Raw genomic sequence first — 72,089 nt, forward strand, 5'->3', positions numbered from 1 at the left:
TACAGAATACTATCAAATCAATCAAATCGTGAAGTGATAAATAATGGGAAACCAACGCCGGAGCTAAAAGGTATGTTTCAAAAGACGGTTAGGATAACTCCATCGACTACTCACGTTCAAAGCCACATTTCTTTGAAAATGTTTCACCTCAATAATAGATTTCGTGATTTAAGATACTTGGGTTTATATATTTCTAAATCTGACACTGAAACTGTCAGTGCCTCACCAGCCACGAACCTCAGCGCATGTCACTGCTATTCACATCTCCATCCATTTAGCCTAGTCTATTATGTTTTATAAATTATTAAAAAGTGCTATTTATACAAATCACATAACATTTAACAGTGTAGCCTATACGATTAGCTTCCAGGCAAACTCATTAAAATATATAGCCTACTCCTGTGTGACCTTCACTTCTAAAACTAAGATTATGTTCATCGTAAAATTACGTTGCTTACCAGATTGACCGCAAGCTTTATTTCATGGTATCCTGAACTACCAAGGCAAAACACGCATCAACACTACGGGTTATCAGAAGGGACAAAAAACATTAGAATAAACAAATGAAAGCAGCGTGTGATGAATAGGACTAGTCTTATGCTGTGCAAGAGAGGTTTACAGTAGCAAAATTGAGTTCGCATTGACGGCCACAATGCTTGTAAAAGACGCTCCGTGCAAAGGGGTTATAAAGTTACCAGACACACGGGCAGGCAAGTGCATAGAGTTACTAGTCCGATAGGAAAGTTACTAGACCCGGGCGTGCGGGCGTGTCGCCATTTCGAACCCTGAATAAATTAATTTATTAATTAAAAAATCAGTGACCCAGGCATACCGGGGCACCTCAGATCTACAGGGGGGCACGTGCCCCCGTGAAAAGGGTCTCACGACGCCGATGGTTTGTACATGTTTAACTTTTGTCCAGAGCTGTGCACACACACACACACACACACACACACACACACACACACACACACACACACACACACACACACACACACACACACACACACACACACACACACACACACACACACACACACACACACACACACACACACACACACACACACACAGTGTATGTGCAGAGTTTGACTCTTGAAAGCTGTTTCTTCTGCTCTGAAATTGAATATATTTGTTACATATTAATATAATTTTAGATGTTTTGATTTGATTTTGTGAATGGGAGAAGTAGATGGGAAACATACCAAACACTAATTATTCAAAGTAAAGTATTTTATTTTATATACGGTAATACTAAGGAGGCATAGGCCTATATGATGATATAATGTTTGACATTATTGATATTAAAACAGTGATTTGTTTTACTTATCAGAAAGTAAAGTTATTTATTTGTAAGCTCCAAATCCAAATGTTTCCCTCAATGGCCTTTGTGCCCTGGCATGTGTCCTTTGCGCCCTGAAAAAATGTGTGACACCAAAGGCCAAATGGCCTTGCCCCTAAAATGACGAAATTCCAAGCCTGCCTACCGCTCCTGTAATAAATATGTACATAAAGAGGTGCTTCGCGTCGGGCTCCCTGATCAGCCTGTCGGGTTTTATTTTCCCCATAAAGACTGCCTAGCTGCACATTATCTCTTACGTAAACACCAGGCTTACTAATCTACCCGCACAATTTTTGGGAATGTCTCGGAATGTCGGAATGTTGGTGAATTCCTAAAAAACAAAACACCACTTAATTTCAGGTTAAAATGTGTTGTAACGTTCGTTACTGAGAATTGTAACGGTTATTATATTACCGGGTATTATATTACCCAAATGTCATTGGTAAAGCGTTACATTACTGCGTTACAGCAAAGAGTAATACATTACTGTAACTCCGTTACTTTTGTAACGCGTTACACCCAACAGTGCTCGGGACACAGACAGGCTCTACACAACGCCACACTACACCGCAGACTGTAAACGCGCTGTACTGCTGAACGTCCTCTCCTTCTTGGCTCACAAACCTGACAGCTCTCTACGACTCACACTTCCTCTTCAGGTTTGAATTCTACCCGTTTTATGTTGGATAATGGTGATAACTGGTTGGAATGACTGAATGGGATTACTGAGACAGATGGGCGTGTGGATGTGCTTCAGACGGCCGCAGGGCGTTACAACCTATAAATAGAATCATTTTTGATCCTAAATATCTTGGTTTCTTCTTTTCAAAGGTTACATCGTTATGTTGAATAATTTGCTAACCCATCATTAATTTCCACACAGAAAACACAATATTGTAAATTGTAATAATGAATCAACCTGTTCTCGGAATACAAGCTTCTCAACTCAAATAACCAATGCCTGTTCTGTAAATGTAATTATCTTTACCCAAACAGTATTATTTCCTCAGCCTTATAAAGTATCTTTGTGGCATAAGCGTATCCAAATAAACATACATTTAAAGTTCATTTTCAAATGACAGATTACATGTAACCCGTGGAAACTGTAACTGGGGAGGATACGTAGAGCCTCCCATCTGCTGACACTACACTACTTATCTCCCCCCAAGCTAGCACTGAGACTAAACATAACAAGGTAAACCTTCACTTCCAGGGGCAATCAGGCAACACCCAGCTATTAAGGCGAGAATGAGCACAGTGTGGAAACAGTGCAGATTAGATCAAGTATACTTAATTACTATATCCATGTACTGGTGTGCCCAAATGTAAGACATCACATGTCCAATGGCCATACACAATTTCAACACACAAACTGTCAGAGTTGTTCAATTAAATTCCTCTGAACTGGTTAAAAAAACACTATGACACGATAAAGAAACACTGATTTTCAATGTGAGGGTTTTTTGACGAAAATGCTCATGAACATGTAGTTCTTAAATTAAGTTGGACTCAATGTTAATGGTATAACGTAGATTTTTGAGGTGATACCAGCACACAAGGTCACCAAACCTGACAAGTTTGGCAGGCAAAGAAACCTAAACATTTTATAGAACAATGTTCTATGTTGGTTCTGCTTAGTATCTAGCTGTCTCTAGGACTGATCTCTTCTGGACAGAGATCTCAGATGTTGTTCCTGGGATTTGCTGGAGACACTGTCCCAGTTTGGAGGTTCCTGCCCCGAATTCCCACAAATGCTCCAATCACTACTGGAACCGTTGTTGCCTTCACTTTCCACATCTTCTATAGTGCCTCTCTGAGCCCTTGGTAGTTTCAAAGCGCCTTCTGTTCCATTTTTTTGATGTCTCTTGGTCTATCACCACTGCCTTCTTCTGCTGATTGTAGACCACCACAATTCCAGTTGGTTAGCCATCACCTTTTATCAGTCTAAATCTGGAAGTCCCACAGGATCTTAGCTTTGCCATTCTAAGACACCTTTAAAGGTGCTGCCCATTTTCATGTTGAGACTTTCGCCCATACTGGAATATGTTCCTGTAAACCATTCCCAACACCTGGTTAAGATCAAGACTTCACAGCCACGGAAAGGTGTGAAGAAGAAAGATCTAAATAGATATAGTCAGACGCCGCTAAGAGTCTAGCTGGTGAACATAGTGGAGCATTGAGCAGGTAAAGAACAGATATTTCCCTCGGATGGCGAATGTTGGAATCCAAAGCAGAGACTCCAAATAAAAGCTTGTGTCAATTTGCTGTATATAAAAGTAGGCACTGTTTGCTAACAGGTTTCCTGCACTTCTATAAGGTGATTATATCTCAGTTTTATGTTTTTCAGGTTGTTTCATATTTCTGAAAATAACAAAATATAGGCAACTTACAAGAAGCCAAATTGATACAGAAAACCAGAGATCAAGCTAGTATTTACATTTGTTGGGTTGTTGAAAACTAAAAAAAGAATGCTCATATGTACCTGTGTGTTTTTGGATGCATAAGTGGGCAATGTTGCAAAGACACAATAAATGTTATCTTCTTGCCCTTGGTTCACATTTGGTGGAACCAGATATTTGGTTACTCCCATGTTCTATCTGAAAGTAAAAATGGCATCAAAGCTTTTCTTTTGCTTTTTTTCTCTGAGCCACAGTTATCAGAGGTTTAACTCCAGATACAACAACATCTGTGATCTACAGTTCCAGGTCACAATAGAATTAAAATCATGAAATTAACTGTGGTACTTTGCACGCATACATTACTTATTCATTGTTCAAAGATAAACTCTAACAGAGGTTTGAAGTGTTCTTTCTGTCCCTGTGTGTCAGTAACTCGTCGTGCAGATCTGCATCAGTGTCATCAATATTCAACACACACTGTCCCTTATCTGATTGCTCCAGTGAAGCGGTTCATTTCTTAAGCCTGTTACTGAGAGCATGGAGATGCATAGTATGATAAAGGCAATCACAAAACAAGCGCTCCGCATGCAACATCACTTCAAGTGCTGATTACTTTCATTACAGGGGAGTAATTAGCACCTTAAGAGGAGAAGGTAGGTTCAGAGATGTGATCCCCAGGTGATTCAAAAGAGTTAGTTTAATCTCACCAGGGTTTGAATAAATTAAGAGTTCTCACAGGGGAGGAAGTTCTTATCAAAGCTGACACACATGTACAAGCACATTCAGAATGCAGATACATACACAACAAGGAGAAGAAGAATTACAGAAAGGCTTTATGTTTGCATCAGTACGCCTACAGTGATGCAGTGCTTACTAAATACGGGGGCGAGCATCAGTGACTGGAGGACTACTTATTATCGAGAAGTCTTCAAACAGCAAGATGACATTTTAGGCACAAGCCAACATGTCAGTTCAAAACAAAAACAAGATAATGTGATGAGTTATTGCAGGGCTTTTTCATATACTTAATTCTGATTGGTCATGTTGGACATTCCAGAGGACTGCTAATATTCGCCGACAGACCGCTGCTAATGATAACAAACTTTGCTTAGGAGGATCAAGGAAATAAAGTATGCACAGTCATATCAATCCGCAGAAAGAGGTCCTGTCATTTTAACGGCAGCTGTGGACAACAAACATTAGTTTGAATATTCATTTTGAGATTTGTGGAGAACACAAAAGAAGACAAGACAGGAAGTGAACACTACAGGAAACAACAGAAGAATGAAAATGTGAACAGACTTGAACAGTCTCAGAAAACCTTGATCACCGCTGCCGTCACTTTAAAGAGCAACATGCAGGTTAGAGACACTAGTGAATAAATGTGTAGGAAAATGATGAATACACTAGATTTTCCCAAAGATATACAGAAATATACACTACAGTGACATCTGGCGTCGTTTTAGTAAGACATTTTCACTTCCGCATAAAAAAGCCTCCGCACGTGACCTCCGGCGTGTGACGTAACATGGGGGAAACAAGGGGGAGAGCGGCCGGTCTAACGTATGAATAAACATGGATCACAATGCTAGTTTTGACACAGAAGCATAGCCGCGGGAAGTAGGGGTGCTGGGGGTGCTGCAGCACCCCCTGTTGGCGAGTGGTGTACATTTGAAAAACTGAGTGACCACCTAAATAACAATAGAGAGCCGCAGTGACGCGTCGTAAAACCCGGAAGTAAGTTAGCATTTTTAGCACTTCCGGTTCCTTCCTCAAAAAGCAATGCATTGTTTCCATAGGGTTTTGGAAAATAGCTCGAAATAAGGTCTGTGGTTGACACAAATTTAAGAAGTAAATCACGTTTTGTTCTACGACATTAAATACATCAGCAGTGACCCCACTGGGGATTTTTGAAGAGTTTACGTGTCTGAAAAACGATGGTTGTTACCGAATGGCTGAATAGGACTACAGAAATTGTCGAGGCCGTTGTACTCATTACGCCGAACACGTAAACACTCCCGCTAAGTTTGTTTTCCCCTGTGTTCTGCTTAAAAGCAAGTACCTGCCTATCTTTAGTATCTGTATATCTATATCTGACCATTAGAATCTGTATTTTTGAAATAGTCGTTTTTAACCCCGTAGTTTTACAAGTTATAGAATAATTAATTACCAGTGTTTTCCAATTTTACTCGGCAGTTCGTTTCATTGGCTAACGTTAGCTAAAGCTAGCGCTACTAGTTAGCTACGCAATGGTTTGTTGCTTTGCTCCGGGTTGCAGCCACAGGTCTTCGCATGAAACGTGCTTGTTCTATCGTTTCCCGGCCAATGTTTTCCAAAGGAGAGTCTGGATTCGTGCCATGAGGTAAGCTGAAGTTACATTTTTGTCCATGTCACGGTGAAATGTAAATAATGGGTAGTGACTGTATCGCCATTATAGAGATGGCGCTGCTGAAAAGACCGCAACACAAGTAAAGATAATGAATACATCCTATTAAAACCTGTGTGGCTTATATGATAAGTTTTATTAGTACAAGCAGCATAACGTTTCACCATGTAACTAAAGATTGTAGTCAGGGAAATCAGTTTGACATATTGAACTAATAACAAATCACCTCTTGCTGGCAGAGAACTCTCTGCTCCATAGCTTCTCTTGGACGTAAAATCACATGTACATTTTACATTTATATTCAATTTAATATTCCATCCCTCACATACTTTTGTATATATAATAACTTATATTTTGTTTTTCTTGTTATGCTGCTGCAACACAAACATTTCCCAAATTGGGATCAATACAGTAATATCTTATCTTAATTAATTAAGAAATATAACTATTATAATTAGTGTAGCAGCTGACACCTATTTTCAATATGTATTAATCTACCATTTATTTCTTAAGTTCAATTTTCATCTATAAAAATGTCAAAATAGTGAAAAATGTTCACGAGACTTATCAAAGTGCAAGGTTATATCTTTAGATGTTTTGTTTTAGCCTATGTACTGTATGTCTTAATTAGACCCTCCAGAAAAACGCGGGCAAAAATCCTTGATTATGCGGGCTAAATTCCTTGATTATGCGATTAAACATGCAGGGTTTTATGTGATTTTATGCGGTGAAACTGCGGGAAGTTGCGAAATATGCGGAAAGTTGCGAAATATGCTAAATATGCGGTAAAAAATTATCTTTTTTTTTTTTAAATATTGGGCTGTCTTATTTAATCTCTCTCACACACAACCTGCCACTAACGTTAAACCCCTTTACTATTCAATTAAACACATTCAATGTTTATTTATTGTAAAAGCAATTGGGCTATTTTAATCTCACGCACACACACATACACACACACACACACACACACACTTCTCCGCCTCATTCTGTTTTCATTTACTCGTTCGTTATCTGCAGCTTCAATCTTGTAGGCTACTCACCTCGTTTCTTGTAGCCCTCGAAAGGGTTTTGGAGGTTGATGCCTCGTGAACGTGAGTTGTTTGGCTTTCTTGTCCGCAGCAGCAGAAAGCATTTTCGAATGTTTGAATGAATCAAAGCGGGTCGTCACCGTCGATTTTCTCTTATGCTCCAACACACAGTTGCACGGGGTGCAGAATAGTTTCCCCCCACTTTTTGCCCGGTCTTTAGTAGAAATGTTCGTCGGTAAATGAGATGGATTAGATATTTTCATCTTGGTGTTTTCTCTATCGTGTGAGCTCCACACGTTCACTCTATACAGTGTTGTTTACATTCTGTGATGCGCGAGCTGATGACGTCACGTCAAGACGAGTTAACTTTTTTTTTTCTCAATTTTGTGTGGAAAAATGCGGGAATTATGCGGCCTTTTGATAAATATGCGGCCTTTTAGAAATCCGCGCCATTTAGCTGATTATGCGGTAAATTCTGCGATCGCAGAATCGCGTTTTTCTGGAGGGTCTACTTAATGCTCTTACAGTATATGTGACGGTGTGACTTCCATGAAACTATATTTTATATCTTCCCAACAGACGAGCTAACAGAAAACCTAACACTCTAACAACCACAACATTGCAAAGGCGAGTAAATGTAAATTAAAAACAATTCACAATTTTATTATTTCTTCTTCTTTCTTGGAGTGAGGTGAAGCTGACCTTGCACTTGGTGCCAGTAAGGATGTTCCTCACGCAGGCTGAATGTTTCTCCTTCCTTCCTGACAAAGAAGCCCTTGATTTGCAATGCTTCACTAATTGTCATTTCCCTTGCTCCGTAGGGACACTTTACCTCAAGCACAGCGGAAGACCCTACCAGACCATCTGGAGATGCCCCCAACATTCCTGATTGGGAGAGCAACAAATCTGACTCATGGACCTGCATCTGAGTTGCAGTGGTGAATGCCCAACGCCCTCACATTCATTCATAGTCCCCCACTGTACAGACAAAACACCATCAAGGGCCTGTTGTTGCCTTAGCACCCTGGCAATAAAGGAAGCAGTCACACGCTTTGACCTCAGGACAGCTCCAAAGTTGCTGGCAGTCAACCTTCCTTTCCTGAACAAATGTCCGTTTGGGCTGGTTCGCTGACCAGTGGTAGCCACCTGAATTGCCCTCTGTTGCTCTTCAGACAATGCCATGCTTGCCACAATTGCCTCAGGTCCCTGATGCCCAACAGATTTGATAATTTCAGGAACAGTAAGTGTTTCCAAGCTGTAGTGTTCCTCTTCTGGCTCGGGGGAGAGAAGCCAAGAAATTCCTGAGAACCTGCCCCCGAGTCTGTCCCTCAGCCAGTCACGATCTTCGGAGGTAGGCTCTCTTGTCAGCGGGTTAAATTAGTTATTGGTTTCAACATTCACATTAAAACAGTTACTAAATCAGCTTACTATCACCTAAAGAACATATCTAGGATTAAAAGACTAAAGTCACAGCAGGATTTGGAAAAACGTGTCCATGCTTTTATCTTCAGTAGACTGGACTACTGCAATGGTGTCTTCACAGGTCTCACTAAAAAATCTATTAGAAAGCTGCAGCTGATTCAGAACACCGCTGCTCGAGTCCTCACTAACACTAAGAAAGTGGATCACATTACTCCAGTTCTGAAGTCTTTACACTAGCTTCCTGTGTGTCAAAGAATAGATTTCAAAATACTGCTGCTGTTTATAAAGCACTGAATGGTTTAGGACCAAAATGCATTTCTGACCTCCTGCTAAATGATGAACCATCCAGATCTCTCAGGTCTACAGGGACTGGTCAGCTTTCTGTCCCCAGAGTCAGAACTAAACATGGTAAAGCAGCGTACAGTTATTATGCTCCAAATATCTGGAACAAACTCCCAGAAACCTGCAACTTACCACTTTTAAATCCAGGCTGAAGACTTTTCTTTTTGTCGCTGCTCTTAATTGAACTATTAATATCTTAGACTGCACTGTAACTTTTATCCATGTATTTTTTCTTTTAATGTTTATTTTATTAGCTTTTCTTTTTAATGACTGATTTTAAATGCCATTTTCTTAATGTCTTTCATTTTTTGTAAAGCACTTTGAATTGCCTTGTGTTGAAAAGTGCTATATAAATAAACTTGCCTTGCCTAATAAAGATTTCATGTGACACATAAAATTGATTTGTTGATGGGAATTAATGTGAATAAATTAACTCGGTCTTAAAAGGTTAACGGTACTCTTGCTATCACTACTCACCGACACTATAAACCTTGTCCCTCATGCTAGCCCTGACATCACTGGTAAGCACACCTTCATCTAGGCTGCACTGTAACGTGTCCTGACTTGTAGTGGTTCTCTCCTCTATCTACACTCTTCTTGTCATCTTTGTAAAACGATATCAGACTGGTAATTGACACAGCCATGACTTCTAGTTAAATTCAGTGTGGCTAAAATGAAAAGCTTTGTTAAAATATGCAAGCACGCGAAAGTCAAATTCAGCTTTATTGTCAAAAATTCTACATGTGTTATACATCCAGAAATATCGAAATATCGTTTCCCACAGTGTGACATGTATACATAAAACAAAAAGGGCCTAGATAAACGTGGTATACATTAAACAAAACGGGCCTAGATAACCGGGGTATACAGTTTAAAATGTTAATATATTTAAAGTTTTCAAAGTGCAGTTTCAGTGCAAGTCAGTTGAAACGATCTTAAGTTGGCGTGACGTTGAAGTCGTGCGACCCTGCTGCTGTACTGGCTTGTAGTTCGTTTATAGCATAACGTTAGCATTTTACTTCTGCCGACTAGATTTATTATTCAAAAATTATAAAAGTAGGGTTGACATGTGGATATTATCCGGCTGAACAAAACGTGATCCCTCTCTTAAATATGTGTCAACCACAGACCTTATTTCGAGCTATTCTCCAAAATCCTATGGAGAAATTGCATTGCGTTTTAGACGAAGGAACCGGAAGAAGTTTACTTCCGGGTTTAAGGACGCGTCACTGCGGCTCTCTATGATTAAACTACATAAAATAGTTATGATTTTACTTAAAATAAAATTAGCTGTATACAGTAGCATATAATAGTCATAGTACATATTTGTATCAGTCAGGTGGCTTGAATTTATTTTCCAAATAAATAAAATCCGATTCATCTAGGTCGTAGGTCGTGGGAGAGTGACGTAATTGACGCGACACACACACTGCAGAGTGACAACTTTCTAGAATAGCGCAAAAAAGGATTTTGGAATTTTTTTTCTCAAACAAACAACCCAATAAAAAGACTGGACCACCAGCTACTCCTCAGCCCACCACCTCTACAACTAGAGTAATATGACACAGAAGAGACTGACACATCTGACTTTGAGGTATGTCCATAATAACATTTTGGACAATGTGGATGTATCTGCTCTAATGAGGGTCTTCATTAGTAGCATCCCAGGCTACATTTGGAGTTTTGTGAAGCCCCAACACAAAGTAAGACGATATTTTCCCTTTAATGCTGCTGCCGCTGTGCAGTGTTTTGCCTTGTCAATCAGTTAAAATTGAATTCATAGTTTTATTAATATTGTAAATAATATTTTCTGACTATTTGTAATGTTATTTAGGTTTGTAAGACCCATAGTTAGCATGTGGGCATGTGCAGCTGTTGCTAAGTGATGTAGGTATAATGGTTTATTAAGCCTAACAGTTAAGGCGAGACACCCCAGATGAATAGGGTAAACATTTTTAACTTAAATATATCAGCTAGACATTTTTCCAGTTAATTACCTACAATAAGGCAATTGTTTATTGTATTACAAGTTTTCTGAATATGCAAATGAGCTATTATCTCATAAAATGTGTGCATATTTTTAACACATTTCAGGAACCGAAATCTGAACTTTGGATAAAGCCAGGTTAAAAATTCTCGTTTCATTTTGTAGTCATATTAACATCTAAGGCTTTTACATAAGGGATTTTGGATATCTCTTTTTATCGCTCCATAAATCAGAAAATACCGTCAACAGCCCTAAAATATCAATTTTCGCCAGGTTTCTAGGTATACAATCTTATATAATTCAGGCTATGAATGACATATGAACAAACCCTTCGGTAAAAGCCTTCATAATATTGATAGGAATATAACTGGAAGGTGTGGTGTATGTAAGTGCAACTGAAGTGGACATTTCGGACTCAAGAGTAGGAGAAAAAACTCATTTTGAGAAAATGACCTTTAAAGATTGCAGTGTGGCGCTAGCTGAACCCTCCTGTTCTTTGGATGACAGCTTGCGCCTCGACGCACTCCGTGAAGGTATTTCATGTTCGGGGTCATTTGTTTTTTGTATAATCTTGCTTCGTGCAAGTGACAATTGTTGTTGTCTTCTCTGTGAACTTTTTTTTCGCCATTCTTTTGCCATTTTGAGATTTAAATTTATAGCGGAAAGCTAACCAGGAAGTGTTTTAGCACACCACGTGACGCATCTGAACGAATCACGTTGTCAGAAGTTGACACCAGCCAATGAGATTTAGTTTCTTGGCTTAAGACCCTTTTGTACTTTCACGATTGGTTGCTGATGCAAAGGAAATGACCATATTTGGATCCGATGGGATTGTGCATGAGAGACCGAGCTTTCCAACGATACCTCTGATGACATGGTGCAAACAGCGGTCGCGGTACTTTATGTTCCGTTAGAATGCTAACTTTTGGTGAATTTAGGAGAAATATACATATGGAAATAGACAAACTATAGTAAAATGAACACTTAACACTAGAACCGCCAACGGGTAAATTTTACCCGCATCTGTTTTTTTATTGTATGTAACTTATTTTCAATAAAATATTAACGTCTCCCAGTCCGTGAATTTTCCTGAAAGTGTGTTATGTAACACCCTGTGTTGTTAAAAATTGTCAATATGAAGTCAGATTGAAAAAATCGCCAAAGAAACGGCTATTTATTCCTATTTCCGCCAGCGGGTAATATTTACCTCATAGAAATGCAGCGCTCCTCGCGCTATTGATTTCACGCGTAAACATAAACATGACGTGTTGCTATAGCAACGCCTTTTGTCTACTGCTGTAGATAGAGAGATTGAGAGATAGATAGATTGAGAGAGAGATAGATAGATATATAGATTCATAGAGAGAGAGAGAGAGAGAGAGAGAGAGAGAGAGAGAGAGAGAGAGAGAGAGAGAGAGAGAGAGAGAGAGAGAGAGAGAGAGAGAGAGAGAGAGAGAGAGAGAGAGAGAGAGAGAGAGAGAGAGAGAGAGAGAGAGAGAGAGAGAGAGAGAGAGAGAGAGAGAGAGAGAGACGGTTATATTTCCAAAATGGACAAAAGAAAGAGACTCATGAACGTACAGGAGGCACTAGCGTTGCTAAACCGTCTGAGCGAAGCAGAGTCTGATGGTGGGGAAGTATCAGGACTGAGTGATGTGTCCTGGGTTTGTTCTGCCTCTGATGGGTCATCTGACAGCGATCCTGAGCCTCCGCGGAACGTGAGGCCGTCCCAGCCTGATCCCCGCTTGCAGATGGGCCTACTGTACCAGCCCATGCAGAAGGTATGATGATTCTTGTTTTTTATTTCCTACTTTTCTACAAATCGTAGGCTATAAGATATCAAGGCATATAGATAATGCCTTTTCTTTTTACAAATGATCTTTTCATTGCCTTTCGAGGATGTAATATTATCAAATAAACATTTATGAAATATACTTTAGTCCATAGTAGTGTTTTCCTCTCTCCTATTTAGTGTGTGCCACTGAGCCGTCACCAGCCCAAGAGATCGGGAAAGATGGCACAGTGTGGACGGTCATGGAGCCTTGCGGAGGCGCAGGGAGACGGCAGATACAGAACATCCTCACGGAGTCTGCTGGCCCCACACCACACGCACGTCACAACATTACTCACAAACTCACAGCATTTATGTGTCTGTGTGATAATGTAATGTTGGAGGAAATCCGTGATTGCACAGTCGCTGAAGCGCGGAGAGACAGAGCCACCTGGGATGTCTCTATTATGGAGCTGAAGGCCTTTATTGCGCTTCTCTATGTGAGAGGTGCATATTGTGGGAAGAACATTGAGATGGAGAGTTTCTGGTGCGAGCAGTGGGGCAACGCGTTCTTCAACGCAACACTGTCGAGGAACAGGTTTCGGGAAATCATGCGCTACCTGCGCTTTGATAAAAAGGAGACCCGCCGGTGCCGGTTGACCACCGACAAGTTTACGCACGTGAGGAAGGTGTGGGATCGTTTTGTCGAAAATTAAATCGCGTCCTACAGGCCAGGGTCCGACATCACTGTGGATGAACAGCTATTCCCGACCAAATCAAGATGTCCATTCACACAGTACATGCCCAACAAGCCGGACAAATTTGGCATCAAGTTTTGACTGGCAGCTGACGTTGACAGCAAATACATGCTGAATGGCTTCCCTTACCTGGGAAAAGAGGCCAGCAACACAACGGCTAGGAGAGAACGTGGTGCTGAGGCTGGTGGAGCCCTTTGTTGGTAAGGGAAGAAATATAACCACAGATAATTTCTTTACCTCCCTCCCTCTCGCCAAAGCGCTTCTCGCCAAAAATACCAGCCTAGTGGGAACCATCAAGCGCAACAAGCGGGAGCTCCCACCCTCTGTGCAAGGGAGATCTGTTCAAGGTCTGAAGAGCGACAAAATGGTGCTCTCAGTCTACCAGTGCAAGCCGAGGAGAAACGTGACAATACTCAGCACGCAACACCAGCATGTGGCCATCTCCACAGAAAGAAAGAAAAAGCCAGAGACTGTGGAATACAACGTATAACGTTCTGCAAATGTGTCAAGTGTGGGGATGCTGTGTGTGGCAAATGCACAGCCAAGGTGCTCAGTGTTTGCAACAATTGTGTTTGAGTGTTTGTGAAGCGTTGTGATCGATGTGTTCGTTTTTATTGTTCTTCTTCTCTGATATTTTTTGTTATTTGTATACGTTCTGTGTTATCTGCTGTTCAATTATATAACAAATACATTATTATATTAATTTATATTATTGTCACGTTGTTGTTTTTTTATGAGTAGAAGGCTATCAGACGATATGAAGCATTTTTACATTTACGAAACACAAGCCTAACATCAAGCGTTTATTCGCGAGAGTGGTTAATATTTCTACCATAGAATATGCAGCGATCCTCGCGCTGTTGATTTTGCGCGTAAACATGACGTGTTGCTATAGCAACGCCTTTTGTCTACTGCTGTTCCTATAGATAGATAGATGGATAGATATATATAGATAGATAGATATATATATAGATAGAGAGATAGACAGATAGATAGTTATAGATAGAGAGAGAGAGAGAGATAGAGATATATACCTAAACAAAACACAAGTCTAACACCAAGCATTTAAATCAGCACTGTAGTGATATTTTATACTTCATGCTATCTGTACAAACTATATAATATGAAAAGCTGAAAGTCCACAGATTATATTGGTATACATTTCATCCTTGTGCGATCAAAGCTCACTGTTCTGTATGGTACATTGTACCTTGGAAATCAATAGCGGGTAAACTTTACCCGTTGGCGGTTTTAGGTATACAGCGACCTCTGGCGGTTCTAGTGTTAAATGTGTATTTTGTACGTTTTCCTTCCAAAAGCCTGAAAGAAAACATGTTATGGAATCAAAAGAGCACAACATCTCAAAATTGACCAGTGCATGAAAAAAGATTTGTTTTGCCTGCCGTGTCTCGCCTTTAACAAACAATTTATGTGGCTCGTATCACTGACAGCTGGGCACCGCCTTTTTTCTTTTTTTTTTAAGCGGCCCCCTCCCCACTTTTGGCAGCACCCCCAGAGCAAAATGACTTCCCGCGGCTATGCACAGAAGAGGTTGAAAATATATATTCGAATGCATATGATTATAATTATGAGCCTGCTAGGCGTCCAAGAGACCAGGAGCAGCCAAGGATTAGAAAAAATAACGGCCATCGGAGAGAAATGGAGCTTTGGTGTGTGGAGAACCAGTGGAGAACAGAGCAGCTGTCTTGGTGGGGGACCGGCGTTAGCATGTTAGCTAACGTCAACATTGTAAAGTTAGCAATCATATATCAGGCTAGTAGTATTGATAATATAGTAACGTTACTGGCAGGACTGTTGATACTGATCCATAACAGAAACTAATGCGCAAATATCAGGCTTATCTCGCGTTACCTAATGCAACTCCACACTACGGTGCTGACCAGAGGGGAGTCGCAAGACACGGCTGATACTTGACGATCTGGCGGAGAAAGGTTGTGGAGCCTCCGTTGATATGCCGTTGTAAATGGCTTGATTGAAAGCAGGTGTGTAGTCGGGGAGGGTGCACAGCTGATCGCAGCAGGTGAGTGGAGGTTGAGCCGGGAGCCAGGAGTGACAGCCACCACGCCCACACAAACAACGCAGACAGGGGGAAACAAACAAACACAAAGGAGACGGCTGGAGCCGTACAGCCACCACAGCGTTACCTAACTCCACACTTCAGGTGCTGTGTACCGGAGGGGAGAGAGAGAGCAGCGAAGGGGGGAGAGAGAGAGCAGCGAAGGGGGGGGGAGACATGTAATACGGTTTCTTGATAAAGCTGTGGAGACGGAGTATGTGCTGCAGGGGGGTGGATGCACAACGCACCCAGGAACGAACGCTAGCTCCGGTCCTTTTCCCGTGAGGGAAACTGTGGACTCGATGCCCTGACAGGCTTGAGTTTGTGCAACCTGCACAACACACAAGCTCACTATGATTACAAATGGTCAAATGCAATGTAAAATTACCGAAAAAATACCAGCTCACTAAATCACAACCTCTCAAACCAACTAAAAAGCTACTACAGCGGATTGGGCAGAGAAGGAGTCAGAGAAAGTTGCTCCCCCGTGTGACGTAATATGACGCGTTTGACGTATGACGTTTAAAAAAAAGCAGTTTTTAGTAGCAGAGCTCAAAACGGCTCCTTTCCCTCTGAATTCCTGCCCTTATGTCTTGTAAAACATATCAAATCCTGCATTAACATTTTTTATTGTAATTTCCAGGCAAGGTTAAGCATAAATGTAGGAAAAAAAACAAACATGCAAGTTGCTCTTTAAGTTAGATGGATGCAGTGGGATAATCACATTCAACACAGTGGTTTAGGCTAATAACACTTGCATTTGTTAAAATGGCCATAGGCTTTATAAGTTTAAGAACCTCCGACCTAAACCCTTGAGTAGCTACACACTTGAGGAAATAAACCTTTTGATAAAGGTTTCATTATGGTGTTTGATTTGGCAAAAATCATCCATTTTCCTTTTTTCAAAAATCTGCTGCCTAAAGTTGGAGCCCAGGATCATCTCCTAAACCAACCTGATGAGGAGTCCTTAAAGTGCTCAAACAATAGAAATCTGAACACTTAAAAATCCTCTGGGCAGCCTCCATGCTTCAGATTTGTTCTCAAGTCTTATATTCCCTCTTATCACATTGTACCAAATGCTCAAGATAAATGCCTTCCTTAGTTTGCGTAAAATTGCATACAGGTGAGAGGAGACAATTGATATCATCGCATTACCTTGGCTGATTCAAACATAATGACAATAATGTGAGCCCCTATAAGCTGTTTAAGCCACTAAGTGAAGGAACACTTGCTGCAACAAAGTGACATCCAACACGGCCATGTACTGTACGACAGTTCGCAGAGATAAGATCGCCTTTCAACAGGAGAACATGACCACGGTTCCCAAAGGTCAACACGTAGCCTGGGAGAGACGGAACAAATGCCACATACTGTAGCTGCTTGTCACTTGATCTAGCCTTTTATTTTCCCAGGGTTCAGGTCATAACAGAAAAACACAGTGACCATGGGAGATGATATACATTTCTGCTACTATTTATCAGGACTGCTAGAACAAATATTCACTTCAAATGTAAATGTAAGCATAAACAGCAACACATGGAGCAGATGTCAGGTTTGTGTACCCTGAACAGGGAGGAATGTGAGCCAGAGAAGTATGTTAAGATAGTCAAGTTCACTCTCAATAAACAGGCCACTCATATGGGGACACACATGCTTGTGTTAAATGTACAGACATGCTACACTGTGCTCAAGCTGCTAAATACCGTATGCAGAGAGAACTGGACCCAGCATTCAAGGGGGGGGGGGGGGGGGGCTCCTTCCTATGGTAGAACCTCAGAAGCTCAAAGAAGACAAAAAAGTGTCACTTCCAAGGTGACAGATGTAACATTTCAGTGGTGAATATAGTCTATATATCACAATTAAATATGACTTTGAGGTTCTTTACCTGAGTATTTACCTTTTATGCTTCTTTATATTTCTACTCGGCTACATTTTCGAATCCAATATTTTCCCCCCTCTAAGTCTGACAGCATTCATTATTTTTAACAAATTCAAATTATGAACTAATACAACAGTTAAATCAACTAATAAATAAACATTGACACGTAATTACAGTTTTCAAATATTCAGCAGCACTACACAAAGTTGTCAAAATAAGCTCCACCTTTACCCGCTGTGACAGACACATCGATGCATCAATAATCATTATCCAGTAATATATGTATATTAAATATGATTCTGAAATGGGCCATCAGTATTGCTACCTATTCTAAAGCATAACATTAGAGTACTTCCACCACTGGCAGCATTTCGGTATCTTTTCTCAGCATTTAGAGAATTGCTTATAATGCCTGCCTTTGAGACACTTCTGGGTCACTTTACTCAGTTAGAACCTTCCAAATAAAAAAAGAGTGTCTGAACCTATCTTCAGATTTTTGGTCGAACATTATCAACAAACGTATGTATGAACAAACAAGCGTACGTGCTATGTGAGGGAAAACAGCAGACACACACACACACACACACACACACACACACACACACACACACACACACACACACACACACACACTGCATGTCAGCAAACTGTGGGAGGGACAGTGTGAAAAATATGCCTTGTCACATTCAGGGAGTGCTGGGAAACAAGAGGAGGAGAGGGATTATGGAGGTAAAACATAGAGACAAAAGGCTGGGGAGTTACCTAGAAAAACACAGAGATGAGGGGGAGGAGGAGGAGGAGGAGGAGGAGGAGGAGGAGGAGGAGGAGGAGGAGTGCATGTTATGTTTAATTCACAGGGCCGTTTGAAGCATTATTGGATTTGTGTCATGGTACATTTTTCAGAAGTTTAACTGAGGTCGTTACCTCTGCACTGCGGGATGTTCCCCGTTCAGAAGCTCATTCAACTTCCGACTGAATGTTATCAGGAAGTGAGTTAGTGGAGTTTATTTATTACAGCATCTTTCAGAAAGCAAGGTCACAAAGTACTTCACAAGACTAACACAGTTGGAAATAACACCATAAATCAGTAAAAAGAAGCAAACAATACAACATAAGCAGAAACAGACTTTAAAAAACACAACAAACACAAGACAGCTCGAGGCGAGTTAAAGTTGGAGAGACATTCTGAGTCACAAACAAAAGGAGCTACACAGAAGAAGCTTGACTTTTTTAACCCGAATCCATTCAGCTTTCTGTCTGTGTCTGTTGCCGGGTACTTTTTCCAGAGCACAGATAGAATATTCTCTCTCATTGTGTATTTTTCAGACAACACAGTCTTCCTTCACACTGCTACCTTCTGTTTTTAGGACACAACAGGATCTTTATTTCTTTACCAATATACAATACTAAGTAGAACCGACCAACAATTTAAAACAAAACTTTCAAAAGCAATAGAATTTCATTTGATTTCTGAGTATTGCAGAATGAATCATGTGTCAAACACAAGTTTGTGATACTTAAATGCTTTCTTCAGCAGGATAATCTCCACATATTAACACCACTTTGGGATTTTTAAAGTGTTAACGCAATTGCCAGACTTAAAAAGGCGACGCTAGGCTATAAACAAATGTCATCACGGTCACATGACTGCGGCATGATGACTTTTGTAGTTAATGTTGTCAATTGTTAGCAACCGCTGTTTTTATGACAGATACTGTAGAAGCATTGGACATTCACCAGTGGAGTATTTACTGACGTAGTTGGTGTCGTAGAATAAAGCATGTGTTAACCACAGACCTTATTCCAGGCTTCTAACTAAATATACTCAAAGAAACTGTGACAATTCTGACAAAATCATTTATGTTTAACGCTGTGTCCTTAGAGTCCATCTGTGTGACGATCAACATTTTGATTTGGTGTAATTGCACCGTCAGACTGAAGTCTTGCTCGGACGTCATTGTTTTAGCCATTCATCTGCTGACAATGGCATTCTATACCTGACCTCTTATTCTTCTAAAAAAAGACAGATGAGACAATTTCCGTCATTTATGAACAAGCTGTAAGACACCAGCACTTAGTGCAGTTCTGAGAGAACAGAACTGAAGATTACATAAAGAATGGACAAAGATAACAGTATTGATTATGATGTGTTTTTTACCCTTGCAAAATCACTTTTCTTCAGCAGTTCAATAATAGTGTCTTAATCACAGCGTTCACTCAGGCACTCTGCGAGCGATGTCTGCCAGTACAGTACAGAGCTGGAGTGGGCGGTTTAATGGAATATGGGTCAAATGGCCTGCAATTCAGAAGTAAGTGTTTTCTCTAGTGAGCAAACACAGATGGATGCACATATTTTCAAACTCACTTTCCAGTTCTCTCACTTTGCCCTCAAACCTTTGGATGTCTTACTTGTGCAGTTGTAGTCATACTCTGCTATTGTGCCCATTTGTTTGGTGTGATAACATTTGATTTCACAGATATCAAGGTTAAGGGTGTCTTACCCTCACTGCAAAAACTACTTCAACATCACACCGAAAAATATGTTTAACTGCTTTGTTTATGCTGTTATCTATGCGTTTGGTGTCCCTGCAACATTTTTCTTCACTACGACTGATAACAAAAGCCTTGCTGACTCCATTGTGGTTTTATAGAGAGGCGAAGTCACGCCCATCTACTTCCGGTCCATGGGACCCCGGAAGCGAAAAATTATACATTGAATTCAATGGAGAGAGAAAACGTATCTTTTGATCCCGTTTGAATTGTGCCACGAACTACACATATGATGTTTGTCAATCTTAAACAATCATTTCCATGTCAAAAAAGTCAAATTTTGTCGTAAAACTGTTGAAATATAAGACTATGAAAAATACGCGACTACAAAGACTACAAATCCCAAATCTCATTCTGGGTCGCGCATGTGATGTCACAGGCGATAATGCTCCAAGTGGTTGCGACTCGTAATTAAAGCAAAGAAGAAGATTTCATAACTGATTTATTCCCTCCAATAAATATAAGAGATTGCTCCAATAAATTTACTTTTACAAGATGCCTGTGTGCTTTGTACCATGTTGTAATCACAAAAGTGATCATACCACTTGCTCGTTCTATCGCTTCCCCTCTTATGAAAGGACCAGGAGTCGCTGGATCAGACATATCAGGTAATATCATAGGTAATATACATGTTGTGCATGGAACATAGTCACGTTAGCTACCTAGCTAGTAGCGACGAGTAGCGAGCACGTTAGTTAGCATTACATTACTTAGCCTTGTCATTTTTAGTAGCCTTACCATTAAGTTATTATTTTATTACATGAAGTACACCAAAATGTTAAACAGTAAGAGTAGTCATCATGGTAAGTATTTCGTGAAACATTTGAAGAGTGGCCTACTGCGCCCTCCACCGGGTGCTAAGGAAGCAGTTCAGGGAGAGTCGAAGGAAGGCAGGCAGGCAGGGAGCTTTGCATGACATTCTTCTGGACATGTGTCATTGTGATGACAGTGAGGGTGAGTCAATCTGTTGGTTGGAAAGACAGTAGTTGAGTGATTACTGAGAGAAAATTATTAAAATAGATAATTATTCAGTGTTGTTACTTTAAAGTGTTGTTACTGACCTTTTTCTCTTTTATTTTCTTTACCTCACCTGTAACTGCTGAGACCCTGAGGAACATGCACACTGGACTGACCTGCTCTGGCAACCTGATTTCCACTGTACGTAATAGTATTTGGTTATGGTATATTATTTATATACATCAAAGGCACAATGCACCCCCCAGAGAGACACATGTATTGAGTGTGATATTTTGCATAGGTCATGTGAAATCATCTTTACATACTAGAAAACTGTAGGAGCGGCAACTTGTTTTGAAATTGAATTTTTAATATCCGATAATAAAGTTGATATGTTTTCTTTATTCTTCTCTCTTCCCAGCTCCATCCATCACCGTTCTCTGTTCCTGCAGTTCCTGCTTGCTAATCAATGCTTTATTTTTTTTACAGTTACAAATAAAGTCAATGTATTGTATGCCATGAAGCTGTGCTTCATTCTGAGTCAATAATAAATTCATTCTGCCTTCAACTGCAAAATGATTGTGGACTGCACCGACATCCATGTAGCTGCCCCCCAGTAAGATGAACCAAGCAAAGCTGACACTCAACATACAGCTGTGCTCTTAAGTTGACATGAAGAATTTGTGAAATATTGGTAATTATTTGGAAAAAATGACTGACGATGCAGAAAACTTTTTTTATTTACGAACAGTGGTCAGGTGAAGCATTTATCACTACATATGTGTCACACTTAAAAGGCCAAACACACTGGCCAAACACACCTCGTTTACAACTCCCCAGTGGACAGCCATGACTCCGTCTAAATTGTATCCCCCAAGCACTCTCTTCATGAGGGACGCGCATGGAGTGGATGAAAGTCCCGACCTCAGCACAGCACCAAAATTGCTGGCTGTCAACCTGCCCTGCCTGTGTAACTGCCACTGAGGATTTGTCCGCTGTCCTACGGTGGCTGTCTGGATGGCAGCTTGCTGGTCTCTGCTCAGTCGCATTGAGGCAAGAATTGCCTCAAGCCCCCGACCCCCACGCTCCTTCACCAGCTCCGGCACGTTGAAAATGGCCTGATGTTGAGGCTGCAGCTCTGGCTCAGGTGACAAAAGCCATGCCATGCCACGCTGCGCCCCTCAGTGCAGACCTGAACAAGTCTACTTCCTCAGTGGCGATGTCTCTGGCCAGTGGGTTGTATGTCTCCTCTTGCTGTTGGTAGAGTTGAGACACCGGCTGAACTACTTTTGAAGTGCCAGGCTTCCTCCACTGGCACTCAACTTCTGTGGAGCTGATCTGCCACATGGCAAATATTGCCAATGCTGCAGCGTGGCTGCATTTGTACATCCCCCGTGCACAACCACAGACAGCGCTCTGCATCACGCCATCCTCTCCCATGTAGATCTGTACAAATAAAGTAAGTACCATGTTTGTTAACATGCTATAATAGATTGAATGAGCAATACAAGGATGGTCCAGATCTGGGGGTGGGAGGGTTTATTTTTCCATAGTTTTGTCCTCTTGTCTGATTGTTGTTGTTTGTTTTTTCTGAATTTTTTGTAATTTGTGTTGTATTGGTTGTGATTGTACATTGTATTTTTTTAAATGTGTATTACATTTTTGAAAAACATTTGATCAACAAAAAAGGATTTGGTCAGGATCTAGACTCAGTGTGTAGTTTATGAATTAATCAATGCTCTCTACATTAGGAAAACATACCAGTGTACCAGAGGGAGTCACACACAGCTGTGCCTAGATAACCTAACAAATTGACAAGATAACCAAAATCCTTGAATCTACACACAGCAAATAAACTCAAATGACACAACGAGATGTAAAAAGGAGATCACACATATAGTCGATATAAAACTGGCCGCTTCAATCTGAAGAGCAACTAAAACAAAACACGGGAATGTACCTTGTTCTTGTGAACACTAATGTTATCCACAGCATACACACCCGTATACAGTACACCCGTTCTAGGTTCTGATTGGCTCTCTAGGTTGGCATTCTAGCTCCTGACTGGCTGTCCAGGTTGTCAATCACAGCCGTGGTTCATATTATGCTAGTCGACTCGTAACATCGCTAAACCTTTTTTCTTGACGGTTTTCTCAGTCAACTAATGCTATTGATAACAGTAACATAAATTAGCACAGCCCTGCACACTGCAGTCATTATATGCCGGGTCTGTGGTTCATCATCTTCTTTTTTATTCTCCTCCTTATTGACTGACATTAACCTTAAACATTGCACTCATATTACTAACCGAAACCTTGTAAAGCCGGTCCCGCATGCTGGCTCTTACAGAACCGACTAACTCCCCTTTCGTGTATGTACAGCTCTCAACGTGCCCAGACTTGTAGTGATTTTCACATCGTTTTATACTTTTATTCTCATTCTGAAAGAATGAGGTGAAATGTGCCAACGTGACGGTCATCTTTGTGTTGGTGACGCGTATTGTGCGGGACCAGAGACATGTAGTTCACTGAGCGGCTTAACACAAAAAAATGTGTTACTTCACAGTTTTACGACACATTTTAATTTTTTTGACTTGCAAAATGTTCTTTTAAATTGACAAACATCATATGTGTCATCCGTGGCACAATTCAAACGGGATCAAAAGATACGTTTTCTCTCTCCATTGAATTCAATGTATAATTTTCCGCTTCCGGGGTCCCATGGAGGCTCCCGGAAGGGGAGGAACTTCGCCTCTCTATTAAAGAAACAAAACACACCACAGCCACATAGCTGCCTTCACTTTCCTACACTTCAAACATCAACAATGTCCTAATGTACTGGAGCAATTCCACCTCAGATCTAATTTAAACCTCTATTTCAATCGTATTGATTGAGGATACTCTGCCAGATGGGAGAGAAAGAAAGAAATCCCAGGTCTTGTTTGTTCAACATTAAATACTTCTCCGACATTAGATCATATACTTATTGTATGATTGAATGTTCTTCTTTAACCCCATGGCTGCCTTACACTAGGGATATCTGATTGTGCTAAAAAAAACACTCAAGTGTACGGCCCCTTAGACACTATATTGCAGCTACAGACACTCAACAATGGCAAATTATTTACATTAGGCCCACTTGGTTGAAAATCACTGCTGTAGAGGATGTCCTGCCTCGTTCCTGTGCCTAAGACACTGTGATGCAGTGGCTACACAAACACACATATCATACCAGGTTCCGTTTCACAAATTCAACCCCAAGCATGTTTTTTCAAACTTAACATAAGAACAGGTTGGTGGTTGAGAGCAGGCTAGTTTAAACTGCTACTGTAGCTACTGGGAGAGTAATCCTGTGTCTGTTAACTGCAATTATTGTATTATTTGTATTTGATTAACAATCTGAAAGGTGTCACATGCAGTGACAAAGCCAAAGAGAGTAGGCCTAATCCCATCCCTCTGCATTTCCCCTGTGCTCTTCTGAGCGTTTTGCATCTTATGACCCACTGGATTGGTTTGACAGACAACATCTTTAATGTGTTCACGCTCACGCCTCTCATCAACATCATATCAAGTAGCAGACAGGAGTTTACAGTTAAACATATTGGAGTAATTAGCGCCCCAAAAGATGGATAATATATCTATTATGTCTATATTGAAATGACATTCATCAGATGGACACAAACACGACCCTAGCTGAGCGCTAATGATGCTACATGGCTGCTGGATGTGTACACAGCCATCTTGTTCAGTGTTTGAGGCTAGCAGACCATTAGTGACTGAAACAAATATCACCGCTCTCTTGGCTTCACTTTAAACCCTGTTTGTCCCAGTGGAAACCAGGCTAGTGTGGGCTACCAGAGCTAATGTAAGGACTTTCTGTGTTTATCAGATTCACCCCAGGGGGGGGACACTAGTCTGCAGTCACTAATGCTTGGAAAGGTAGAAAACAGATTGTGTTTGTTTGTGTGTTATGTGACGGTGTGTGTGAGATACCAGAGAGGGAAAACTGAGAGACAATTGTAGAGTGACTCGGCTCTCATTTCCTCCTTGTCCCTGGTGATTACTTCAGCCTACTCTGTTTTATCCACATTCTTGAGCACATTGTCAAACAGCATCATCTCACAATCGCTCTGAAAAAAAAAAAAAGATTTATGTCAGCTACTCCTAACACCATAATGTACAGAGGCCCACAGGTGCAAACATGTGAAAACCCAAAACATTTCCATTAGGAGAAATGCACTGCAGCCTCAAAAACCATGCAAATAAAAAAACACAAATGTGCCAAAACTTGTCCACTCTAAGAAACATCTTCACCAAGTTGACAACACATGTGCAGCATTCAGAAACAATTCCCAACTTCACGAAACATGTTTACTCAAAACGCTGCAAATACGAAAAGCTGCAAGAAGTTTAAAACACAAAGGAAACAGGGACACTAAAAAGTGATGCACACAGCTGGGATCAGAGCGCTCAATTGACGTTCGGGATTATAACGTTGGCCAACTGTCCCTGGAAGCATAGCTAATTTGTACGTTTTATTGGCTTATTTGAAAAATGTGATGATTCCTTCCGATGTAGATCTGCTGTAAGCTATCTAGCTAACCCATGGATGTATAATAAGAACTGGATACAGCGTCGGAGGCGGGGTCTCGTTCTTTCCTATGAGAGCTGCTCATTGGCGCATGAGGACAAAATGGCCTGAGATTTTTTCGAGAGCAAAACGTCACAGATTACCCGCCATGCCTGGCTGTCAGAGAAGAAGTACCCGTATGTGCTAGTGATGTGTCGGTCGCGAAAGAGCCGGTGAACGACGGGAGTGAACGACGGGAGCCAGCTCGCATCCCGCGAACAAGCCGTTTATCTTTTATTTTTGTTAAGTAATACAAGCAGGAGTGCCCCTGGTGGGTTTTGAGTTTCTTGCAGCATTTTTTGTATTTGCAGCATTATGTTAAAGCAATGCTTTTAGTAAACGCTGCGCATGTATCATCAAGTTGAAGACGTTTCTTCATTTGCATGTGTTTTGGCACATTTGTGAAGGTTTATTGTATTGTTGCAACAAGTGCAGCTCATTTTGGGCCTTTGTGCTTGCACGAGTTGGCCACCGTAATAATGTCCTGGAAAGGGACACACATAGCAAGATGAGAAAAAACAGGACAGAAGCACATCAGTCATGCAGGGAGTGGCGATAGATGGGAGATTACGGAACAATACACGTTAGGATTTATTTATTGAACCTGGCTTCCACCTCTGCCACTCTACATCTCATCAATCTGTGCACAAGCCCTCATTGTTCTCTGGTGAAGATCATGAGTCTGAGTACAGACAGACCACCTACCATCCATCCTGCAGACAGTAAACAACGTAGGGCTCCGTTTGAACGTTCTGACAGCATTCTGGCAACGCTGCAAGTCTTTATGAGTGGTAAAAGTGCCGTGTGAACAAGCTGGGCGAGCTAGGCCAGCAGCCAAAGTAGATGACACCAACAGACATTACTGCGTGTGTGCGAGGAATAAAATGTGTCTGCCGCAAAACCGTTCTCTTTCACCGGCAGAAAGTAAAACGTTGATTGGGAACAGAGGTGCCTATTACAGTCAGAGGTAATAATAGGGTGGAGTGACGGCATATCACAGGAGAAAAAAAAAAAGTTGCGTAGCGGCACTGCAGAGTGGGTTAATGTATGTGTGTGTGGTGGGAGTTATTTGTGTTGTTTGGTTGCTTATTTACTGCAGGAGATGGAAGCCAGGCATGCAGAAAGATGGAGAGGCGAGCCAGCAGACAGACGGACAGACAGCAGGCGGGATAAGTGTCTGATGATCAGTCTATCTTCTGTCACCTCCACAACAGGCACACTGCATTTGCTCCGGGTTAAGAGAAAAACCTGTCCGTGGTGTGAAATTGTGTCGAGCTGTGAAAGACAAACTACAAAATCTCCCCTCCTAAAGTAATTCAAAGTAAAATAAACTGTCTAAAGTACTCCGTATTTGAAAAAAAAACTCAGTTGGAGGGAAAATAGATAGCTCTGGTCAGCCAGCACCATCTCAGAGCACAGAATGATGCATGAGTTCATTTTAACTAAACGCTACACCAAAGGCGCAATTAAAAAGATTCTGTGGGAGGATATTGGCTGCTTAAGCACTATTTAGGCTTTGGAACATCCTGATCATGGTGGAAATCGATCAATGTGCAGGTCATGTGCTGGAGGACAGAGGATCAGGCACCAGGAGAAGCAGAATTAGCTGAATTGAAAGCAACCATCAACTCTGTTACGAGAGAGAGCAGGCATAATGGCAGCGAAGATTAGTTAACACTTTCTCATAAAATCACACCAAATTCATTTCAAATATAGGGCAGGTTTCCAAATTAAGTGTATCCTGTAAATGATTCCAAGCTCAGTGATATGAAATGTTTGAAGACAACAAATGATCCATCTAGATGATTTGTATGAAAGATTTGTATGAAAGCTGTATACAAACAATATACTGTATATATATATATATATATATATATATATACTACACGAGGCTCAATCAAGCAACGTGTGCCGGGTCTGAAGTGTGTGTCATCACCAGAGTTGGGTGTAACGGAGCAAATTACGCGCAAATGTTACGTAAATATAAACCTGCAGCGGAAATCCCTCTTGTCTGTCAAAGGGAGACTCTAGTAATTCTTTATGTTATTAGGCTAACCGTAGTGTGATTACTGATTTTATAAAAGTAACGCATGTCGGGCAATGTTAGTAACTGCAGTGTGATTACTGAATTATAAACGCGTTACATTACTCCATTTCCGACAAAAGTAATATTATTACAGTACAGTTACAAAGTAACGCGTTACTGTAATTATATTACTTTTGTAGCAGAGCATTTTTTATCCTAAATGTAATTGTTCTGTTGCCTTACATGATACACTTAAGTGAAAAACATCTTATTGATTACATTCATTTTATATACTCAGATAAGGTTACTGATTGAGATCATTTCCGGTATCTAGTAATCGTAATGGAATTCATTTTTAAAGGAACCCTCTCACCCTGGTCTTGCACCCTTGGCATCGAGTGAGGTCCAACAATGAACTGCTTAACATCACAGAGTCACCATGAGAGTTAGTTCCACTCTGTGTTATCCAATGCACTCCTTGAAAGGGACTTGAGACAGAAAAGCACAAGAATGTCAACGTCTCAGCGACCAAGGGACTACTACCACACACACACACACACACACACACACACACACAACACACACACACACACACACACACACACACACACACACACACACACACACACACACACACACACACACACACACACACACACACACACACACACACACATACACACACACACACACACACACACACACACACACACACACACACACACACACACACACACCAGTTTCCAAGGTTCCTGAGAAACAAATCTTAAAATCAGTGTTGTATGTTATTTCAGAGGGTGGCAGTGGGCCATGCCTCACAGTGGGCAGTGTAACCTTCAAAGCCAGATGTCCTTTGTGTCTACATTACATGGCAGGGATGTAAATAAATGTCACCTTCTGCTGATATTACACTGAACATGCATTATTGTTCCAAGCATTCATCTTGATTAAAATCTACTGTGTGTAAAATATTTTGTTTATGTGCCTTAGATGTAATTCCTGTTCCTCGGCCGAAGCTATTATTTGGCTCCAGCACAAAGCCTACTTTAAAAAAAAAAAAAGCAGATAAGCTCTAAAGTTCCACTCATGCACTGAAGAAAACTGAAAATTGTGAAAACTTTAAAGTCAATTAAACATTGACTAGTAGGTTAGCTGAAAGCAATAATATTAAGGTGAACCTTTTATTTTGTATTTAACTTAATATTATTGCTTTCAACTAACTTTACACAATTATGTGTGATTTGTTAACATAAAACATTTATTTAAGTCAACGTTTAAAACATTTACACATCGTCTACATATTTCACATTATTGTGTTAGGTTAGGTCAAAGTAATAATATTAAGTTGACCCATTTTTCTTTATTCAAATAACATTATTGATTTCAGCTGACCAGTTATGTGAAATCTGTTGACATAATAGATTTAATTCAAGTTAATGTTTCAGTATGCATGACAAGTGGTGCTCAAGAGGAAATGATGGTGTTTTACATACCGCCGTTTGCCATGCCAAACCGCACAGCACTTATATTATGAGGAAGAATCAAGTTTTGTGGTGACAGTCACAAGGTAAACATTCAAAACATTTTCTTACAAAGTCACCTACCAGGAACCTGCACTTTCCAACACAATGCAGCAGTTGATCACACTGGGGAAACAAAGCTGAGGTTTTTAACACTTGGAAACCCCCACTGAGTCACAGAGTGATGTCATTCTATGAGAAATTACGGCAGAGTTTCATTGCACATAAAAGCCTGGGGCCTCATTTATAAAGCCTTGAGTAGGATTCACGTGGGAAGGTTGCTTACGTAGGACAACGCAAATAAATACGCACAGACATTTTACGATTTATAAAACACTGCGTACCGGCGTAGGGCGTGTGTGCGGCACGTCCTACGCCGGTTTCCCTTTATAAATCACAATCAAGCCGAAATGCGGCGTAGCTTTTGCGGGCTTCACGTAATGCCCATATTTGCCTATAAATAGTTAAAGACAGTGGCGGCTGGCCCATAGGGGCGCCGCCCCCCCTCTTCCCACCATTTCCATAGCCCCACCAAAAATATTTTCCACCAGCCGCCAAAGGTCAAAGAAACGCCCCGTATTAATATACATTTTGACTGACTGCGTGAAGAAGATCGCAGGAAATGACGACAGAACAGCTAAAAAATACATTTTACACCGTGTCAGATTTTGGTTCTTTTGGGAAGGTGGAGATAAATCATATTGTTTGGTGGATGCAGTTTGAACCAGAGTAGCAGCATGGAGGTCGGATCGTCACCTAAATAAATAAATAAAGAGGTCCGAAAAAAGTTAATGACAAAATAATACACATAGCCTTCCTCAGGCTGTGTGTTTGTGCCGGGGACAGGAGAACCCCCCATGATGAGAAACTGTAAGAAAGTATCGGGGGATCCCTTTGGAGTGGAGTCAATTCATGTTAATTTTTTTATTTGGTGGTTTGTGTTCCAGCTGTCGATCAGCTGTGTGCAGCGTCTCCACTGCATCCTGTGCGTCTCAACCCCCCCGCAGCAACTCTATATCCACCACTTAAATGAAATAAAACTAATGTGTTGTGTAATATCAGCTGCCAAATCTACCATATATATGGTGTTCTTAGTTTCCATACTCCTGTGTTTTATGAGCGACTTCTCAAGTCTTAGCAAACGACATAAAACATGATTAAACGTGATAGTATATAAAACCATGCTCGTATCTACAACATATAGAAATACAAAACGGCCTCAGTTTAGACGTAATTCTGTCCTTCTGCATAGTTACCGCATCATTTATGAGAATACATGTCATAACATTAAGACAACATATTCGAGGTGGTTTTCAATAACATATCCGTATATATTTAGTTCTCCAAGTTTTGTGTGCACTGAGGAGTCTCAAACAGGCGTTTGTTTAATCATTTTAAGATTGGCTTCAATCAATTTTTGCGATTAATTATTTCTTCATATATGATACATGAGGTAACATTTCCACATATTTCTCTCCATTCTTCCTTCTGCCAACGGGGTCGCAGTTTCTCGTCTCTCCCGTTTTTGTCCATGGGTCAGAGATTGCGTGGAGGACCGCACATTTTTCCGTCAAGTTTGTTTTTTATGTATCACAAACATTGCGTAGAAACTGGTGTACGCCATCTTTTGAGCGTAGGCACCGTTTATAAATGAGGCCCCTGGGCAGTTAGGTAACTTCCCTGCAGATTCAATCAGGTGGACGGACCTTGAAGATTCACATGGCACAGCTTTTGAACAATGAATATTGGTCCAAATAACCCTGCATGAATTTGATCAGTTTATTCCATCAGTTAACTGTCTAAAAGCATATTTAACTGTATTTAATTGTGCAATTAAATGGAACAAAAAAGTAAAAATGGGCCCCTTTCTAAATGATAACAGTGAAATATACTTATATTTACAGGAGGTTTCCCCATCATGTCTGTGCTTTGATGTAAAATGCAAGAGAGTAATGACAACATATCCTTTGAGTTATCAGTGTGTGACAGGCAGATAATGCGGATGTTACACCATGTTGTATGCCTGTTGAAATATTTGATGCAGACACAGGGGTTAAAACACTGAGAAATGCTTGTTGGTTACCTTTTAAAATGATTTCCGTTAGGTATGGATTACCTCTATAGAGAACCGCAGTGACGCGTCCTAAAACCCGGAAGTAAGTTAGCATTTTTACCACTTCCGGTTCCTTCGTCAAAAAGCAATACATTTTCTCCATAGGGTTTTGGAAAATATCTGGAAATAAGGTCTGTGTTTGACACAAATTGAAGAGATAGATCACGTTTTGTTCTACGAAATTAAATACATCAGCAGTGACCCCACTGGTGATTTTTGAAGAGTTAGGTGTCTGAAAAACGATGGTTGTTAACGAGTGGCTGAATAGGACTACAGAAATTGTAGAGGCCGTTGTATGTCATTACGCCGAACACTTAAACACAAGTTTTTTTCCCCCGTGTGCTTGGAAGCAAGTACCTGCCTATCTGTACCATTAGAATCTGTATTTTTGAAATTGTCGTTTTTAACACCGTAGTTTTACAAATGATAGAATAATTCATTTCCAGTGTTTTCCAATTTTACTCGCCGTTTCATTAGCTAAAGCTAGCGCTACTAGTTAGCTACGCAACGGTTTGTTGCTTTGCTCCGGGTTGCAGCCACAGGTCTTCGCATGAAACGTGCTTGTTCTATCGTTTCCCGGCCAATGTTTTCCAAAGGAGAGTCTGGATTCGTGCCATGAGGTAAGCTGACGTTACATTTTTGTCCATGTCACGGTGAAATTTAAATGATGGGTAGTGACTGTATCGCAGTTTTAGAGATGGCGCTGCTGAAAAGACCGCAACATAAGTGAAGATAATGAATAAATCCTATTGAAACCTGTGTGGCTTATATGATAAGTCTAATTAGTACAAGCAGCATAACGTTTCACCATGTAACTAAAGATTGTAGTCAGCAAAATCAGTTTGACATATTGAACTAATAACAAATCACCTCTGGCTGGCAGAGAACTCTCTGCTCCATAGCTTCTCTTGGACGTAAAATCACATGTACATTTTACATTTACGTATATTCAATTTAATATTTCATCCCTCACATACTTTTGTATATAATAACTTATATTTTGTTTTTATTTTTATGCTGCTGCAACACAAACATTTCCCAAATTGGGATCAATATATATATTTATAAAACGAACAAGTCAAATCAAGCAATCTGGTTCTTAGCCGTGATATACTGAGCGTATACCACGGGTAGAATTGACCTTTCGCAAAGCCACGCCCCTAAATGCCCGTTGTCCAATCATATTCGATCACGTGCGCGGCTCCCTGTGGAATTCCGACAAGCTTAGCGTTCAAATTCATTGCGAAAATGGTGAAGCGTTGTGCTTATGGTCTTTGGAAATCGGATAGCAGATATCCCATAAGCTTAGAGGGGGGGGGGGGGTGATATTTTACCCGTTTCCTAAACCCAAAACCCGAGAGGAGAGATGCCGCCAGTGGATAAAGAAATGCGGCAGGCCCCATGCAAAGCTGAATATGGCGAATATCAACAAACACAAATACGTTTGCTCCAAGGTAAATACGTGCTAACGTAGCTAGCTTGCTAGCAAAGATTACATTCACAAATTAACTAACTAATTTAATTAACTAATTTCACTAACTAACGTTAGCTAAAGTCACACGACTACAGCTGTAAGCTGTGTGCTTCTAGGTAGTTTTGACCATGTATATCACTTGATGCATAATAATGTCTGAACAGCTGAGCTCCGTTATTAGTCTACCTGTGGTCAAAGTACAAACAAGAAAGCCAACAGGCAATCATTCATTTATATTTTGCTTTAATCTTTGTAGCATTTTGTTAATGGAAAGCCTACTGCCGACTTCCCTAATCCTGCTGCACAAGTGGGCACCCCGACCCCCACAAAGGAACAACAAGGTGGATGCAGAAAGCCACCAAGGAAACGATAGTTAACTTTAGACAAACTACAACATTTAATGCCTCTTGTGATTGTATTGTTTTATTCCAAAATAATAATAATAATTCCGTCGAATTTGACATACAGCTCATGTGGTTTTTCACTCTTGCACTGCGACCTGTATGCAAGTGCCTCTATTGATGTTGTGCCTCCCTCTTTTCTAATGTTTATACTGTGGATATAACCCTCCATAGCGTATTGTAGCCCCTTTTGTCGGGACCTGGAGGATATTGCTGCGTTATTGCTCCAAAATGAGTCTGTTAAGGCGACTCCGACATTACGGAGACCCTCCATTATGGCTTTGTTTAACGCATCTGGCTCTCAGCTTGTCGGACTAGCAACAGTAACCAAGGGGGGGCGTGGCTTTGCGAAAGGTCAATTGTAAGTTACTTTTCACAACAAGTCCCTCCGCGCCTGAGAACAACAGCATACAGTTGGGCTGAAAAGCAAACAGTTTGCTTTTCAAACTGGAACAAGAAAGCAGCGGAGAAGTAACGGGGCAGAAACCCTTCTTTTTACGCAGCGGTCCAGACATAGACATCAAACGGCAAAACATATTCAGTGTGCATTCCTTTGGCATTAGGGCAGGGATATCTAGAGACTTTCCAAGGTTTGACATAATTAATTGTTCTACTTTTAAAGCAAGCAACGATGTTTTCAAATCTGTAATCAAAGAGGTCCGCAAAAACGCTATCGACCAATCAGATTGCTTGATTTGACTTGTCAGTTTTATAAATATATTTAAATTTCTTCCGTTACGAAACAAACTTACAAAGCATAAGATGGAAAAATGTAAGATTAACTTCGACTTCCAGGGGGGTCTTACTATGGAGGAGTGGAACTGTCAGTTGAAACGATCTTAAGTTGGCGTGACGTTGAAGTTGTGCGACCCTGCTGTTCTCGCTTGTAGTTCGTTTATAGCATAACGTTAGCATTTTGCTTCTGGCGACTAGATTTATGATTCAAAAATTATAAAAGTAGGGTTGACATGTGGAGATTATCCGGCTGAACAAATTGTGATCCCTCTCTTAAATGTGTGTCAACCACAGACCTTATTTAAAGCTATTTTCCAAAATCCTATGGAAAAATTACATTGTTTTTTGACGAAGGAACCGGAAGAAGTTTACTTCCGGGTTTTAGGACTGCTGTTCTCTTTATCAAATGTTATGCCAATAAATAAAAAAGAAAATACATATCAATAAGACGTTTTTTACTTAGGTCTATTATGTAAGAAGAAACCAAGATATTTATATTTATAGGAATACCTGCCTTTCATTAAAGAGGAAATATTCTGCTTATTTTACGTTCATATTTGTATTAAGTGTCTCTACTGTGACATGTCTCCATGCTTTAATGTTCAAAAAGCTTTTTATTTTTCTCATACTGCCTGTGCTGTAGCACCTCTTTTCACCCTCCGTCTGAAACCAGAGCCCAGTCTGCTCTGATTGGTTAGCTGGCCAGCTCTGTTGTGATTGGTCAACCACTTAGAGATATCCCGCCCCTTAGCCTATCACGTACAATGTGTTGGAGAGTTAGCCTATAGAAACTTGAGTGTTACATATGATGACACTATGTTAAAGAAGTAAACAAAGGAGTCCATTGGAGGCATTTCAGGCTCGGGGAGTGTGGGAGAAGGTAAGGGACTACAGTTACCTTTCTTTTGTATCCTGATTACATAGTCACGCTACATGTAATCCTTTACTCTCCAAGCCTGAAAGTTCACAGAATATTATCATCTATCAACACTAAGTATCTTTAATTATTAACTTTGCTAATGCTGTCCTACTTAGTACTTAAGTGCATGTTTTCTGTATTGTTGGTGGTCTGTTTGTGTGTACACATCACATGTATTAAAATCTCTAGAAGCACAACCTGTGACACATAGCTGTGAAACTCCAGGTTGTGCCACACCAACATCTCTTGCAGTCTGGTATTAGCTCTAAGCTGTTGAATCGTTTGCTCTAAGACGCCTCTCAGACATCTCTGACCTCAGATCAGTCAGGGCTGTTTAGTAAACCCTGCAGAAACCAGGTATGTACACATTGTCTTCCACAAAACTGCTATGAGCAACACGTCATTGTGGAAGACAAACAAAGCGTGGGATAATACAATTACACACCACTGTCGTTAATAATCTCAGTGACAACCCAGATGCTTTGCCGTCGCTTGTACGACTCGCGCCTTGTCAAAGCACATTAAAGGAGCATTGTGCTGCGCCACAATGGACGCCATTGTATGTGTTCACAGCGCTGTCACACAGGGGGCTGGGAAGTGAGGTCGGCTTTCCTTTTAGGCCCGCTGTGGTGCTGTTCAGGTGCGGCTGGGAGCAGGAAATATGGGCAACAGTGTCACTTGGGATTGCTGAAGTCACCGCCAAAGTGTGACTCAAACACAACAGAGAACAATGTCTGAGTAAAGGGAGGGTTGCATGTGTTGTGAAAATTCTGCTGAGAAAAGTAAAAAGGAACAGGATGTAGGTTTATTCTCAACCATGTGATTTATTCTGATTTGGCATATATGCAGGTCCTGTTTCATAGAATTTTAAGAAAATGTTATTGGCTACTGTAAAGGTCACCTGGTAGAGCCGTGGAGTGTTGCAGAGTCAGGTTATAATATGCTGTATGCTTTAGTAATACTAAACACTACCTGATTTTAGCTTTGATTTCCCACTCGCCAGAAGTTTGGTTGAGATTGCCAACAAAAGTTATTTTATATTAACAAATACTGGGGCTCAGTCTCCGAGCGGAGGACCCAGGTTCGAATCCAGCATTGGGACCATCTGCTGTCGTTCTCTCTGTCTGCCCCTTTGAAATCTGTATCTTCAATAGAGCCACTGGTGACCCGAATAATATTTTTAAAAGAAAATATTATGTGTTTCAAACTAAAACACACAAAGACTAAAATCTCCTTTTGTCTATAATACTTTAAACGACCTTGTTTTATCAGTGAATGCTGAAAAATCAACATGAATCTAATAATATCAGTTATATATTTAAACAAAACTATACAACCCTTTGTGTGGGACTAGCTGTGTCAGATGTCAATCAATCAACAAAGTCTGGACATTTATTTACGTATGGGTGTAGCTGGTGGGGGGCGAGTTGTTTTGACATTTACCATCGTTTCTTTTCAATCAGGCATGGAGGTGAATATGATTTATGGCAGCACTACATGCAAGAAATGCCAGTCTCATAAAGAAGAATGTCGATCTATGGGTACATTCCTTCTGAAACCAAAACAGGATCACAAAACAGAAAGGGTAACAGCGGCTAAAAGAAAGAACTTTTACCACACTGTTCATACAGGTCATTTTCCAGACTCAGGGATTGCAAAATAAATATCATGTGATCGATCATTTGTGAAGATAATTCATTTATATAACTAAATATATTTAATCCTTTACTTGCATAGTTTGTTCAGACAAATCAACCTATAGTAGATAGGTTATTAATAATATGTATATGCTAATAGTTTTAATAGAAATGCTTGTTTTTAAGGTTTAATGAACATTAAATTGAAATCCAAACTTACTCTTAGCATCGGTGTAACCTGTCCCATATTGTCCCGCACACACATATTCTTTGTCCCACATGTTGCTTGATGGCCTCTGGTCACTTCAGGCCAAATATAGGGGCATTTGCGTCCCAAATCCAAAAAGCTAATATTAAAAGAGCACTCTTAAAACAAGAGCCACACAAAGCCTTTCCCATATAAGTAACCAAGTATGCTCTTAAATCTTGCTATCTGAAAAACAAAAACATAACATTTAACAGCACCTAGTGTGTTTACCAGCTGGAGTTGTGTGTGTGCATTGTCACTTCTTGCAGCTATGGCCTAGTATACGGGTAGTTTATACTTGTCTCACATTAATTAACATCCACCAGCTTTAAAATAAATAATGAATCCTCAGCCACAGCGATAGTCAAGCTACAGGCATTTCTCTTTCCCTGAGTATTCCTGTGTTCATTTATTGAAGCAGTCATGAATGAAATCCTCACACATGCAACATGCTGCATGTGTTGGGGATGTCGTGCCACAGGACTTAATGAGTGCAGAGAAATGTGTTCAGCATCTGTGATCACTCCGGCCGGCGGAGACGACTCGGCAGACGCAGGCTGGTACCCACTGCCGTCATCATTATTATCATTATCAAAACCCTGGCGTGATCGTGCTCAGAAACCCTGCTGACAGGCCATCTGTACTTCAGGTGGAGACCAATGGCGCTCCGGGTCCTCAATAATGTCCTCAAAGGTCTAAATGCTGAGATAGAAAGAGATAAACCGTGATTGAGAAAGAAAGAGACAGACAGACAGACCTGTCTGTCTCTTTCTTTCGCGTAAATACTGGGTGTATCACATGTTTACAAGCGATACACCCAGTATTTAATTCAACATTTATTTAGCCTTTTAAAAAGAGATAGAATTAGCCTGAGGGTGTCTTTGAGAAAGTGCACATTGAAGATATATAGTTAATCACAATCTGTTGAGAGCCATGTTAGTACTATGTAGTTTATTCTGCTGTGCATCCAAGGTGAACAGGGCTATATGCTGCTCATTAATAGGACTGGTATTTGCTTCTGAAGGCTGATAACGTTAGAATATGTTGTATTGGAGCTGCCTTCATCATGTTCAATAACTTTACATCATTTGAAATGTCCATTTCCACACTGTTGCCATAAAGTTGTTGTTTTTACATTGCCACACCTCATGTAAACACATCATGTGGACTGACAGGTAACTTGTTGAATTGACATTATCGGTGATGTCATTCTGCTTCATCGAAGCTACATTAACACACCTGGGCTTATAGTTGGGTCCAGGACCTCAATCCCGTGACCATTCTCTGGCTAACATGTTTTGACGATTGATTTGACATCTATGGACCTTTTAGAAAAAATTTAGAAACACGGTCCCTCGAAAATTTGCCGGCATTTTTTGCTAGGGGGCCAAATCCACAATGGATGCGCCATCTTGAAAAATTTACTTTTGAACCAGAGCACCTACAATCAAGTGTAAATACACTTTTTGCACTGAATCTACCATGGGGAAACCGATTCTGACATCAGTTTGACGATAAAATGTAGTTTTGACCAAAATATCCAAGATGGCCGCCAGCGCCATCTGAAAAAGTAACTTTTGAACCCCATCACCTACAATCAAGTGTAAATACACTTTTTGCACTGATTTGACCATGGGGATTCCGATTCTGACATCATTTTGACGTTATAACATCATTTTTACCCAGATATCCAAGATGGCTGCCATATGCTGGAGTGAAAAGTAACATAAAATGAAAGCGAAGGCACCACTCGACCGAGAGCTTTTAATCAAGAATGAGCATTATATATATACGAATAATTATACTCATTGTGTATTGTACATTCAATTATACATTGTACATTTAGCTAATTGTGTCTTATTTTTATATATTTCCAGAGACAGAGTGATCAGCATATGAACAGCGTATAAACAGCGCAGCTTAGGACGATGTAAAAAGTTCCATGTGTTCTTCAGTGTGGAGGGTTTTGTGATAAAGCCGCCGGTGCCATTTCTGCAGCTGTGTGGGCCAATCTTGAACAGAAGGCGCTGTTATGGAGTGGTCTGGACAAGTTCGGGACCGTCCATTCAACCGTGGATTGGGGTAAAGGTCACAGTGGACAATGTGTCCATGATACGTGTAGGTTCACCCTATCAAGCGCGAAGAAACTGGAGCAGGCCATCGAAAGAAAGAAGAAACAAGAGGTTGAATGCCAAGCTCAGTCATCATCTGTGTCTGATGTTCCTTCTCCAACTGCACCTCCAGCAGCCAAACGACTGCGATCTACTCTAGGGGCCCATCCATCCATCCATCTTCTCCCGCTTATCCGTGGTCGGGTCGCGGAGGTAGCAGTTCCAGCAGAGAGCCCCAAACTTTCTTTTCCCTGGCCACATCAACCAGCTCTGACTGGGGGATCCCAAGGCGCTCCCAGGCCAGAGAAGAGATATAATCCCTCCATCTGGTTCTAGGTCTACCCCTTGGTCTCTTCCCAGCTGGACGTGCCTGGAACACCTCCCTAGGGAGGCGCCCAGGTGGCATCCTAACTAGGTGCCCGAACCACCTCAACTGGCTCCTTTCGACGCGAAGGAGGAGCGATTCAACTCCGAGTCCCTCCCGGATGACCGAACTTCTCACCTTATCCCTAAGGGAGACACCAGCCACCCTGCGGAGAAAACCCATCTCGGCCGCTTGTACCCGCGATCTCGTTCTTTCGGTCATGACCCATCCTTCATGACCATAGGTGAGGGTAGGAACGAAAATGGCCCGGTAGACAGAGAGCTTTGCCTTCTGGCTCAGCTCCCTTTTCGTCACAACGGTGCGGTAAAGAGACTGCAGTACCGCTCCCGCTGCTCCGATTCTCCGACCCATCTCACGCTCCATTGTTCCCTCACTCGAGAACAAGACCCCGAGATACTTGAACTCCTTCACTTGGGGTAAGGACTCATTCCCTACTTGGAGTGGACAGTCCATCGGTTTCCTGCTGAGAACCATGGCCTCAGATTTGGAGGTGCTGATCCTCATCCCAGCCGCTTCACACTCGGTTGCGAACCGATCCAGTGAGTGCTGAAGGTCGCAGACCGATGAAGCCATCAGAACCACATCATCTGCAAAAAGCAGTGGTGCAATCCTTAGTCCACCGAACTGCAGACCCCCTCCCCCACGACTACGCCTCGAAATCCGATCCATGTATATTACAAACAGGATTGGTGACAAAGCGCAGCCCTGGCGGAGGCCAACCCTCACCTGAAATGGGTCCGACTTACTGCCGAGGACCCGGACACAGCTCTCGCTTTGGGAGTACAGAGATTGGATGGCCCTGAGTAGAGACCCCCTCACCCCATACTCCCGCAGCACCTCCCACAGTGACTCCCTGGGAACCCGGTCGTATGCCTTCTCCAAGTCTACAAAACACATGTAGACTGGATAAGCATACTCCCAGGCACCCTCCAGGATCCTTGCGAGAGTAAAAAGCTGATCCGTCGTTCCACGACCAGGACGGAATCCGCATTGTTTCTCCTCAATCTGAGGTTCGACAATCGGCCTGACCCTCCTTTCGAGTACCTTAGAGTAAACTTTCCCGGGGAGGCTGAGTAGTGTGATGCCTCGGTAATTGGCACACACCCTCTGATCCCCCTTTTTGAAAAGGGGAACCACCACTCCGGTCTGCCACTCCTTCGGTACTGTTTCCGACTTCCACGCAACGTTGATGAGACGTGTCAACCATGACAGTCCCTCAACACCCAGAGCCTTCAGCATTTCTGGGCGGATCTCATCCACCCCCGGGGCTTTGCCACTGTGAAGTTGTTTGACGACCTCAGTGACCTCCCCCCGGGAGATTGGTGTCGATCCCCCTTCATACTCCAGCTCTGCCTCTAACATAGAGGGCGGAGTTGTCGGGTTCAGGAGTTCCTCAAAGTGCTCCTTCCAACGCCCTAACACTCCATCAGTTGAGGTCAACAACGTCCCATCCTTACTGTACACAGCTTGGATGGTTCCCTGCTTCCCCCTCCTGAGGTGTCGGACAGTTTTCCAGAACAACTTTGGTGCCGCCCGAAAGTCTTTTTCCATGTCTTCTCCGAACTTCTCCCACACCCGCTGCTTTGCCTCGGCCACGGCTGAGGCTGCTGCCCTTCGGGCCTGTCGGTACCTTGCAACTGCCTCGGGAGTCCCCCGGGATAACAAATCCCTGAAGGCCTCCTTCTTGAGTCGGACGGCTTCCCTGACCACCGGTGTCCACCAGGAGGTTCGAGGGTTACCGCCCCTTGAGGCACCTAGGACCTTGAGACCACAGCTCCCCGCCGCGGCTTCGGCAATAGAGGCTTTGAACACCGACCACTCTGGTTCAATGTCCCCAACCTCCACAGGAATGCCCGAAAAGCTCCGCCGGAGGTGTGAGTTGAAGGCCTCCTGAACTTGGGCCTCCTCCAGACGTTCCCAGTTCACCCGAACTACACGTTTGGGCTTACCAGGTCTATCCAGAGGCTTCCCCCGCCACTCGACCCAACTCACCACCAGATGGTGATCAGTTGACAACTCCGCCCCTCTCTTTACCCGAGTGTCCAAAACATACGGCCTCAGGTCCGATGATACGATAACCAAATCGATCATGGACCTTCTGCCTAGGGTGCTCTGGTACCACGTACACTTATGAGCATCCTTATGTTCGAACATGGTGTTTGTTATGGCCAATCCATGACTAGCACAGAAGTCCAGTAACAAACCACCACTCCGGTTCAGATCAGGGGGGCCGTTCCTCCCAATCACTCCCCTCCAAGTGTCTCCATCATTGCCCACATGTGCGTTGAAGTCTCCCAGCAAGATTAAAGAGTCCCCTTCAGGAGCCCCATACAGGACTCTTTCCAGGGTCTCCAAGAAGGCCGTATACTCTGAACTGCTGTTGGGTGCATAAGCACACACAACAGTCAGAGTTTTCCCCCCCATAACCCGCAGGCGTAGGGAGGCAACCCTCTCGTCCACTGGGGTAGACTCCAACAACGAAGCACCCAACCGGGAGTATCCCCACACCCGCCCGGCGCCTCACACCTTGAGCAACTCCGGAGAAGAATAGAGTCCAACCCCTATCCAGAAGTAAGGTTCCAGAGCCGACGCTGTGCGTAGAGGTGAGCCCAACCAGATCCAACTGGTAACGCTCCACCTCCCGCACAAGCTCCGACTCCTTCCCCCCCAGAGAGGTGACGTTCCACGTCCCCAAAGCCAGCTTCTGTCGCCCGGGTCTGGCCCGTCGAGACCCTCTGCCTTCACTGCCACCCTTCTGGCCCTTCTACTCTAGGGGCGATACACGATAAAACCAAATGTGTTTGGTGTTGCAAGGCGGAGACGACCAAGCACCCAGAATCAAAGCTGAATCTCATTTCATATGATCATGCATGGGCGGCCTTTAAGAGTCATACAGTGGCCCTGTACGATCCGGTGATGCGTGACAGAATAAACTGCCTGATTGATTCTGCAGGTGATCAACCCTACGCACTTGAGATTAGATATCACCATAAATGCTGGTTGAAACATGTTCGTACATATCAGAAGATGACTGATGACGACAAGCTACCACTCATGAACAATGTAAGTCTGCGCGAAGCTCAGACCATCTTCTTCGACCATATCAGATTTATTATCTTTGAGGAACATGAGCTACAGTAACTGCAAAGCCTCCTCCGAGACTACAGCTCGATCGTGTCTCGGTATGGCTTCCAAACATCTGGAGTCAAGTCTTCCTACATAAAAGACATCCTGATCCGGGAATTTGAGGACAAGATTGGATTCCATTCCCGCCCTCAGAAGAACCATAGTGACCTAGTTTATGACACATCTGGGTGTGGTTCATATGTCGAAGCAGCGCTATCCTCCATTGGTGTTAGCAGTGAGCAGCTGGTGCACAATGTGGCCGCCCGACTGCAGGCTGATATCAAGGCAGTACAACTCGTCCCGTGGCCGCCGAGAGTTGATGAGCTTGAGGAGGAAGAAGAGCTCTCCCCTCTCATGGTACAGCTGCTATCGTCTTTGCGGGGCAAGAAGGAGTTAGATCTGTCTCCCAGCACACTCTCTCTCACGTCAATCATCACGCAGTATGTCACAAAGCGACCAACTACTACCACCATCAATGCCACAGTCACCCTTCATGGTATAACTCGTAGCAAGGAGCTCGTCGACTCCTTTCACAAGCTTGGAATAGGTATAAGCTACCCCAATGTGCTCCTGCTGCGAGATATCTGGGCTATGCATGACCTTGAACGATGCGCAGTGTGCCCCAACGAGATCGCGGAGGGGAAGCCCAGTGTTAGCATTATCGACAACGATGACTTCCACAACGACACGCTGACAGGAGGGGGCACTGCACACCGTACTAATTGGATGTTCCTGCAGCGTGTCGAAAATCGTGTGCAGGATGAGGTCGAGACAAACATTCCGGACGACCAGGATGTGGATGCACGTATCAAAGATGCCAAGACTGTTTCCAAAGCATTGATAGAGAAAGTATCCGAGCTGCAGGCGGTTAAACCATACAAGACCATCCAGCGTGGTGAGCCTCCCATCCGCCCAGAGCCTGATGCTGCCTCATCAAGTACAGATGCTCAGTGCAAGCGGAGCATTATTCATGTACTTGCTCGTACTGACGAGAATGACGACCGCCCTGATGCACACAATCAACCTACCTAGCGCGCCACCCTGCCCTGAGGAAGCATCCGTCTCCACTCGGGCATGGGTGGGAGCTGGTGGGTGGCCGCTGTCGCCCTGTTCGTCACACACTTCCTGCTCTTCCGGTGACCCTACCTGCACCAGGAGAAGCTGACGATAGCGAAGAAGATGACAACGAATGGGATGAAGACGGATCCAATGATGAACAGAGGAGCGTATATTCGTCGGAATCTGATTCTTCCGAATACAGTGCATCTGAAAGCTCCGATTCAGATTAGATTAACCATATAGCTTGGCTTCCTAAGCTACAGAACATTATCAGTGACGTTTAAGTTAGAAATGTATGCAGTACTGTGATTATTTTCATTTATGGAAGTACCATATTATGTGACAATTATACATTGTATAACTGTTTTATAAGTTTGTTTTCATTTGTTTTTAGTTACAACTATTAAAGATAGATTTTGTTATCATACACTATGAATTGCTTTCATTTTATGTTACTTTTCACTCCAGCATATGGCAGCCATCTTGGATATCTGGGTAAAAATGATGTTATAACGTCAAAATGATGTCAGAATCGGAATCCCCATGGTCAAATCAGTGCAAAAAGTGTATTTACACTTGATTGTAGGTGATGGGGTTCAAAAGTTACTTTTTCAGAGGGCGCTGGCGGCCATCTTGGATATTTTGGTCAAAACTACATTTTATCGTCAAACTGATGTCAGAATCGGTTTCCCCATGGTAGATTCAGTGCAAAAAGTGTATTTACACTTGATTGTAGGTGCTCTGGTTCAAAAGTAAATTTTTCAAGATGGCGCCGGCGGCCATTGTGGATTTGGCCCCCTTGCAAAAAATGCCGGCAAATTTTCGAGGGACCGTGTTTCTAAATTTTTTCTAAAAGGTCCATAGATGTCAAATCAATCGTCAAAACATGTTAGCCAGAGAATGGTCACGGGATTGAGGTCCTGGACCCAACTATTACCAAGCTCTTCTGACTCAGTCATGCAGCACTTCACTAAGCCTGAGGTGCGTTTCTAAATTTGGATTTTAAATGATATAGGCAGTATAGTTTAGCCTGCAACTGGACCTTGTGTGCCACAAAGAGTGATGATCCAGTAGGAACAGGACATCACTGTAATGCTAGCTGGATCAGCATTGCTACAACTGAAGGTGCGTTACCAGTGGTTTCGTCTTTAGTTATGTATGCTTGGCCTAATGGCTTACATTTCAAATTATTTCAACTTTGAGCTTGTTTACCGTTGACCTTTCAAAGCACAACCAATCAGATGACATAGGAACACAACTTATCATGCAGTTTTCACCATAAATGTATATGCCCAACCTCACTTTGAGCAAAGAGCGAATTGCATATCATCTGAATGCAGTGGCGAGCCGTGACTTTTATACCTAGGCCCTCTGACCCCCCCTTCCCTCGAAAAAAAAGAAGAGTTATTACGTCACAGCGTATACTTCAGCGGAATATCAAAACAACGGCCCGGGGTGTAAAACGCATCAATGCATGGGCGTCGCAGCCATTATATGAGGGTGGGACAAGTCCCCCCCCACTTTTTGAAATGATTAGTTTAGACCCCCCCACTTTTACCATGTGGAAAGTCCGTGAATCGGTCTATCCACTCGCCGCACTTTGTAGAGCGCTGTGTCAGTGTTTCACTATCAAATCCATTCCACTTGCTTATTGAGAGAATGCCCAAATCAATGAAACTCCGTACCATGTTTTCACTGGTACTTTGTACCAAGGCAGATTCTCACATAGCGCGCATGTTCAAGGAGTGTTGTCATAGTTGGACAGCTCAGATCTGTTGTATGAAGCGATGCCGGTAGCAGAGGTAAGGCACACATACCAAATGTTCAGGAAATGGTTAATACTAGTGATGGCGAGATGAAGCCTTATGAAGCTTTAAAGCTTTCCAGCCAATAGAGAGCCGCAGTGACGCGTCCTTAAACCCGGAAGTAAACTTCTTCCGGTTCCTTCGTCTAAAACGCAATGCAATTTATCCATAGGATTTTGGAAAATAGCTCGAAATAAGGTCTGTGGTTGACACATATTTAAGAGATGGATCACGTTTTGTTCAGCCGGATAATATCCACATGTCAACCCTACTTTTATAATTTTGGAATAATAAATCTAGTCGGCAGAAGCAAAATGCTAACGTTATGCTATAAACGAACTACAAGCCAGTACAGCAGCAGGGTCGCACGACTTCAACGTCACGCCAACTTAAGATCGTTTCAACTGACTTGCACTGAAACTGCACTTTGAAAACTTTAAATATATTAACATTTTAAACTGTATACCCCGGTTATCTAGGCCCGTTTGTGTTTAATGTATACCACGTTTATCTAGGCCCTTTTTGTTTTATGTATACATGTCACACTGTGGGAAACGATATTTCGATATTTCTGGATGTATAACACATGTAGAATTTTTGACAATAAAGCTGAATTTGACTTTCGCGTGCTTGCATATTTTAACAAAGCTTTTCATTTTAGCCACACTGAATTTAACTAGAATTCATGGCTGTGTCAATTACCAGTCTGATATCGTTTTACAAAGATGACAAGAAGAGTGTAGATAGAGGAGAGAACCACTACAAGTCAGGACACGTAACAGTTCAGCCTAGATGAAGGTGTGCTTACCGGTGTTGTCAGGGCTAGCATGAGGGACAAGGTTTATAGTGTCGGTGAGTAGTGATAGCAAGAGTACCGTTAACCTTTTAAGACCGAGTTAATTTATTCACATTAATTCCCATCAAAAAATCAATTTTATGTGTCACATGAAATCTTTATTAGGCAAGGCAAGTTTATTTATATAGCACTTTTCAACACAAGGCAATTCAAAGTGCTTTACAAAAAATGAAAGACATTAAGAAAATGGCATTTAAAATCAGTCATTAAAAAGAAAAGCTAATAAAAGAAACATTAAAAGAAAAAATACATGGATAAAAGTTACAGTGCAGTCTAAGATATTAATAGTTCAATTAAGAGCAGCGAAAAAAAGAAAAGTCTTCTGCCTGGATTTAAAAGTAGTAAGTTGCAGCGGACCTGCAGGTTTCTGGGAGTTTGTTCCAGATATTTGGAGCATAATAACTGTACGCTGCTTTACCATGTTTAGTTCTGACTCTGGGGACAGAAAGCTGACCAGTCCCTGAAGACCTGAGAGATCTGGATGGTTCATCATTTAGCAGGAGGTCAGAAATGCATTTTGGTCCTAAACCATTCAGTGCTTTATAAACAGCAGCAGTATTTTGAAATCTATTCTTTGACACACAGGAAGCTAGTGTAAAGACTTCAGAAAAGGAGTGATGTGATCCACTTTCTTAGTGTTAGTGAGGAACCAGTGTAAAGACTTCAGAACAGGAGTGATGTGATCCACTTTCTTAGTGTTAGTGAGGAACCAGTGTAAAGACTTCAGAACAGGAGTGATGTGATCCACTTTCTTAGTGTCAGTGAGGACTCGAGCAGCGGTGTTCTGAATCAGCTGCAACTTCCTAATATATTTTTTAGTGAGACCTGTGAAGACACCATTGCAGTAGTCCAGTCTACTGAAGATAAAAGCATGGACACGTTTTTCCAAATCCTGCTGTGACTTTAGTCTTTTAATCCTAGATATGTTCTTTAGGTGATAGTAAGCTGATTTAGTAACTGTTTTAATGTGACTGTTGAAACCAATAACTAATTTAACCCGCTGACAAGAGAGCCTACCTCCGAAGATCGTGACTGGCTGAGGGACAGACTCGGGGGCAGGTTCTCAGGAATTTATTGGCTTCTCTCCCCCGAGCCAGAAGAGGAACACTACAGCTTGGAAACACTTACTGTTCCTGAAATTATCAAATCTGTTGGGCATCAGGGACCTGAGGCAATTGTGGCAAGCATGGCATTGTCTGAAGAGCAACAGAGGGCAATTCAGGTGGCTACCACTGGTCAGCGAACCAGCCCAAACTGGCATTTGTTCAGGAAAGGAAGGTTGACTGCCAGCAACTTTGGAGCTGTCCTGAGGTCAAAGCGTGTGACTGCTTCCTTTATTGCCAGGGTGCTAGGGCATCAACAGGCCCTTGATGGTGTTTTGTCTGTACAGTGGGGGACTATGAATGAATGTGAGGGCGTCAGGGCATTCACCACTGCAACTCAGATGCAGGTCCATGAGTCAGATTTGTTGCTCTCCCAATCAGGATTGTTGGGGGCATCTCCAGATGGTCTGGTAGGGTCTTCCGCTGTGCTGGAGGTAAAGTGTCCCTACGGAGCAAGGGAAGTGACAATTAGTGAAGCATTGCAAATCAAGGGCTTCTTTGTCAGTAAGGAAGGAGAAACATTCAGCCTGCGTGAGGAACATCCTTACTGGCACCAAGTGCAAGGTCAGCTTCACCTCACTGCAAGAAAGAAGAAGAAATAATAAAATTGTGAATTGTTTTTAATTTACATTTACTCGCCTTTGCAATGTTGTGGTTGTTAGAGTGTTAGGTTTTCTGTCAGCTCGTCTGTTGGGAAGATATAAAATATAGTTTCATGGAAGTCACACCGTCACATACTGTAAGAGCATTAAGACATACAGTACATAGGCTAAAACAAAACATCTAAAGATATAACCTTGCACTTTGATAAGTCTCGTGAACATTTTCACTATTTTGACATTTTTATAGATGAAAATTGAACTAAAGAAATAAATGGTAGATTAATACATATTGAAAATAGTTGTCAGCTGCTACACTAATTATAATAGTTATATTTCTTAATTAATTAAGATAAGATATTACTGTATTGATCCCAATTTGGGAAATGTTTGTGTTGCAGCAGCATAACAAGAAAAACAAAATATAAGTTATTATATATACAAAAGTATGTGAGGGATGGAATATTAAATTGAATATAAATGTAAAATGTAGATGTGATTTTACGTCCAAGAGAAGCTATGGAGCAGAGAGTTCTCTGCCAGCCAGAGGTGATTTGTTATTAGTTCAATATGTCAAACTGATTTCCCTGACTACAATCTTTAGTTACATGGTGAAACGTTATGCTGCTTGCACTAATAAGACTTATCATATAAGCCACACAGGTTTTAATAGGATGTATTCATTATCTTTACTTGTGTTGCGGTCTTTTCAGCAGCGCCATCTCTATAACGGCGATACAGTCACTACCCATTATTTACATTTCACCCTGACATGGACAAAAATGTAACGTCAGCTTACCTCATGGCACGAATCAAGACTCTCCTTTGGAAAACATTGGCCGGGAAACGATAGAACAAGCACGTTTCATGCGAAGACCTGTGGCTGCAACCCGGAGCAAAGCAACAAACCATTGCGTAGCTAACTAGTAGCGCTAGCTTTAGCTAACGTTAGCCAACGAAACGAACTGCCGAGTAAAATTGGAAAACACTGGTAATTAATTATTCTATAATTTGTAAAACTACGGTGTTAAAAACGACAATTTCAAAAATACAGATTCTAATGGTCAGATATAGATATACAGATACTAAAGATAGGCAGGTACTTGCTTTTAAGCAGAACACAGGGGAAAACAAACTTAGCGGGAATGTTTACGTGTTCGGCGTAATGACGTACAACGGCCTCGACAATTTCTGTAGTCCTATTCAGCCATTCGGTAACAACCATCGTTTTTCAGACACGTAAACTCTTCAAAAATCCCCAGTGGGGTCACTGCTGATGTATTTAATGTCGTAGAACAAAACGTCAATTACCTCTTAAATTTGTGTCAACCACAGACCTTATTTCGAGCTATTTTCCAAAACCCTATGGAAAAAATGCATTGCTTTTTGAGGAAGGAACCGGAAGTGCTAAAAATGCTAACTTACTTCCGGGTTTTACGACGCGTTACTGCAGCTCTCTATTGGTTCGCAAAAGGGTTCATCTCATGAGGCTTCATCATGGGCTTCATCTGAACACAAACCCCCTGTTGGTCAAAGTGTGTAAAACAGGCAGATTGGACATCTGAACAGTGTGCTCTATCTCATACCGACTTCCCAATGAGTAAAGCCTTAGAATAACTCTAAACAATGAACATTAAATATGTTCATGTTAACAATATTGTTTTTATTCCAGTTGAACGATTGTGATTTAAAAGCCTAAGGAGGCTGGTAAACATTGCAAAGAGGGATTTGTATTCCTTAGTAATATTCATAAATGTAACCATGTTGTAGCCTGAGAAAGGCTAAACCATATCAAAGAATACATTTATGAACTACATTATCTCATTTAGCTGTAGCTTTTATAAACAACAAAAAAGACGTATTGACAAGTCGTTGAACCAGGGACCCTACAGTCGCGAGTCAACTGCTTTCCAGCTGAGCCACAGCACACACACTGAATCTCCCTGAAAACATTGTAAGATATTTATTCCTGTATTTATTCATTTATTTATTCATGTTTTTATTCCTACATTTATTTATGCTTGTATCTATTTATACTTATGACATGTTCCGACCTCTATATAAGTGAGGGTCTGAGCTCTTTTAATTCCATCGTGTCACCAGCGGGCCCGGGTACAGGAGGAGTAGATATGGTTCTTATTATACATCCATGGGTATTATGAGCGTTGTGGTTCAACGGTTCAACCGATCTGAATCGCTTCCTGAAGCAGTCACGTGGTATCGACAGACAGCGAGGCTTCGTTTGTCATCGATGACGCCACTGGCCCAAAACGATACAAGCCTCGATACATGCTTCACAAAAAGCTTCGGGATTACTCGACACACGCTCCGAAGCCTCGGCGCAATACGTAACATCACTAGTTAATACAGCGAAAATTAAAGCTGACGATCTCTTGGTTTGATATGTTTTCTCCCCCAGACAACATGGACATAAGAAAAAAAATGTCAAAGAAGAGGAAAGAAAGTCATCAGCTGGTAGCAGTTAATCAGTTAACAGTTGGTAAAACTAACTTTTTTTTAAAAATGTTTTCAAATATAATTTTGTAGAATATCTTAGGCCCTCAGAGAGGCTCGCCACTGTCTGAATGCTGCTTTGGTGACGCTGATTAAATGTACTTGAAAATGTATTTGTTGCCATTAAATCACTACCAAATATATTTTTAAATAAATATATCAAGAGATTTTCTATATTTTGTTATAATGATGATGACTGGCGGGCTCACATCCACCTGATATTCTGAGACGTGCTGCTACCTAAAATAAGTCCTCAGCGTTATGTATAACTAGGACTCATGTATCCACTTGCTGAAAGTCAAACACGGTTTCTTCCTCATGTCAAGCGATTGACATAACAATGGCCTCATTTTCCACAGAGCAGCCATAATTTCCAGGTTCCCAGCGCGCCTGCTGTCTAGGAGGCAGGAAGAGAGCCGCACATCATAACACAGCATCTGCCCCCCCCCCCAATGGCTTTATAATGATCATGGAATCCGTTTGTTTATCCTCATGCAAACAATGTCAGTCACTGATAGAGCTCCTCATTCCCCACTAAACTGCTGGGAAAGTTCACACCATTCCAGATTAAAGAGCGAGGTGCATCCAAGTGCTATTTTTTTATATAATTATATGCCAGATATTTTAATTCCAGATGTTTGATTCCAGATGTGTAGACCGTCATTATAATAAACTCTGTACCGTGATGTCTGCCAGCTGTCTGTTCTTCAAATCTCTTCATTTTCTTCTCTGCCCTTTTTCCCTTCAAACATCAGTCCGGCCTGACACTTATCTCAAACTCCAAACTGTCTCTACATCTTTTCCTCTCCCCGACGCTTTGACATTTCTGTCCGTCTGAAAGATAAAATAACCTCTCGGGCAGAGCTGATATTATTCTGTTCTCTCTGTGCCGTCAGGGGCAGTCTGTGTCACCACAGCTTGATGTTTTCTGACTGTCCCTCTCCTCTCCCTCTCACCCAGTTTCAGCCAACACCATGCTGCATGCGCTCACAGACTGACGCACAGAAACACACACACAGTTTTTTTCTCCTGAATCCTGGCAGCAGGTCCTCTTCATGCGAGGCCACGACAGTATTGTTCTTCTCCGCCAGTAGAATAACTTGGTGCATCCTGTGGCCTGCAGGCCACTCTTTTATAACCTTGTTTTCTCTCTCAGGTGAAATATTTTCACACCAGCTATGAGCCGGGGTAGATAGAGAGTGGCGGGGCGAGAGGTGACGAGCGTTTCCGGCTCTCACACGGCTCGGGCCAGAGCTGGGCCCCGCACTGCAGATAACACACTGCCCGAGGAAAACAGGTTTCATTTAAATAGAAATCTACTGGAGTGTGTGTGGATGTGGGCAAATAAAAACATCAAAGGCCGATGCTGTGTACAAGCTCACGCTGTCTGACACACAAAGGGCTGCAGCAACAATTTCTCTGGCGTTAGTTTGCAGCCGGCTGTCAGTCGCAGTTTGCTATGGACTTTAGAAATGTCTGCACATGCACACATATGAACATCCAGTGGCTGAGCTAAAACGTGTGCAGTTTGTCCACAAAAAAATTAAGAGGAACCTAACATCCCGTTTTACAAGTAGCTTGAAGAAAGCCCTTTCATAAATGTAGAACAATTTAAAAAACCTTATTTACACTTCCTGTATACAGACAGCAGAGAAAGGGTGTGGAGTGAATAATCTGAAATTGAATATGCCTTTGTCAAGTGGACACAAACACAACCAACCCAACTAAAAGCTGATTCAAAAAGAAATGCATCACTCCTATGTTAGCAGCTCTACAACACTGGCTCCCAGTCAAATCCAGATTTGAAATTAAAGTTCTTCTTCAAGATTCAAGATATTTATTGTCATATGCACAGTAAACAGACAGTTACACCGTACAATGAAAATCTTACTTTGCTAGTCCACCCTACGCAAGTAGAATACAGGAATATAAAATAAATAAATATTTTGAAAAAAACAAATGAGTTTGGCACACGGCAACAGCAGCATAAAAGGCCACATAAGTAGCAGCAGTATATAAATAGTTGTATTGCACATGGTTCACAGTGTATCAAATATTGCACGGCAGACAACAAGTGCACTATGCATTGTTAAAGTAGGTAGTGCAAATGGTGAGTGTCAGTGTGTCTGTGTAGCACTCACAGTTCAATCAGTGTGTTCATCAGCCTGATGGCCTGTGGGTAGAAACTGTCAGTCTTGTGGTCCTGGATTTCAGACTCCTCTAGCGCCTGTAGAGTAAAGAGTCTGTGCTGTCCCTGATGATGTTGTGTGCTCTCCTGGCGGTGTAAACGTCCCGAAGTGAGGGGAAGGCTGCTCCTGAGATGTGCTGTGCAGTTTTTATCACACGCTGGAGTGCCTTCCTGTCCTGAGCAGTGTTCTTCTGTTTAACAAAGCACTTAAGGCTCAGGCACCATCCTACCTAAAATATCTCAGTCCCCTATGGTATCCCCATCCCAGAGTGAAGGTTTGTTCATGGTTAGAGTCTGCAAAACTAGATCAGGATGCAGAGTATATTTGATATGCTATCTTGTAATTTTATTATATTCTTATTAAATTATATATCTTTTACACTGTGACTCATGTCTTTTGATCTGTGAAGGCCACTGGGACAAATGTATTTTGTGATATCGGGCTGTATACATTGGATTTAATTTTTGATTTGATTTGATGTTGGTCCAGGTTGATTGATATTTAAAAACACGTAAAACTGTTGGCTTACATGGTCCCCTTAACAACCTGATAATATGTGTGCTTTTTATTTTTCAATATATTATTTAATGTATATATATTCAAGAACTTGATATGAATCTGCAAGGTGAACAGGCTATTAGCTGACATACATTCTGGTTAATATGCGCTGCTCTGAAGGATCCACCAGGCTAACCCATTGATTTTATAAGTGTGTTCTATCAATATAACCGTCCATGTTTTTTTCTTTTTAACATCTGCAGTAGTCATATTTCTGCTATGGCTACATCTGTGTCTCTGTGTAGAACACAATGCCAGCCTGTCTTCTTATCACCTCATCACATCATTAACACCATGTTAAAGTGCGTTCATCACACAGGTGTGTTGTCTACCTGCCACATAATTTCCATACGCTGCCTGCGTTCCTGCAGGTGCATGATGGTTATGTCTGCATCTGGAGGGCAGTGTTGACTCACCGCCTGTTTATCTCTGATCCCTAATCAGCTAGCTCTGAATAATAACCAGCGATGGCAGCCGTTGATATCAACAACATCCAAAACAAAGAGCACACAGACAGAAGATGAAGTTCCTCTTTCATAAATATCACCGGTGTGATCCGGATTTGAGTTTTTAGCAGACGTGGGAGAAGAACTCAGATCTTATCCTTTATTGAAAGTAGAAGTACCACAGTGTAGGAATACTCTGTTACAGGTAGAAGTCCTGTAGTCAAAATGTTACTCAAGTAGAAGTACAACATTATTAGGAATACAACTTAAAGTACCAAAAGTAAAAGTAGTCATTGTGCAGATTGGTCCATTTCAGAATAATAGATATGATATGTTTTATAATGATTGATCATGAAAGTGTTCTCAAAGCTGGTAAAGGTGCAGCTAGTTTGAATGACTTTGTATACTGCAGGGTAGCTTTTGGATTTACTCCAGGTGTAACTAAAGTCTGATTTAACACTTGGTTATATTTCCCATCATTCATCCACATCTGTAAAGTACCTAAAGGTATTAAATATATGTACAGTAGTGCAGTAAAAGTACACCAATTACCTCTGAATTGTAGTGGAGTAGTAATAAAAAGTAGCAACAAATTGAAATACTCAAGTAATGTACAAGTCCCTCAAAATTGTACTTATGTACAGCACTTGAGTAAATGTACTTAGTTATTTTACACCACTGGTTTGAAAAGAAGAAGTTGAATATGGAGTAATTACCGTGATTGATTAATTTACACTTAAAAAACATTGTTGAGCCATTTCTCAAATCCTAATGCAACACACAGATGATTGTCTGGCATTGAGTTGTTTTTACATCTGTCTTCATTTCCTTTTTGCATTATTTCCCTTTGTCGACTTCATCAAAGCTGTGACCTTGTAACATTTCCTGTGTACTTACAGGAGTAGAAAACAAATTGCATAAAAATAACTCCTAATAGCTGTTGTTTCTGCTTATTACCTGATGTTATGGCGTGTTATTGCAGCGCTGTGTGTGGATGACAGCTCTTCTGTAGGTCTCTGCGCTGCGTGCTGCTCCCTGATCAGTCTCAATAAATCACAGCGCAGACACTTTGAAATACAGCCGACCGGCCCAGATTAAAAGGGAGGCGGGGGGAGGGGGGGGGGGGCTTTTCACGTACAACTCAGTTAGTGCATAGCATAGGAAGAGAGTTTGACACCTAAATTACCCACAAAGCAGTGCAGATTAATCATTCATTCTTGTGCAAGCCACGGCATGCACCTCTTGACACACAGAGAGACGGAGCTACACACACACACACACACACACACACACACACACACACACACACACACACACACACACACACACACACACACACACACACACACACACACACACACACACACACACACACACACACACACACACACACACAGTATTCATACCGGCTGTGTCAAATGGTATGACTTCCTTGAAAAAACTTGTCATACTGCCGGAGTTCGACTGTGGCTTGATTGCAGAAGGAAGCAGCCCTCTAATCACAAATATCTTAATCGCTTGCTGTTTGACTTTGACTCAAGTACATTACAGAAACAGAAATGACTGGTGTAGCTGCAGTGATGGAGCTGTGTTTGATACACTAGATCACACAAAGGCTAGGTAAGGCTAAGGCAAACACAGGCGTATTAAACACACACATATGGTTCAATATCTTATCTGGAAAGTCAAGTGGGTTAGTCATTTTATTCTGTTGAATATTTGTTCATCCCCGGAACAAATACATTCTATACAGAAACACTGCACCCTCCCATTATGTTTCCTTTTCCTCGAATGTGTATTACTTGTTATGATATAGGATTTGGCAAGGTGTCAACCACGTTCTTTTATAAAATAAATGAAAATGAAAACAGGATAAAGCATTAAGTTTAAGGAAAGTGATTGAGAAATAAATAAAGGTCAATGGGACATGAGGCCGGAATGCAGTTTCTGTGTTAATAAATAATAATAATAATAATAATAATAATAATAATAATATGTTATTATGACATGGTTTGGTTAAGATGGAGTTGGTTAAAAGTCCTGTGCCTCTCATACAGCAAATCTGCAGGTAAGGTATGTGATTTGTGCAGTGGCACAGAATAAATACCATTAAAACAGCATAGCCAACAGCATTGCACAAAGACGCATACCGCTTGCAAATACGCAAAAATAAACAGCTTCATCACAAGTAAAATCATAATAACGAAAACTACGCTGGTAAAATATGCGTGTAGAAAATGGCTTATGCCACAATATGAAAGCAACAAGTAGTCAAGATAGTCTGATTAGCTTCGGTTGCTATGCTAACATCACCTGTAGAATGCCAGAGAAACGTTCATAACAGCGTTGTGATGCCAAACAGCGTAAATTCAGACTGAAACTCATTCACTTATGGGAATTGGGGATATTTAACAGCTGCTTGTGTGACAGTCAGACAGTGAATACTTTACAGCGGCCGCTGCCGTGAGTTAACAGGAGACTAAACTCCTGTGGAAGAGCAGCGCTGCAGCGGTCGGTAATGCAGCTGAACCCAGGACCGGACTGGGACAATAAGTCAGGCCGGGAATTATACACCCAGCCAGGCCACTACCAGTTTTCTTTTGTGACATTTTTCTGGATTTATTTGTCAATATTTACAGCGTTGCTGCCCATAGTGATAGCCCTAAACTTTAAATCTACTACCCCAGAATAAACATATGGACATGGGTTACTATTTAAAAAAATTAAGTGCACATTTATTTAGGAACCTGTCCATGTGAACATATTTTAGTGGAGGTGGACCTCAAATCCTTTCGGGGGGTCCGGGGGCATGCTCCCCCGGTAAGATATTTTTTTAAAACGTTGGACTTAAATGCATCAATCTGGTGCACTTTAAGGGGCAATAAAGAGACTAAACCCATATGAAAAAGAACTGCAGGGTTTCCCACACATAGACTATACTTGGGCGGGCCGCCCAGGTATATTAACGGCCGCCCAAGTATATTTCGCGACCCATCTAGGTTTTTTTTGTATTAATTTTTTTTATAATTATTATTTATTTTATTTTATTTTTTATTCGTCCGTGACCTGTCCATGTGAACATATGCGATCGATTAACTTGTGGACAATGATCCCTCGCTCCCTTGCTCTGATCTCGCCTCCTTCTGGTCTGTTAAGTGGCCTGCCTCACACAGGGTGACTGGCTGTCCACATTATGTGGCCTGCCGACATGGCCACTGTCATACAGATCATAAATCAAAGCCCTTGATTGGTCTCTGTGTGCCATTCAAGCTCGGGATAACCTCAGCTCAGGTGAGGTAAAGGACTCTCTGAGTGTTTAGATAGTTAACTTAGTCTAAGTTCTCAGTGGGTCTCAAACGGTGTGGTCACCATTTATGTAAACACATATTTCCATTTGAGAGTGTAGTGATTGGTCTAATGCAGGGGTTTTCAAAGTGTTGGTAGGTGAGCCTCCCCTCAGAGAACATAAGAACAACCGCGCCTCCCCTCCCAATTATTATTGCTGTTATTATTATTATTATTATTATTATTATTGTTGTTGTTGCTATAATGCAGGGGTATTCAATTGCATTTCAAAGAGGTCCAGTAAGAGAAAATGTAATTAAATGCTCTGTTTTCGCTGTCTACCTTCCGCCATTTGAAATTACTCCGACTGTTTCTCTCCTCTTGTCTCGTCTCTGTGTGTGTGTTTGAATCTATCGTGCTGACTGCACCAATTTGATTGGCTGACTAGCGTCACCTCCTTAAAAAATTAAACAATAACTTTTTTAAACCTTTTTATTTTTATGTTTTAAACATATTGTATAAAACTCCCCCACTACTTGGACTATGCCTTGCACCCCTCTAGAATAAGCCCGAATGGTCTCAACCATATTGCATCAGTAACGTGCACTTGTTATTATAACAAGATCGCAAGGACGCTGGTAGCGATCGGAAAATTGAGTGTTGTTCAGTTTGTGTGTTGTGGAACATGCGTGTCCGTGCATGAAAATATACCATACACCCAATTACAATTGCATGTTCAATTCACTACCCTGGAAGTTAATACAGTTGTTAAAGTTGGAACAGCCTGTGGACAGCCGTTCTTCCTTGCATGTTAGTCGCCTACACCTTCTTACAGAGGACAGGCACATCTAGCTGCAGCACGACCCGTATATTTCCGCACGCCGTGTTCTCAAGACATATTTTTCTTAACATTTTCAACATGGTGGATAAATCCTTATATGCTCCCGGCAACAAACTGAACGTCAACTTTGCCTCCTTATTACACTCACCCCTACTTTAGTGGGAACAATGAGTCTGCGTCTTTGATGCACACAGGAATAAACGCAGATCATCCTCTGGCTGCAGCCTTGACCGGTACTTGCTTTTGATCAAACTCAATGCGGAAAACCTGCACTCACACAGGTAGGTGGAGGTGAAGGGAATGAGCACTTTTACAGCCTTTTTGGCGAGGTGGGGGAACTCGGTCTCCACAGACAGCCACAAGTGGGCAAGTGTCACTTTACTCGTCTTTTTCTCGTTCTTTTGTGTCTCACACTGCGCCTCCCCTGAAGCTCTCTGGCGCCCCCCAGGGGAGGCGCGCCTCACACTTTGGTCTAATGGATAGTGACTTCTAATCCCGCCAGGAACACCACCACTAGTGTGCCCTTGAGTAAGGCACTTAGCCCTTAGTTACTCCAGGGAGAATGTCCCTGTAATCGGTCATTATAAGTCGCTTTGGATAAAAGCGTCAGCTAAATGAAATGTAATGTAATGTAATGTGATTTGTAAAATATGCATGAATGAATAAATAAAAAGTTAACTACAGTCGGTGAAAAAAGGTAAGATACACTTTTAAAACTTGTTGAGAGCTAAAACTGGTCTTTGCTGCTGCCTCAAAGAGGAGCAGGGAGGAGAGGAGAGAGACAGGAGAGGCTGATTCAGGAGCACAGACACACTCACAACTATAAATGAACCAAAAATAAATTAATAAACAAGTTTCAGTGTTTTTTTCATATTGGAAATGGTATGTTATTGGTTATGGCCATGACTTTATGATTATTGAAATGTATACAGTTCTGTTTAATATAGGTGTTTCCATAGATCTAGTCTCTTTATTTTCCCCTCAAAATGCACCAGATTGATGCATTTAACTCCAAAATTAAAAAGCAAATCTTACCGGGGGAGCATGCCCCCGGACCCCCCTAGAGGATTTGAGGTCGACCCCTACTTAAAATCACATGGATAGCTTCCTAAATACATTTATACATTTATTTGTTTAAATAGCAACCCATTTCCATATGTTTATGTGTGGGTAGTAGATTTAAACTATAGGGCTATCATTATGGGCCCTGCCTGTACCTGTTCGCTCTGCCATCGCGTGAAGGGTCTGCTAACAAGCGACCAACAGAAAGGTTAATGTTAATGTTGTTGCACGTCACGTCACCTCACCCCCCCCCCTGTGATCTGTGGGAAACACTGAACTGTATACATTTAAATAATCATAAAATCATAAGAACATGGCCATAACCATTAACATACCATATCCAATATGAAAAAACATTGAAACTTGTTTATTTATTTGTTTGTGGTTCATTTATAGTTGTGAGTGTGTCTGGGCTCCTGAACCAGCCTCGCTCGTCTCCCCCCTCTCCCCCCTGCTCCTCTTTGAGGCAGCAGCAAAGACTAGTTTTAGCTCTCAACAAGTTTTTAAAGTTTATCTTACTTTTTTTCACCTAATTAACTTTTTATTTTGTATTATTCATCCATATTTTACTAATCACTCCCCCTTCAAATGGATATATGTGTTTACATAAATGGTGACCAAACCGTTTGTGACCCACAGAGAACTTAGACTAAGTTAACTATCTAAACACTCAGAGTCCTTTACCTCACCTGAGCTGAGGTTATCAGTCTCTCAGTCTGACAGAAGAGGACTCTTCTCCACCTTGTTGACAGCTCATTATGTCCATTAGCGCAGCTAGCTAGCACCAGATGCTAATAACAACAATACACGTAACCGGGGCACGCGCTTTCTCTCTCGCTCGCTCGCGCCACACATACACACCCTCCCGAGCTTGAATGACACACAGAGACCAATCAAGGGCATTAGTATATGATCTGTATGAAAGTGGCCATGTCAGCAGGCCACATCATGTAGACAGCCAGTCACCCTCTGTGAGGCAGATTAGACCCAGTTCTCATTCGTAACACTCCGTTCGATGTCTCACTATGGGATGCGCCTCATCGCGGAGCAAACAGAAGCATCAATCTCATTACGCCAATCCTGATTGGCTGGTGATCTTGACTTCAGCGTCAGGGAATCCACCCCCTATAAGTAGCTTGCGCTACGCCGCATGCGTCATTCAAACACCTCTTCTCGCTTCAGAGCACATCTCTATATTGGTAGCCGGGCTAGCTCACACAGTCCACAGACGGAACCAAGCTATCCAAGCTAACTTCGGTCGACGGGCGCTCGCCGGCTACTTCTATATATACTTCTGCAAGAAGACTGTTAATACTAACACACCAGTTAGTATTGCAAATCGACCTCGCCGTTTTTTCTTCGGAAATAAAGGTAAGGTTTTGACATCACGGTAGCGAGGACGTTTTTTCTTTTTCTCTCTCACACCAGAGGAGTAGAAGATAAAAAAGGTATTAACACGCCAGTTAATATTCTTTGAGAATAAAATCTACACCGTCGCTTTTTCTCCGGATTAACGACAGGTTGTGATTCTCTTTTCTCAGGAACACACCTGCTACGAGCGCGTCCTTCCCACGTCGCCATAATGGCGAACAAGATGGACACGTCTCTCCCTCACACCAGAGGAGCCAGGGAACCGGAGGCTTGGCTCTGCGGCTGCGGGTTGAAGATTTCGGACACAGACGCACACCAGGTTTGCTCGTCCTGCCTCGGGCTGCAACATGCCCAGGAGGGTATCGACAACCCCGGCTCATGCGGGCATTGTGCCCGTTTCACCGTGAAGAGCCTCCGCCGACGGTTAGATCGCCAAGCTAGCTTGTCGGGTCAGGACTCCCTCATGTCCTCGGATTTACCGGACGGAAATCAGGATACGGGGGCGTCCGCCACAGAGATGGAGCCCCGCACTATGTTGGTCTGGGGCTCATCAGTAGTGGCAGCTGCAGAACCGGAGTCCTGCGCCGTGTCAGGCTGGGACTCGGTGGCAGCGAGGGACGTGCGAGCGGGGCCCCACGCTATACCAAGCTGGGGCCCCCGGCTGGACCTCACCATGGTCTCGCACGCAGAAGATGTCCTGGAGTTGGACTATACGGAGGACGAAGAGGATGAAACCTCTGGATTCCTCCTGTCCGACTCTGATGAGCAGGAAGACAACGTCTTCATGTCATCGGCTCAGGCTGCAACGCCGGGAGCGATGGCTGCTCTCCCGGGCGATAGCACACCAGCTTCGCCCTGTCTGAGTATGGACCTGCAGGCCGTGTGTCAGCGTGCCGCAGCCAGACTAGACATCCCATGGCCCGAAATGGCCAAGGAGACCTCCAGGTCCCGTTACGAGGGGAAAAATTTGCCCCAAGCAACGAGGACAAAGAGGGAACTCCTGCCGGTCTTCCCGGAGATGTTGGATGAGGTGTCGGTCTCGTGGAGAGACCGGCCCTTCAGCAACAAGGCCCCAATCCAGGGTGCCTCTTCCCTAGACTGCGACGGTATGGAGAGGCTCGGCCTGCTACGCATACCGCAGATGGAACCACTGGTGGCAGCTCACCTCCTCCCGAGGATGGCGACTACACCGAGCAGGAACCCCACGCTGCCGGCAAAGGCGGACCGGTTCCAGTCAACCATGACTGAACGGTCCTACAGAGCCGCAGCATTGTCTGCCAGGGCTTTGAACATTTCCTCGCTGCTAACCGCTTACCAAGCGGAGCTCTGCGAGGATCTGTCAAGTAATCCTGGACCGGCAGTACTGGACGAGATAGCCGCGATCACGGACATCTGTCTCCGCGTTCAACGCTGCGCCGTCCAGGTCACGGGAAAGGCAATGGGAAAATCTCCGGTTCCGGCTGCAGCCCAGGCGCAGCCAACCCGGAATTTCGGCCAACAGTCGAGGAAGAAGAAGCTGGCGGCCTGACAGCCTCCTCTTCTTCCCTCGGTGACGGAGCTGGAAGGTTCCCCAGCTCCAGATGTGTTCCCGCTGCCTCGAGAGATGCCTCAACGCCATCCTCAAGTGCACCAAAACACATGTCACAATATTGTTCTGTTTTCTCGGGTAAAGCATTTTCCGCTGACGCATCCAGGCCTCAGGCTGAGGGTGCAGCTCAAAAAAAAAATGAAAGAGAAAACAATAAAAACAATAAAACCAATAAACAGCCCGCCATTTGTTCCCCTTTTGAGAGCAGCTACGGCCTCTCTCAAAAGGCGGACAATGAACGGGTCTGTGAAGGCACCGCCGCCACGCACATGCGCAGTGACGAATGGGGCTGTGAGTCTACCACCGTCACGTGCAGGCACAGTGCCGGCTGGGGTTGTGAAGGTACCTCCGTCACGCGCATGCGCAGTGTCGGTGGGGACTGTCAAATCGGGGTACCACCGTGTTCAGACACTAGAGGGCCCCATAACACAACAAATAGAGACTCAGAGGGCAAAAGATGTGACATCTCCGCTGGCTCTAAGGAGCGAACAGTGGAAGATGCTCACAACGTCTGCTTGGGTGTTCAAGACAGTTACACGGGGCTACAGACTCCAATTCGCTGTCACCCCCCCTCGCTTCTCGAGCGTTCTGTATTCACAGGCCCGAGGGGAGTCAGCCCACATTCTAGAAAGAGAGATCCTCTCGTTTCTAGAAAAGAAGGCTATATCTATAATACCCGCCGAGCGGAGTCAGAGCGGCTTTTATTCCAAGTATTTCCTCGTTCCCAAACGGGGAGGGAACGGAATTTGGCCAATACTAGATTTGAGGGCTCTGAACGAGTATCTAACAAGATACAAATTCAGAATGCTCACTCACACATCTCTGCTGCATCTCGTGCGACAAAACGACTGGTTTACATCAGTCGACCTGAAAGATGCGTATTTCCATATCCCAGTATATTACCCACACAGGAAATATCTGGGGTTCGCATTTCAGGGTGTCTGTTACGAATACAGAGTACTTCCCTTCGGGCTGTCTCTCAGTCCAAGAGTGTTTGTACGGTGTACGGAAGCCGCGATAGCCCCGTTGAGACAACAGGGTATTCGCCTGGCAACCTACCTAGACGACTGGCTGCTCCTCGCACAGTCGGAGCAGGAGGCTATTACGCAGACAAATGTCCTCGTAAAGCACCTGCTCAACCTGGGTTTCATAATAAACACAGAGAAGAGCATGCTGTGCCCAGCACAGACTGTACTCTTCCTGGGTTTACGCCTAAACTCGTTGCCCTTTACAGCCCGCTTGTCGGCGGAAAGAGTGAAAGCTTTCAGAGCTTGTCTCGCTCATTTCCAGCTGCGCAAACATGTTCTCTTCAGATCATGCCTGCGGTTACTGGGGCTCATGGCGTCAGCCATCCTGGTCGTACGACTGGGACGCTTACACATGAGGGAGTTTTAGCGCTGGGTAGCCGCTCTAAAACTAAACCCCGCGCGTCATGGCGCGCGGAGAGTAATGGTTACGGCGAGATGCGTAATGGCACTGCGCCGCTGGCTACACCCGACTTTTCTAGTAAGGGGCGTATCGATGGGGACTGTCCTTTCACGGACGGTGGTCACCACGGACGCATGTCTGACAGGCTGGGGAGGTATTTACGAGGGTCGCCCGGTGAGGGGTCTCTGGAGCAGAGTCCTCCAGCGGGCGCACATAAATTACCTGGAGCTTTTAGCGGTGTATCTCACCCTAAAACGCCTTCTGGCTTTTCTCAGAGGACACCATGTCCTCGTGAGGACGGACAATATGACCGCAATATCGTATATAAACCGACAAGGGGGTTTGCGCTCACTCCAGTTACACATGCTGGCACGCAAACTGATCTTGTGGAGCTGCGGCCGTCTCCTCTCTATGAGAGCGATGCACGTACCAGGGGTATTGAACCTCGGGGCAGATTTACTGTCCACCATATGCAGACTGGACTCTACATCCAATGATTGTGAGCCAGCTGTGGGTGCGTTACGGCCGAGTCGCGGTAGATCTGTTCGCATCAAAAGAAAATGCTCACTGTCAGCTTTTCTTTTCAATGCGCGATCAAAACGCACCGTTAGGCGTAGACGCGCTCGCGCATAATTGGCCTCCGGTACTCCTGTACGCGTTTCCACCCCTGGCGCTGATACCCCAAACTCTGGCCAGAGTGAGGGAACAGCGCCACGCAATGATCCTGATAGCTCCACACTGGCCTGCAATGTACTGGCTGGCGGAGATCTATCAGTTGCTGTGCGGTCAGCCGTGGCAGCTCCCCCTGCGCAGAGACATACTGTCTCAGGCGGGGGGGACGATCTTTCACCCACAGCCGGAGCGCATGACCCTATGGACCTGGCCCGTGAGTGGTACAATCTGAGTACAGTGGGTCTCCCGCAGAAGGTGATAAACACTATTCAGAGTGCGAGAGCCTCCTCCACCAGGTCTCTTTATGACTGTAAGTGGAGGGTGTTTGAGGAATGGTGCTTCAAAAAGGGCACACCTCTTTTCAGTGTCCTGTTGGAGTGATTTTATCATTTCTACAGGACCTGATTGAAAAACACAGAGCTTTCTCCACGATCAAAGTTTACTTGGCTGCTATTGCTGCATGCCATGTGGGCTTTGAGGGTAAGACGGCCAGCCAGCATCCTCTGGTCTGCCGTTTTATGAAGGGAGCTCGCAGGCTCCTCCCTGTCTCCAGGTCACTGGTGCCCTTATGGGACTTGACAGTGATTTTAGATGGGCTCACTCGAACCCCATTTGAACCTCTGGAAGAAGCTGACATGAAGCACCTGTCACTAAAGACAGTGCTGTTACTGGCTCTGGCATCAGCCAAGCGAGTCAGTGACATTCATGTGCTATCTGTACATCCTTCATGCAGTCAGTTTTCCCCAGGGCAAACGAGGGTGTTGCTGAAGCCCAACCCTGCCTTTATACCTAAGGTGGTTGGTTCGTGTACCTCAATTGACATTGTGGCATTTCCTCTGCCGCTGTGTCGCTCCGGGGAACAGCAGCCGAATTTGCTGTGTCCAGTTCGTGCTTTACGCACCTATATGGATAGGTCAAAAGAGTTTCGTCGTAATGACCAACTCTTTGTATCCTGGGCTAACCCTCACAATGGCAAGCCCGTTACTAAGCAACGGCTCTCCCACTGGATTGTGGAAGCGATTGCTTTGGCCTATACGAGTCAGGGTTTGCAGGCACCTCCGGGTTTGCGTGCTCACTCTACTCGTGGTCTGGCTACATCCTGGGCTTTGTTCAAGGGTGTTTCCATTCAAGACATTTGTGCAGCGGCGAGCTGGTCCTCGCCGCTCACTTTTGTCCGCTTTTACAGATTAGACGTCTCTGCTCCCAGTGTGGCTCATGCAGTGCTGGGCCCCCTGCTGAGTTAGAGCTCTAACTGTTAAGTTCTGGTTGGTCTTGGCGACTTTCGAGATAAGCTCGTCTGGCAATACGGGAGCTACAATATCCCATAGTGAGACATCGAACGGAGTGTTACGAATGAGAACTATAGGTTACTTACGTAACCCCAGTTCTCAGAGTAACATGAAGTGAGATGTCTCACCAGACGGCCCTCCTTGCTATGGTGAAGCGAGAAGAGGTGCTTATTTTAAATGACGCATGCGGCGTAGCGCAAGCTACTTATAGGGGGTGGATTCCCTGACACTGACGTCAAGATCACCAGCCAATCAGGATTGGCGTAATGAGGTTGATGCTTCTGTTTGCTCCGCGATGAGGCGCATCCCATAGTGAGACATCTCACTTCATGTTACTCTGAGAACTGGGGTTACGTAAGTAACCTATAGATTTGCGCAGCGTTGCGTTCACAATACATACATAAAAAAAAAAAATCCTCAGGCTAGCAGGCCACTTAAAACCTCTTAGGCCCCACGGACCCGGTTCCGGTTCCGAAATCGCGTCATTTGCAGGAAACAACGTCTATGGAACCTTAATATTTAATAAACTATGAATATTTTATATCCATATAATGGATATTTATGATCGTAAAGACACAGAATCTAACGGTGCCCACTTCAACACTGAAAGATACAAACTCGCAACGTTATCAACAAAAACGTACATCAAAATAAGTGGCGCTAGGTAGCTCATAACGCTAACATGGCTTACCTTCGTCTTTGTCTGGTCTAAACTGGTCTTCAATGGCATTAAAACGATAACAACGATGATGTAGTTAATCTATAGGTTAATATACAATGTGGCTGTGTCCCCTTTGAAATGTTCTGATAATCTATAAGCAATAAAACTGCAATTCTGTTTTAAAAAAGTAGAGCAGGTCATTCCTAGGCTCTATAGCAGGGGTGGGGAACCTCCGGCCTCCGGGCCGTATACGGACCGCGAGACCATTTGGTAAGGCCCTCGAGGTAATTTATAAACACTTGCAAAAAAGAAAAAAATTAAAGAAATATAGACCGCAAAATAATAAACAAGCGAGTGCCTGTTTTTCCTGGCCAAGGTCAGGGTCCTTGAACACAACACAAGCCTAACGTGTCATCACCAAGCGGCAAACTCTGGGGAACAGCCGGGACGCCAATACGGATGTGCAACACACTGCAGTTCATACATGGGCCGCTAGGGACTGACTGCAGAAAGGAGCAATTTCCATAGACCCCCATGTTTAAAATGCCCAACTTTACTGCAGAAAAAAACATGTTTCTACTAGAGATGTTAAGATTCACCGATTCGCATCGGTGCACCGGCATAAACGTTCAAGATGCGAGTGCTCCGGTTGAAAGACTGCACATCGGCTACAGTTTGGGTTGAACCGGGTTGAACTCGCGATGCATCGATTGCGTAGCGTCTTTGCATCGGTAAAAAAACGATTAATTCATATAAAATCCCCTTATCTTGTCAACGCTCAGCAGAGACGATCTTTGATATTTGCTTCGCCACTACGGAGAACGAGAGTCTCAGTTATCAACACACACGGAAGTTGAGGAGAAAGAGAAACACAGCGCACCGAAAAATACCTACAAATCAAACGTTTGGCAGCACTTCAGATTGTTCAAGAAAGACGGTGTAATAGTCATTTATGCTATATAGTTGACCGCAGGTCATGGTGAGTAATAAGGTATCCGTAGAACTTTGTATGAGGTATCTTTATTACTTAACAGGTCTACAGCTATGATACATAGATCCGTCCTAGATGCGGACTTGCATACACACAGTATCACTCCGCAGCCGCACCCCATCAGTAACGTCCTGATGGTATATGTGCGCGGCACTATTACTACAGACGGTCAACTTGAAAAATCACTCGCAAATTGTTAACGATGCCGAGCCGCTTTAAAGTACACAAGTAGTACGAGGAACTTAGCGACACACATAAAGAGGCGACGTGGGGTCTGCGGCTGAAAAGAGAAACCTGAAAGTGAGACACATGAGTTAAATCACTCAGTGAGGTGTTCTGTCAGAGAGAGGTGTTTAGCTTACAGCAGCCTGTGACGGCCAATAATAATTTAAATGTCTTCCTTACTGTAAGCAGTTATGAAATACCTGTTTGTGAAAGGTTATTTGTTTTCTTTATTGTTCAGATAGAAACCACTGCTTTCTGCTCACTGGTGAGTTAGCCTGAGTGTTAAGCACATCAGGCTGGCAGCTGTATGGGCATTGCTCTATGGTAGCTGTTATTTGCACATTGTTAATCATGAGCAATGCATCCTTACATTGTTTAACTGTGAGGTGTTATACAATTGTACTCTGGAGAGCTTTTAAAGGTAAAAAATAAACGGCATGATGGGATGTGCAGTACCAAATATGTAAAGCACTTTTTTTTTAATGTATGATTTGCTGCATATAAGGAATAAAACAAAAATCCTCTGTCGTACCATATTGAAGTATCATTATTTTTGCATCGTGTTGAATCGCATCGTATCGCCCCGAATCGCATAATGTTGAATCAAATCGTATCGAACTGTATCGCAACAGGGGTGAATCGTATCGCATCGCCTGGTGTTTCAAAGGTACCGTTAATGTATCGTACTACGTCGTGGCAACGTATCGAGGTGCGCATCGCATCGGCCTCAGTGATGGAGATGCACATCCCTAGTTTCTACCCATGGATGCAATAAATATTATTATCGATATAGTTAGATTCCACCTTCATGATTATGAATCTGTGAGTGAATTGTTTTCTAACAAGACCCTTTTATTTACATTAGGTCTTAATGTTTTTGCATAAATTAGGGCGTGGTCACTTTGATGGACATGTACATGCCTCACTGTCAGCTAACAGCAACTTGTCCACTCTGCTAGGCTACAACCATAGAGGCTACAACGTTAGTTAGTCATACAGATGTAGCGATTCATTTCAGACAGTTTGAAACGCGAGGGCCGTGATTGGTACGTGATCTGCCCTCGCTCAAGGGAAAACCTCCAGCTTGACTTGAGACCGCCCCCGTGATAGATACATGTCATTATAATGAAGCCAGCTGCAATGGATCATTGATCCACCAGGGGGTGCAGTGGGGTTCCACACTAGAGCTCATGTGAAATAAAGTGAGATACAGTATGCTGGATGTACAGCGGAACTTTGTTAAGATCCATATGTCACGGATATCATACTACTGTGCTAAATAAGAGACATGTAATCATTTACAAAACATCACCATGTTGTTATTTAACAAAATAATTTTGTTATTCGAAAAAAACGAACGGGAGGAAATGCAGCCCGGCTCTCGATTTTTAATCCTAATTTAATCATCATCTTCACCACGATCATTTATGTTCACGTTCGCCGAATTGACATGAAATCACTGACACATATGAATATACTGTATTCAACTTCATTAAAACGTTATTAACGTGCCTAAAATCAGTAATTCACCAAAAATATGTATATTTTAATGGAGTTTCGTCGGTCGATCAGGATCCCAAAGTGTAGCGGAGGGATCCTCATCTGGATGAAGGGTGTTATTTTCCCCATAAAGAACAAGTCGCTGCAAATTATCCCGCTTATTACACGGCTACATTCTCAACAGAGTAACGACATGACTCCCAATATTAATTGAAATGCTTTTATGGATTTAGAAAATATTTTTATTGATTTAAAAAATAGTTGTATGTATTGATTTAAATTCACATGCATCCGCTAAGAAAAATAGTCCGTTGTTACAGTTTTTTAAACAGTCTGAATGAAACGGCAGCTCTCAGCTGTGTATTTACACAACTAATGGCCCATCAACCACAGCTCTCTCCCCCACTCCCCCCCCCCTGATCTTTCTTCTCCAGCAGCTAAATTAACAGTAGGTTACTCTGAGTGACCATAGACTGTATGTGACAAGCTTACAGTTAGTGACGTAACAACGCATAAAAGCTGGTGGGTTGAAAGCAATACGGGAGGTAAAAATAACTACAATAATTGTGATTTATTTATTGTGGCTTTTATGTTTTTAGGTATAAAATGTTATGTAATTCAGGCTTATAGTTCACCCTTCTCTAAAAGCCTTCAACAATGACAATATTCATTGTAATTTAATAAATCCTTCCAACACACATTGTAAAAAATAGCCTACTGTAAGTTAAGAAATCATTTCAATATGTACATCTTCTGATGTAACAACAATAACATTATAAATAGTAACATAGCTGAACATGGTATTGCACATTTAGCTTTGAGTGATACTGACCTGAGATGTTTTTATTACATGAATTAAGGTGACTGAGGCTTTTTAACATACAGGGATGCAAACTCATCAGGTATGAAAAAGGTGACAAGGATCCGAGCCCCCGGCTCCCCCACCCCACGGAATGACAGAGGATTTTAGCAGTCAGAACAACTAAAGCAGCAGTGTTAATAATAACAGAAACGCCAAAGAGTCACATCTAATAGAAATATATAAAAGCATTTATTTTAAATTGTGGAGCAGTCAGTTTATAATTTTGGCAGCACTGTTGAGCATTTTGAAAATCTATTTTCATGCCTCTGTGCAAGGCTTAAGTCTTTTTATCTTTATAGCCACATGGTGTAAAATAACTAAGTTCATAAACTCAACAAGTACTATACTTGGGCACAATTTTGAGATACTTGTACTTTATTTAAGTATTTCAATGTTTTGCTACTTTGTTCTTCTACTCCACTACAGTTCAGAGGTACATGGTGTACTGGTGGCCCTTTCTCATTTCATCAAATCCCCCTCCTCGACTCCTCGACTCCTCGGTCCTCCAGTAGTGACCCGGAAATGAATTACAGCGCACTATGTTGAAGGACATCTCATTCCTCTAAATGCACTTCGAGGACCGAGGATCGAGCGTCGAGGAGACTCTCTGGAGGAGCTATAACCGAGGATACACTGATGGGTCCTCCACGGTCCTCCACGGCTCCTTCGTGGATGCATTTCCGGGAACAGAGATGTTTCAAAGAGTCGTGACGCACGGCCGGACTTATCTCAGCCAATGACAGCTCTGCATGCATCCCCTGGATATTATTTTATTAACTGCTTTCATCGCGACGCAATGTTTACAGAACAGCTGTGAGGTCCGTGCAGAAAGCGGAGCAGTGTCTAAGATATATATCACACAGTATAACAGGCCTAATCTCTTTATTTGCTTTAGTTTAGTAGATATCTACAAACAAAGAGTCTATATTTTTCCAAAACCATTTAGTGCTTCACATAATAAAATACACAATGGTTGTAGCCTGATTATGTTTTAGCTGTAGGTGCGTGTGTGTGTTGTAGGTGTGTGTTTTACAGTGCGTAGATGCGGCGGACAGACAGGTCTCAGTTGATTTGGTGTGCTCTGTTTGATTCTGAAATGTTATATATTTATATAAATATAGACACATATATATATATATATATATATATATATATATATATATGTGTGTGTGTGTGTGTGTGTGTGTGTGTGTGTGTGTGTGTGTGTGTGTGTGTGTGTCCGCATCTGTAGCCTGTTATTGTCTCATTATACCGCATGTGAATGAATCAAAGTAAATATATAAGTCGTCATGAACACATCAGTCCATCAGACAGAGGGTTGCTTTGCCTCCTGTCATCATTAATGGACTTCTCTTTAAAATGACCGCTCAGAGGAGAGGAGTTCTCATTTCTCTAACCGCCTGCTGCTTTCCCTCCTCTCTCCTCGGTTCCCCTCCTCGGCTCCTCCGCTCGCATCTCCTGTGGGTGGGACTAAGTCTTGAGGACAGGAGTCGAGGAGGGGAGTTAGAGAAATGAGAAAGGGCCCCGGCCTGGCTGAACCACATTAATAAACAATGCACCACGGCACTCCGGAGAAAGGTATAAGGTTGGAGAAGTAGTTATTTAATTTAATCTGGCTTTGTATGATTAAAAGCAACCCGACGCAGTCCTCTATTGATGTTGTTATGAGCGGTGTTGTGGAGAAACTCAGCTACTTAAAACGCTATGTGGGTCATAAGAAGTTACGTCATGGCGCAAACAATGACGATATATTTGACCAGGAAGTGTTTGTAAACTGTATGTTTGGGTTTTATTCGAGAAAATACTTAACAAACTCACAAGTTTTTTTTGATGGCAAATGGATGTCTAGTAATCCTCCCCACCACAAATGAAGAGGAGCTCATCCCTGAGGTTTAGAATTGGAACCATCTGGGACTGACTCTATGGACTAACCATGCCACTGTCCCTTTAAGTCTGTGTGAGTGTGTGTGTGAGTGTGAGTGTGAGTGTGAGTGTGAGTGTGTGTGTGTGTGTGTGTGTGTGTGTGTGTGTGTGTGTGTGTGTGTGTGTGTGTGTGTGTGTGTGTGTGTGTGTGTGTGTGTGTGTGTGTGTGTGTGTGTGTGTGTGTGTGTGATTTAGGGTTATGGTGTGCTTAATCTGTTGTATCTGGTTAACCACCTATTATGATTTGTCCTTTTGTGTTTTACTCATTAGAAAGTATACATATATTATTATGATGGAGGAGAGATTTGTTGTTTGGACCTTTCAGCACTATTTTACTTATATTATAACAATAATCAAACCGCACACAGTGAAGTCTTGAGTGGTTAGACGCTACAGAGAGGACTCCCATCTGTGCATTTGTTTGTAAATTCAAAGAGATAATTAGTTATAGATTGTTGTTCTGTTACTGTGAAATAAAAAAAAATGTGTCTGTAAAGTGTCATTATTTTACTTTGACTTAATGCCATTAAAGACAAAGCAGCAGAGTCACATGGTGTTGGTGGTGTCAGGTTGTTAACAAGTGCTGTCAAGCTGACTTGTTTGTTTGGGAGGCTCAGCAGCAGACACCTACAATGTGAGCTATCAGTCAGCGGCAGCGCTAACTGCTGGAGTGGTGAGGCGGGGGGGGGGGGCTCCCTTCCTCTGATTAGATCTGAAGGAGGGACACAGAGACAAAGACACATGAGACAGTTTGTCAACCTGTGTTTAATCCTCATCTGCCCCAAGGGAACCAAACGGCAGACAAAAGAGAAGATGGTTTCAGTCAAAACAACAAGCGTCACCACCGTCTGGACACACTTCCTGTTTGAAACCGTGTCATCACATAAGCTTAGACAGGTACACAGTCTTCAGTGTAGGCAGACAAAATGTCAGATAATACTTTAGTTGTCACCAAATGCCTGCAAAACTAATGACATTCCCATCAGCCTCTGCAGTAGCCTACATTGTTTTAGAGCTAATTCGCTTGTTAGGCTAACCTAA

At 42.6% G+C, this 72,089-nt stretch overlaps 2 long non-coding RNA genes across 2 annotated transcripts; one reads left to right on the plus strand and one right to left on the minus strand.

Annotated features, from left to right (window-relative positions):
- The first annotated feature begins 5,762 nt into the window (after positions 1-5,762).
- Positions 5,763-10,090, plus strand: LOC307028305. The gene is made up of 3 exons (XR_013804929.1): positions 5,763-6,103; positions 7,846-7,876; positions 7,980-10,090. It is a non-coding gene; the product is annotated as an uncharacterized lncRNA (long non-coding RNA).
- An 11,530-nt stretch (positions 10,091-21,620) lies between these two features.
- LOC307030045 lies at positions 21,621-54,421 on the minus strand. The gene is made up of 2 exons (XR_013805504.1): positions 54,308-54,421; positions 21,621-22,344 (listed from the first exon to the last, which is right to left on the minus strand). It is a non-coding gene; the product is annotated as an uncharacterized lncRNA (long non-coding RNA).
- Positions 54,422-72,089: the final 17,668 nt, after the last annotated feature.

The sequence above is a fragment of the Notothenia rossii genome (genome assembly GCF_949606895.1).
Source record: "Notothenia rossii genome assembly, chromosome: 2".
In the NCBI taxonomy this organism is placed as follows: Eukaryota; Metazoa; Chordata; class Actinopteri; order Perciformes; family Nototheniidae; genus Notothenia; species Notothenia rossii.